This window comes from Ixodes scapularis, unplaced genomic scaffold (genome assembly GCF_016920785.2).
Source record: "Ixodes scapularis isolate PalLabHiFi unplaced genomic scaffold, ASM1692078v2 PGA_scaffold0__279_contigs__length_252992795, whole genome shotgun sequence".
NCBI lineage: Eukaryota > Metazoa > Arthropoda > Arachnida > Ixodida > Ixodidae > Ixodes > Ixodes scapularis.
Genome location: NW_024609835.1, coordinates 189185231 through 189256361, shown reverse-complemented (window position 1 = coordinate 189256361; position 71131 = coordinate 189185231). Strand labels below are relative to the sequence as shown.

The following is a 71131-nucleotide window of genomic DNA, read 5'->3' as shown; positions in this document are numbered from 1 at the left end:
AAAGAAATATAAACAAACAATAAGTTGCGGGGTCGTCTGAACAATGAATATTTTTGAGTTGTATTGAGCATATTATGACTTGAGACGAACTGCGTGCACCACTTCGGGTCGCAGCTGGCGGCGTCCTGATAAGTGGGATATTTCGGAAAGCATGTAGATGGTTGAGCGTGTTGGTTTCTAATTTACGATGAGGAAAGAGGAGCATTGAAGACAAACAGTTTGTCTTCAATGTCCCTTTTTCCATATCGAAAATTCGGAAAGCACTTCCTATTTTTAGTTTACAATGCGGCAAATAAACTTGTAGGGCCGGGAGAACCGTCGTATAGTTTCTCGCTGAGACCATGGTGACGTAAAGGTGCCCACACCTACACTCAGTGTCTTGTCAGGAAGTGTACGTCACGATGTCGAAGGTTGGACCAGCCATTCAGCAAAGTGAGTGGTGGCCTGTCACTACTGTCACCCTTACAAGTACGGGCGGAACTTGGTGAATGCCCAAACGACAGGAAGACACCCCTTCTTGGTCGTTCAGTAATTGCTTTCTGCCATTGATAGCGTCCGACTGGCGTAGACGATTACTCGTTTCGTACACTATTGTCGCTAAACCACCACCGCTTCCAGTCCCGTATTTCTGCATCCATGTGGATTTGTGTCTACAGACTGATCGAAGCGACCGATGAGCGGTTGCGGCTGAAGCTTTCGCTTGAGTTATTTAAATGCATGCTCCTGGTTTTCTTCCGATTCCAACGTTACGGCGTCTTTTGAGAAATGGGCGAGCGTAGTTGAACGTTTCGCAAAATCTTGTACCGAGCGTCGATTGTAGGTTCACAACCCAATAAATCTTCGAAGGGTTTTTAGTCCGATGGTTTTAGAAATTTGGCAACGGCGGCTCTCTTTGCAGTGTAAAGGCGGACAACTTCGTCGGTCACGGCGTCATCGAGAATCCTCTGTTTGTTATATGCGAACCGATATTTAGGCATATTTAGCGACAGTCCTGCCGTCTCGATCATTTTAAAATGGCATAAAGCCGTTTCACGTGTTTGCCGACCGTAGTCACTGAAAATACCATAACGCCGTCGAGCAAGACAGCTTTGCCATTTTAAACCTGATAGCACCGCGTCCATCGCATGCGGAAATGGGGCTGGTGCTGTGCAAACTCCACAAGGCATCACTTTAACTTGTGCACTTCATGGAGCTTGACGAATGCTGTCTCGTGGAAGTACCGTTTTTCGACATCGATCTGCACCATGCCACCCTCCTCGTGCATCAGCGAAAATAATCGGGTATCAAACATGTCTAGCGTCTTGTCTATTCGGGCAAGTTTGTAGACGCCTTTGTTTATTGCGGCGTTGAGCCACCGACAGTCCACACAAAATCTCAAGTACTTGAGGAAAAAAAAAAAGCAGGAACGAAGAAACCCAAGGATTATTTGAAGGCTGGATGATGCCGCCGTTTCGCATTTCCTGCAGTTGCTCTACATTTGCATCACTTTCTTTTAAGGAATTTCGGTACGGCGACTGTTGAACCTGCGGCGCGTCGGCGTCGCTAACAATGCGATACTTCAAGATCGTACCCTCGACAACATGCCGAAACAGTCGCTGAACTCGGCTAGAAAATCGCTCAGCTGTTGACGTTGAGGAGCTGGGAGCATCAGGTGGATGTCTGTCGAGCTTCCAGGGCGAAGTATTCTTATACCTCAAAGGTGGTATAGCCTTCAGAGACGGCGGTGACTGCGACTGTGTTGCAGACTTCCACTACGTGCCCACAGCAGTACCCTTCGTAACGTGCTGTGCATCGTGTCGGAAGTTTGTTACGAGCACCATGGCACGTCCGTCTTGAAGTTCATTTATTCCTCTCGCGACGAGAATTTCTATTCCTAGGATCAGTTCAACATTGGTCGTCAGGCAGAGCCTCGCCGCTGGTGGTTCCGCCTGTTCCGACAGGCAGAAGACCTCACGACCGTGAGGGCAAGTTCACACGGTCGGAAATGACCCGGAGAGCGGACTACGTCGTTTTGAGACCATCTGGCGTTAGAGAGGTTTCCGGGGTGTCAACCTGTTTGCTCCCGCATCAGTGATTGTCTTTTACTAAAATCATAAATCGTTCAGTATTACAAAAGTGCATGCGCCTCGTGAACAAAACTAAAACCGGAGTTTTCGGACTTGCAATATTTGGGAGGAGCTGGAAGCGAGGGGCAAGTAGCAGATTGGACACATTTGAGCTGCCTGGGAATGAGCGATATTTTGTTGCGCCTATAGACCAACACGCGGCCCTGACGTCACGCAGCTGCGGTGGTGCTGTTGACGGCACTGCGCATGCGCAGACGCCTCATTTCACTCGAATTCGGTTTCTGCGCGTGCGCAGTGCCCACACCTGGTGTGGGCAGACGCGGGCTTGTTTGTAAACAGCGTGTCGGTCTATACCAAAATGACACAATAGAAATTTTCTTTAAGACGTGGTCTTTACTTTTGGTGACTAATGATATATACTTTATTGCTAACCGTGGAGAGCTTTTCTTAAAAGCGAGTGTTAGTGAGACGTGATTATTAAGGCAAAATTGAGGTGATAATATTTGTGAGTAACACACGTATGATAAGCTAGGATCTGTGGTATCTACAATCGATCGGAATAATTTTGCTTTACACTTGCCCTCCAAAACCGATAACCTCATCGCCCCATATTTTTTTCTAGAAATGGTAACCCGTACTAAAATTACGAACGCGATATTAACGTGTTAAGAACGGTTTTATGAAATTACTTTTAATTTTGAGTAAGCCGCGTTCCGCCATAATGATATACGGCGTCCACCATCAACGACGTTTGTTTTGCATAATCACACCGCTTACTTATTTGGCGTCGTTCTTGGAATAGCTGAAACGCAAATGCGTGGCAAATAGGTTCGTCGACAACATTACACAATTACTTCACTAGGATATATTTGGGCCCACCATGTTTATTTTACTACCTCCAGCTATAATCAGAACATCACATTCGGAAAAAAAGAAACCACCTATATTTGTTTTAATGAACATTTAATCTAATTTATATCTCTGTTTTTGTTCCTTTTGCTTTCGGCCGCTGTTTGGAAACCACAATGCGGCATCCCAATTTTGTCGGAAATTCTTTCGTGCCTGCCGCCTTCTTGGGAGTTTATTCAGGCAAACCTACCCCTCCGCTGGGGGTTCGCTCTCTCAGGAGAGTCCCACTCCGTTATGCACTGAAGTTGTCTGTTTTTGCTCTCCGCCTCGTCAGATATTCAGGAAAGCGAGCCAATTTCCGCGTACAGAGAATCCTCAGTTGAGGTGATTTATGTTCGGATTGGGAAGCGCGCCCTTGCACGCAATCGTGTCTATGCCCTCCACTTTGCTCGTCGTCGTCTCTCCGATGTTGGCGGTTTTAGAACATCTTTGCTTTTTTAGACGTCACCTGTTTTTGTTTCGCTTTTTCTTTGCGGTGCACTTTTTTATGTGGCGCCTTTTTCTGCACAATCAACTTGCCTTGGTTCGTGTTTCTCCTGCAAGGAAGACGTGCGGCAGTTTTTGCGGAAGCCGTCATTTTTCTTCTCCGTAATTTTTGTCCGCGAAAAGGTTTCTACGTTGTTGTGGTGCTCGGCAAATCCGCATTTATGTAGGAGCCCACGGAACGAGATGGCGGCTGGATTAGGAATTATTTTATCCCAACTTTTCTCACACTAATGTGTGTACTCACAGGCCGAAACATGCTTCCTTCTAGAAGTAGCGTTGATGCGGCATTTCTTCATGCCCTGCGTAAAGCTTACGACTATCACAGCTCACCTTAACAGAATAGGATCACTATACGCGTTGCAAATATATGAGGATCGCGCTAGTTCGTTCTTCAGCTCAAAACATTTTTCTCTTTTCCAAAGCGGTGGTGAAAAAGGAAAAATGATTTCGACGTCATGCTTCTGTATGATCAATTTCTGTGCACAAAAGAATGTGCACATTCCTAGATGGAGCAATTAAAATTCGGAACCAGAAATTTGTGAATGGGAAAGCACGAATAAAAGAAGAAAATTCTTGGTTGATTAAATTGTTGGTTCTCACAGATAAACAATATATTAAAGCTCCAAGATTAATATGTTATAAAAGACACAGGCATTGCCATAAGTACCAGCGGCCGAAGCCGTACTGAGAAGTGACAGGCGTTATGTTCTTGCTCGCTTGGTGTGAGGAATATGTTGACTATTCATCTTGCTTTCTTCGCTTTTTCACTGCTGTCGTGGCGATGCATATGTAAGGATTTATCACCTTTAGCCTTGATCCAACTTTTGTTTAATCGTAAACGACGCTTTACATATGTAATACAGCACTCAAAATTTTCTAAATGAGCTGCGAATTTAGCAGCCTGGAATTACCGTTTTTTTAACATTAATATCTTCTCATATTTTGTAAAGCCACTCAACTATGATATACATGAGCACAGCAATAGATACAACTTAATGATATAGCACGAAATGATGCTTCATCAGCACTGAATTGGTGCTCCATCGGGAACAAACTCAGCACTAACGCTGCGCTAATGCTTCCTTATTTGTTTAGCGGGCACTGAAACACCGAGCAGTAACCAGACATAAAAGCCGTGAAGCGACGACCAGAGCACGCCACCGAAAAAAAAAAAAAAAGCACGGTTTGACAAACAGTCGTTTCAGAAGCAAGAAATGGCCGACCTTATACAGTTCATTCACTTTTTTTTTTCGTTACTTGGTACTACAGACGTATGAACTACAGATGCTTCTCCTTGAAAATAAAGATGTTTTTTTGTATTACAGCGACCGCTGCTAGTGGAAAACTGCCCTGGGAATTGCATGGTCGTATTTCACCAAAAACTCCCGGTGACGTCATAAGCTACGTGATCAATCACATCATCGTTCCCAGCCGCAGCCTCACCAGCGACGTTCAGGGCGGCCCATGCCGCCCGCTGAGTTCATAATAAAACAAAAATTTTGAACCATCAAGTCAGATTGAAACCAGAGATCTATGGATGACAGCAATCACTTGCTCTACACTCAACTAAAGTCACTGGATTCTGGAGAATGGCGCCAGCCATTCGTATGCTCTACTTTTGCCCATGGAATGATCAATAACTCCTTTACCTCAACATTTTTGGTAGGCCGATCCCAATTCCCGCGGACAGGCTGCAGTATAAATACATTTCTTGTGTACCTAGATTTTTGTTATCCACACACCGGGAAACAATCCCACTTCTTCCCACCACATCCACATGACGCGTCCTTGCGAGACGGCCTTGAAACATAAATAATTTTTTTTTAGAACACGCAAGCATAACAATATCAAGGTAAGATATCTTTGTACATTGGCATGGTTGATAAATTTGTTGCATACACAGTTTCAGAAAAACCTACATTTGCGAGTAGTGCTTTCAGTACACACTCCAATGCGACCTTGGCGCAACTTGCACGAAACGACCCCTTCGAAACCGAGACCGATAAGCCAATCACTCTGCGATATTTCGGTTGTGTGCCTGTTAGTATTCGTTTGCGTCCCGCTAGCAGGCAGGAATCGCAATCACGCCACTTTCACCGGTTCTGGTGTCTAGCTTAAACCGATTTTTTAACTCAGCTCTCAATGGAACAAACTTTAACGCACCAAATGCAGAATGAATTGCATTTGTTTTTGACAACGTGCAGGTGTCTCGTGAGACTCGAGCGTGTCCGCGATATTAGAGCACGGCAAGAGGCAAAGATCGTTTCGTAGACGCTGCCGTTCGAAAGCGACACTCAGCCGCTGTCCCTTTGACCGTGTTTGCGGTATGATTATTATTATGAGTGGGGCAATCGTACTGCTGAATGCTGGAGCACTCTATAATGTCATTAATGGACACTTTGGGGCATGGGCGCCTTCCAGTTAGATGTCTAGAGTGGTGACTGCGGTAGGCTGGCGACTGCTGCACCCCCCGAGCACTGAAGGTTGGTACCAGACGTCTTGTCAGAAATGAATGACTATGCTGCGTTGAAGAACAACATCAATGTCAGAGATACTGCGAAGGAATAGAATAACAGCCGAAATCATCTCTTTTTCCTGTCGTGACTGCTGAAATTGACTTTTATGGCCTACCGGCATCTGGATGTGCAAGGCCGCTTATTGTTCTTCCGCCTTTTCGACCATGCCGAAGTGCTTCTGTTTCCCCATTCATTGATAAGTTACGGCAGCCCAATTCTCGATGCGACATAGTGTTCTAGAGAACCGTATGACATGTTAGAGCACAACAGGACATACCTCTTCTTAAAAGCATAGGCAAGCTGTTTCAAGACAACATCGACACCCTGATCCTTCGTTGAGTACAGCGACGGCCATCAGTATTTTACTGTACTTGACGAAGACGCACAGTGCCGTGTTCATTTGGCTACTAGAACATGTTTGGCTTCGGCGGTGAATGCTGGCACCACTGTTACAATCATGGCCCTCCTTTTGTGTCATTATCGCATGTCGCTCTCCTGCGCCACACATCCATCATGCTTGTGACACAGTTCGCATTCACAAGCTTCCGACACGCAAAACGTTGTTATCTCGTGACTACATAAAAGCCATATGAAGGCTTTTTGCGACTATAAAAATTTTCAAAAACGTTTAGGTCTGATGACTGAAATGTTCTTTAATATGAACCAATGGGAGACAATTCGTTTACCATTACAGTGGATTACTAGATGTAAGCACGAACTTTCACTCTTTTCATTTCCCTCAACTGTCAAATGTATGTTGCAGCGTTTGCAGTAGGCTATATGAGGTTAGCAAGGATGGTTATATATATATATATATATATTGCCTCTTTAACCAACCGTTAACAGCACTTGGAGTCTATTAGATCCTCTAAGCATTCCGTGCCGTTTACTGAAAATTATATAGTGTATGCACCTTTGAGACGCATGTTGGTCAATGCATTCAAATAAACAGCTCTGTACCGGAACTTGGTTTGTCAAAATCTTGAGCCGTTCTCTTTTCACAGGTTTTATGTCGGTAGTAAGCCATGATGACAGGGCAAACAAGGAGGCTAACGCACAGGTTGCACTCCTTGAAGTTCATGTTGATTAACGTGATAGACGCACCAGAAGAGAAACACTTACAAACACAGACACACAAAAAAATAAACACTCACTTTGCGTTGACTCAAAACTCATGGTTGCACTGTCTTCTTCTTGTATAAACAAAGAGCAACCTCATTTTTCTAATGTTCCAAGAACGTGTTATCATCTTTGCAGTTCATTTATTTATTATGTGCAAAAGAGAAATATTAAGGCTCATCCATTTCCGAGGACGAGGTGAGTAAAAAACACTGAAGCAAAGTAAGAAATACCTCCTAGCGTGATTTTACTACTTTTATTTTATTTTATTTTACATCAGTTTGAAACACGAGAAAAAACATATTGTTCCTAGTGTGGCTTGGTATTAGAAATTTACAATAGTTCTATCAAAGAAGGAAAGACAGCAACGAGGAAAGGCATATCACGATATGGTACTTATATATCAAAGGAAAAAAATTATGATATTGTAAAAAAAAATGTTGAGAAAAATAATAATTCCGTCACGAATAAGAATATCACAGAAGTGCAAAAATGATGGGCATCGGAAGGCGCATATATGACATAGACCCCGCGCGTACGTTTTCTCGTCTTAGACTTAATCACTTTTTAGATCATATACAAATCAAAATAATAAATCACTTTATAAGCATCTTAAATGTAGACACGAACTTCAGTTATGCAAAGCATTCCACTTGGGGGTTATATAAATGATTTCCATTAATAAACTGTGGCGCACTACGTGCTCAAAATTTGAGAAAAAATGTCACAATGTACGTACTATCGGGGAAAAATGAAATGCGAACAGAGGAGCGCGTGGCTCACGGTACAGGCTGCGCCGCCTGGAAGTGAACCTAGGGGCGAGGGTGCGTGGCCTACTTCGATGTGTTCACGCCCCTCGATTGGCGCTCCCCCAGCTTCGGCAGTGCGCCTCTCAGTGCGCTGAAAGCTGTCACCGCTATCTTTGCCGGCGAGTGCGGCGAGCTTCTTTGCACCGCACGCGCTGAGCCAGCAAAGATAGCGGTGATAGCTTTCAGCGCACTAAGAGGCGCACTGCTGAAGCTTGGGGAGCGCCAATCGAGGGGCGTGAACACATCGAAGTAGGCCACGCACCCCACGCACCCTCGCTCCTAGTCTCACTTCCAGGCGGCGCAGCCTGTACCGTGAGCCACGCGCTCCTCTGTTCGCATTTCGTCTTTCCCCGATAGTACAACATATGTATTATACCCATTTCAGCGGATCCACGAAGGAAGCAAATTCACGAAGAGATCGAAAGATGGTGACACCTAAGTCGTTCACTAAAAATTTCATGCGAATTAACAATGACTGTGCGTCCTTCGGGGACTGGTAGAATACAGAGTGCTTTCTACAGACGCGAGCAGGCGAGTGAAAATGTACAGAGCTTAGCATGTCAACATTACGTTGACTACAGATCACTTTCTGTAAAGATATAATATTAAGGGAGAGTCTGCATGTCAATAAATTTTGTAAGCCTAAATTTGTAATAATATATTCGTAATCATAATAACACGTACTATTAAAATGACTGTGTTACACAGTGCGAACTAACCGTTTCTGTTCGAATTCAATTCGTGACGCATCAGAGGCTGTCAGCGAGTTCCATATCGCACTTCCGCCGAATTGAAGTTTTGTCCGTACTAGACAAGAACAGGATTGGGCAAAAATACTCAGAAATGCATTTGGAAACACAAATACTGCGATACATTACAATAGTCGCTAAAATGCTGACACTAAAATATATCTGTAAAAATGCATTGCAATACGTATAGGAAATACATTTTAAATATAGCCCAAAAGTCTTTGGAAATACAAATACAGGAATACAAAAGTTGAGGCTTGGGCGAGTTGGTACATACTTCGGAAATTAAAAACAGCGCGGAAAGACGAGGACCAGACAAAGAAGTGACACGGACGTAGCGCTACGTCCGTGTCACTTCTTTGTCTGGTCCTCGTCTTTCCGCGCTGTTTTTAATTTCCGAACAGGAATACATTTTAGGATGGGCAGAAAACTGATACAGAAATACTGATACTGCATACATTTTTCAAATTTGTTTGAGACGCCACCTGAGATGGAGCTTGAAGTTTGAAGTAGAAGTTTTTCATACCGAAATTACTTTCCGTAGGCTTGGCACCTTGCCTTGAAGGTAGAGGTTTCGAACGACGAGCGGTCTTCAATGAGCTCAAAAAGACGTTCCATCAAGGACTGACCGCGTGTGCTGGCAGACAAATTTGCAAAACTTCTCTGGTTTTCTGTTCAGAAAATTTTCGATGTTAGCTTTATAGGCAAGTTTGTCATGTTTGAACAATTTTTTTACAAGTTTCCGATCGATACCGAACTTAGTGTACCATAATTTTAAACATCTGTTTGAAACAATTTAAAGAAGTATCTTTTTTTTAAATTTAGTATTTCAATTCTTTAGAAAACCAAGATGGATACCTTGAGTACATAAAGTTTCGCTTCGGAATAAACATGTCCATTCCATTCCTAATAATATGAGTCAAAGTGCCTGCCGCCGCAGGCACGTAGCCAGGGGGGGTGGGGGGGGGGGGGGGGGGGGCATGGGGCCCGGGTCCTCCCGAAATATTCCATTTCGCTGGGATTTCCTCTCCCCCTCCCCCTTATACAGCATTTTGTCATGGGCACCCCACCCCCCCCCCCCCCCCCCCCCCCCCCCTGAAAGGAAATCCGGGCTACGTGCCTGCGCCGCAGTGTCTACATTTTCGTCATTTAGTACTGCCGACCTGTCAAAATCCTTAGAAACCAGCACAGCCCCATGTAATCGCCGGCACTCTAATTGTATCTGGGATAATTCTGGCGAATAGACTTGTCACGCAAATGGTAAAAAGAAAGAAGAAACGAGGTGGAAAATATCTGAGCGTGCTAGGGCGTCGTTGACGGACCCGATGCATTCTATATTACTCTTAGGTAGAAAAATATCAAGAACGTTCTCTACGTTGTTTGTAAGCTGATTGTTCTGACATAGTGTGTTAAACTGGATAAAATCATCTAAAAAGTGCCTTTCTTAGTCATTATCAAGATTTTAGTTGTAGCTTTAGATCACAAGTCTATACCAGAAGATTAAAACCACCGTAAATTTGAACGCGGCAGCTTAAAAAATTATGTTCTTTTGAAGGTTTTAAAAGTGGTAAATAAAAATGTTGTGATTAAAGAGAGGAGGAAAATACTAGTTTCCAATAAGAAAGTTAAAAACCCTCACTTGAAAACACTTCGATCCAGACACATTCTTTATATGTTTCTAGATCGGTCCTTCGGGAAGATACCACTGGCTCGTCAATAGCGATTAAAACACCGCCGCCAAATGACGACGTAACTCTTCTCAGCACCAGTGTTGGAAGGCTTGTGGAGCGCTCTTTAGAGAGCAGCTCTTAGGCTCTCTAAAAATCCGGTTCCGCTGACGGCAACAGTGGCGTCGGCGTCGCCGTCGGCGTAACCGCTATGTGCCGGAACGGGCGCCTAGGTGTCCCATAATGCAACACTGGACGCGTTTCTTCATGGCACGGCAGAGACCTATACACCAATTGAATTCCCCGCTAAATTTAGCAGATAAACAAAAATGTTTTGTAGGTCTGTGCAGTGCGTGCGTTTCTTTATGGGTGGCACAGGACTATGCGCCTTGCAAGTGGGCGCATTTCGGTCTTCTGCGCATGGAAAAGGAGGTGTGCAGGTGAGAGAGGACGTTATACTAAGCTCCGCCTCCCCCCGGTGGAAGGGGGGGGGGGGAGGGTCGCGGATGACAACATCTCGGCGTCGGCAATGGCGGACGTGCTGTAGCACCTGTGGCTGTAGCCGTGAGTCCTTCGCGTGGTTGCTGGTTAAAAAAAGCCGTTTACAAATCCCTGTAACGCCGAATTGGAGCGCAGCTCTTGAGGAGGAGTAGGGAAGGGTACTGAGGGTGGTCACGTCACCTGCGTGTAGTAAAGTGACTCCGGGGGGGGCGGGGGGGGGGGGGGGGCGGGGGGGGGGGGGCGGTCACGTGACCTCGGGGGGTCACGTGACCTTCCCCCTCGGTTACGCCGACGCCGACGCCGACGCCGCTCAGGCTGGAAACGGGCCCGTAAGAGCTGCGCTCTAAAACAAAGGAGAAAAGAACGTTCCGCTTCTGTCGTGTGTGATTTAGAGGTCGGCTCCGATCAGGCTCTGTGCAAGGGGCAGTGTTACCAGGGGAAATGAAAACGTGCTGCGTCTTCGGATGTGGCAGGCGCATTCACGACGGTGTGTCGCATTTCAAATTTCTGGGAGGATTGACCGATTAAGAGCTCTTTCTCGATTCGGTGGATGGTGGTGCATGTCTGTTCTTAGTTGGTGGAGCGACTTGTCTGGTTAATTCTGATAAACAAAGAGACTCTAGCCTATTAAATAGCTGCGTGGTTTTCTGCACCTTGCACCCTTCTTAGAGGGACAAGGGGCTCCTAGCCGCACGAAACAGAGCAGTAAGAGGTCTGTGAAACCCTTAGATGTCCGGGGCCGCACGCGCACTACACTGAGGAAGAAGTGTGTTTTCTATTCCTGTCTGTTAAGACAGCAAGCTTAGAAAGAAGTGGCTTAGGCAAGTGCAGAGGGCTAATTGAAGTCCATCGGATCACCCCCGAGCAAGTGTTTGTCTGTTTAAATAACAGGGCATAGAAAAGTAAGTTTCCATAAAAGTTCGCCAAAGATAAAAACAATAATTACTTCTTGGTGTCAACGAGCCTACGACATAACTTCCGCGATACGCTCGACCCTGCACACGAAAGGAGGGAACTTGCGGATCCTAACCACCCTCGTACTCGGTTGTTAGCAAACAAACCTCGGCGCGTCGACCACCTCGCCAGTGAGTCCTTTGGCGTCGCACCTTGATACGTGCCTCCTCGTTGTTAGACAAAAAAGTGAAAGCCGTTTACAACTCCCTGTAACGCCGAATTAGAGCGCAGCTCTTGAGGAGGAGGAGGGAAGGGTACTGGGGGGGGTCAACTGACCGGAAGGGGGGGGTCACGTGACCTTGGGGGTCACGTGATGATGACAATGCCGATGATGTCATCAGTAACGTGACTGATGACGTCATCAGTGACGATGACGATGCGGATACCGATGACATCATTAGTGACGTCACTGATGAAGTCAACAGTGATGATGACGATGACGATGCGGATGTCGGTGACGTCATCAGTGATGATGACGATGCGGGTGCCGGTGACGACATTAGTGACATCACTGATGATGTCATCAGTAATGATGACGATGACAATGTGGATGCCGGTGACGTCATCAGTGACGATGACGTCATCGGGGGTCACGTGACCTCGGCGGGGGGGGGTCACGTGACCTTGTGGGGTCACGTGACCTCAGGGGGAGTCACGTAACCGGTGGTCACGTGACCTCGGGGAGGGGGGTCGCGTGACCTCCGAGGGTAACGTGACCTTGAAGGGTCACGTGACCTTGGAGTGTCACGTGACCTTGGGAGGGGTCACATGACCTGGGGGTCACATGACCTGGGGGTCACGTGACCTTGGGGTGACCTTGGTTACGCCAACGACGACGGCGACGGCGACGCCGCTCAAACCGGAAACGGGCGCCTAAGATAGCTGTTTTATAGCAGACGACGTTGCGAAGGAGCAGATGACTCTCAGACAGTGGGTCTCGGTGACCCACTATCTTCCCACTCGAGCCAATCAGAGCTCGGCGTTCTCACGTCACCGTAACCCCTGCGCAAGAAGCAGACGAACTTGCCCTCCGCATACACCAGTTCTACTTCCCTGCAAAATTTATTGGAGAAACTTAATTGATGTACAGTTCTAGGACGTTTTATAATGCAACGCCCGTGTTGCGTTATGGGACGTCACGGGCGACGGTTTCACGAAATGTGGCTGTAGGCATCTTGTCGCTCCCAAACAGGGCCTCAAACTTAATCTCCTCCTCCTCCTTCGCCTACCCCACAAACAATAAAGCAATATATTTATATATATACATGTGTATGTGTGTGTGTGTGTGTGCCGGGTGTTTTTGCGAAGACTTTCAAAACTCTTAAAGATTAGGGCGTTTGAAAAAAGAAGAAATTGTCTTTAGGAACGAAGTACCAGCCAAAGTGGACGTCAGGAATTGCGAAAAATATACTATTTAGCCAGCTAATTAACTAAAATTTGTTAATTAACTTTTTAATTAGTGGGAATAGAGATATGGTTCCAATTAGAAAGTTGGTGAGCGTTATCGAAAACCATTAAATCAGTTACTTTCATATCGACTTTGAGCGCGTGAGAAGAGTAGTAGAGCACTAGAGTTGCCAATCGTGGAGCAGGTACAAGGCTAGGGCTCGATAAGAGGCAGAAAAATCGCGCGGGCGCCTTACCACAACGGCTAGCATTGTAGCTGCTCCTCGAGTGGTAACTCTAGTGCTCTACTGCTCGTCTCAGGCGCTCAAAGTCTTTCTGAAATGACTGATTTAGTTCTTTCCGATAACGCTCACTACCTGTCTAATTAGAATAATATGTCTATTTCCAATAATTAAAAAGATGATGAACAAACTGTAATTAATTGGGAAGCTAATTCGTATGTTTTTGGCAATTTCTCACGTCCGCCGTAGCTGGTTGTTTGTTCCCGAAGACAGTTTCTTTTTTTTTTTCTTCAAACGCCCTAATCTTTAGGATTTTTGAAAGTCTTCGCAAAAACACACGGCAAATATATGCAGGGTATCACAAAAGAAAATTTACACGGTCTTTTTTACCGCAAATATAAACTGAGCATCGCTGAACGCTCATTCTCCGCCCAAAGGTAGCGCTAGAGGTCACAACCAGATGCCAAAGTTACAGCCTGATCCGATAACTTAATCAAAAGTTATAAGTGATTTTCTAAAATTTCAATGGGAATATGGACCCCATTTTTGTCCTTTTTCGGTTTCTGGTGCCATAGAGCCCCATCTGTTCTAAATCTTCGTCGGCTGCCATTTTCCTAATGAAATTTTCAGAAAATCACTAATACCTTTTGATTAAGTTATCAGATCGGGCTGAAACTTTGGCATTTGGTTGTGACCTCTAACGCTACCTTTGGGCGCAGAATGAGCATTCGGCGATGACAAGTTTATTTTTGCAGTGAAAAAGATCGGGTAAATTTTCTTTTGTGACATCCTGTATGTAAATAATATATATATATATATATTGTGGAGAACGGAAAAGTGGAAGCCGTTTACAACCCCCTGTAACGCCGAATTAGAGCTCAGCTCTTGAGGAGGAGTAGGGAATTGTACTGAGGGGAGGAGGGTCATGTGACTTCGGGGAGGGGGCACGTGACCTGGGTGGGTCACGTGACCTCGGGGGGTCACGTGACCTCGGGGATCACGTGACGCACCAGAGAATTTTTCCGCAGGATTTAGCGGGAAAATTTTTTCGCTCAATCTAGCGGGAAACTTTGTCTGCTAGATTTTGCGGGGAAAATTTTCCGCTAGCTTTAGAGGGGAAATTTTTCTGCTAGACTTACCGGAAACTTTGCCGATACATTTAGCGGGAAAATTTTTCCACTAGATCTAGCTGGGAAATTTTTCCTCTAGATTCAGCGGGAAAAATTTTCAGTTGGAGATTTTTTCGCTAGATTTAGTGCGAAAAATTTTTCGCTAAACTTAGCGGGGTAATTTTTCCGCTAAATTTAGCGGGGAAATTTTTCCGCTTTATTTAGTGGGGAAATTTTCCGCTAAATTTAGCGGCGAAATTTACCCACTATGCACCGCGCGGTTATGCCGACGGCACGGCGGCGCCGACGATGACGCCGACACCGACGGCGATGGCGGCGCTGACGCCTCTCAAGCCGGAAACGGGCGCCTAAGAGTTGCGCTCTAAAAGGTAAGAATAAAGAGGACCGACAACCGAGTGACTAGCGGGCACGCGGGGCAGTCGGAACTTGAACACCGCGAAGATTCGTGTTCGTTTTCTTGTCTCCACATTTGGGGTCTTCAACGAGGGGCCCGACATCACCGCAGCTACACGTCGACCAAGGTAAATCTATTGCCGCTTTGGCTAACATCGACGCCCTTTTCACTCGGTCTTTAAATGCTACGTAATATGCGACCGACAACTCGCGCTCGAGACCAGGAACGAAATCCCACAGGGGAGGGCCCTCGGATCGAACAAGATTCCCCTACAGTTGGAGATGGACGCGATATAACGCCGTCGGGGTCAGCTTCTCCGCCAGATGTTTCCTACCCAGAGTCGCGCGAATTACTGGTGGAGAGGCGCCCCGCTTCGACACCTAGAGATGCCTCCCCTAAAGGTGTATCCACACGACGGACGGGGCCGCGGACCGATTGATCACGTGATGCACGTTCCGCGGGCCACCCGGCTGCAATGAGCATCCACACGGCGGACCAAAAGAGCAGACGACAGAGCGAACGGGCCGGTCTAACCCTCGACCTCACAACACCGCCAAATGCATGCAGCGAGCTGCTTTGGGGCTTTTTGTAAGGAGCCAAGATGGAGGTTGAACGAAAGAGACGTTTGGCCACAGTGGCCCTGGCCTTGAATATTCAGGACGACTTAAGTGAATCGAAAAAGGCATGGGGACATCTTTAGATGATTATTTGGGTAGTCGTCGCGACTATTGTCCCACGGAGCGGGGAATTGCTCCATGAGCGCGATGAAGGAAAAAGTTGCATCGTCGCACAACAAAAGGTTCGTCTTCTTCGTCTTCCACAGTTGGCGCCAAAAGAAAACGACTTTGGATTTTGATTTCAATCCAAGCAACAAAAGTCAGCTTGTTACCAGACTTAGCGCTTCAATTATACTAAAAACGCCGCGGTCCGCCGCCAGGGTTCGGGCGAGGAACGCCGCTTGGCATTTCTCACAAGCGCGGGCCCCGGACCGCCGGCGGACCTCAAAAACCGGTGACGTAAGATCACATGATGCGCGGCCCGCGGACCAAAAGATCAATTTGGTCCGTCGTGTGGATACACCTTAACACTCGTGCTCCGCCGGTAGACACCCTTCAGAACCAAATTCCCCTGCTTCTTGCCGGGATGATTAGACTGCTGCAAGAGCGCGAGGCCACATCTGGAGTTCTCGTACAGCCAGCGACAGATATGCCTCGATTGCGGCTAGAAATACCAAAATACGCTGAAAACGCCGACACAAAATCAGTCGACGACTTTTTTTTTTTAGGGCTTCGGGACTATAAGGCAGCATCTGCTTTATCCGAGGTTGCGCTCGCGTTTTTCCGGTCGCATTGACAGGCAGTGCAGCAGACTGGCGCAGGAGACAACAGTCGTTCTTGAACATCGACGACTTTGCAGAACGCTTCAGAGGCAAGTTTTTACCACCATATTACGCTGCACGTATCCGGGACGAACTTCGGGTACGGACCCAAAACAGAGATGAATCTTTAGTTGAGTTTGTGCGCGCCCTACAGACGCTCTACGGCAGAGCCGAACTAAGCGCTTCGCCAGCACAGAGGGTGGCACGGGCGATCCGACAAAGCCATCCGCAGTTTCACCCTTACTTCCGGGGTCGCAGCTTTTCAAACTTAGACGATATGGCCCAGGCGGCCAGCCAGATTCAGGCTGACATTATGGCTGAGCTTAATTATAGAGCACCTCCCCAACCTGAGGACCCTTTGGAACCCTCATCCGGCTGGTCCGGCAGGACACCCTACAGAGGTGCTCCGAATGGCCGATCTCAGTATGCCCGGCACCACCCTGGAAGGATGCCACGTGCGCTCTATCCGCACGCGTACGCTCTGACACAAGACGCCCTTTCTCTTCCCGGTGGTCGAGCCTTGGTACAGCGACTCGGTGCTCGGCAGCCAGAGGCGCAGTACGAGACACGGAGATCTATCACGGACCGGGACACAACTAAACATACGGCTGCCATGCCCCGGCGACTCCAGCCATCCTGAACTTCGGAGCAGATACTGTCACCTCGTTCTTTTCAATGCGGTGGCATAGGCCATTTCCGCAGAAACTGCCCGTCTTCTGCTACAGCCTTTAAGTCGGAAAATGAGGTAAGACGGCGATAATGAGGGCCTGCCAGTCGCCGAAAATTTTCTGTCCAGACCTCAAGTCTCCCGCACCTTTTGGTCCTCACTGTTCCGTGAGGCAGCCCTGGTCACACGAGCAGACCCAACCCTCGACCCGCATTTCCACGATGGCACGGCCATCAATGCAGACCGGGTGAATCAAAACGTGTCCGAGGACGAGGCTTCGCAAAGTCATCGGTTCCTCCGAGATATGGAGGTGCCGGACGAGGCGCCTCCCATGGCGCCTCCCGACGTGTCCGAGGATTCCACTGCGGCTAGCAGTGGACCCTACGGACCCATGGAGGTGCCGGACGAGACGTCCCCCGGGGCGCCTCCCAACATGTCCGAGGATCCCGCTGCGGCTAGCGGTGAACCCTTCAGAGGCATGGAGGTGCCGGACGGGGCGCCGCCCGTGGCGCCTCTCGACATGTCCGAGGATCCCACTGCGGCTAGCGGTGAACCCTTGGGAGAGATGGAGGTGCCGGACGAGGCGCTTCCCGTGGCGCCTCTCAACATGTCCGAGGATCTTACCGCACCAAGCAGTGGTTCTCCCCCAGACATTCCCGGAGTCACTCAGCATGACACTGCAAAGCTGAGTATCTCATCGGAATTGAATACCCGTTGTAGGACTATGACAGCTCGTACATCACGGGACAATGGCCCGCGATCGGTCAAGCCCATACCACGTTCCAGCAGTGAGTGGGTGGGACGGGCCGGTCAATGGGTTGCCCGTTTCATCACGATGATGACGGCACTACAAACGTGCCTCAGCGTCCGGCGGGTAAGCGGGCCATCGTCGGCAGTGACATGGAAGGAAATTCGCGCTAAACTGCTTTAGGCATTTTGTTTTTGTACACCAATCGATTTTGTTCCACCTCTTGATGCGACGCGACGAACCAAAAACGGAGAAACAGAACTTTACATGATAGTTGACATTGCAGGGCAGAAAATTGCAACCCTTTTAGATAAGTGTGGCAAAAAATCTATTTTTGGAGATTTTGTAAAACAATTGTATAAAGACCGTAGTATATCTATGTGATCAACACAAAAAAAAATAAAAGCCGTTTACAATTCCCTGTAACGGCGATTGGAGCGCAGCTCTTGAGGAGGAAGATGGAAGCGTACTGAGGGATAGGTGACTCCTTGAGGTATCGTGATCTCAAGGGGGTCACGTGACTTCAGGGGCTCACGTGACCTCAGGGGGTCACGTGACCTCATGGGGTCACGTGACCTCAGGGGCTCACGTGACCTTTGGGGCTCACGTGACCTTTGGGGGTCACGTGACCTTTGGGGGTCACGTGACCTCGGGGGTCACGTGACCTGAAGGGGTCACATGACCTTAAGTTGTCACGTGACCTCTAGGGGGTCACGTGACTTCGTGGGGTCACGTGACCAGGGGGTCACGTGACCTCGCGGTTACGCCGACGGCGACGCCGACGCCGCTCAAGCCGCAAACGGGCCCCTAAGAGCTGCGCTCTAAAAAGTTGAGCATGGCATCAAACGAAGTAATATACGCTAGCGAGGGAGCTCGCCTGCAACTTACCTGTGATAGACGGAATAGTCGGCATACCTTACTTACCTGCCAGGTCTCGCTTGTGGCATCATCCTTAGGAGGGATTTTATAACCAGAGAGAGCATCGTCCTAGACCTCACAATGGGAGAATACCGGTATGGCTGGAACTCAAACCCTTTATGTTTTGCAGTGACACCTCAGACAAAACCAGAGCGTGTTCTACAAGGCGAAGCGCGCCGTTCTGAACAAAATGCAAACGTTTCGCTGAACACCAGCGTAGGACAAAATATACGTGTATCCTTGAGTTCATTCTCTGGTACAGATATTCAGCGCGAAAGTCTTCCAGGTGTGTTGAAGCCGTTTTCCCACATGTTCACTCAGATTCCTAGGAAGACAAATATACAAGAACATCAAAGTGATAACGTTGTGCCCGACCAATACGATTCAACGCGCGCCCCTTGAGTGTTCATAAAAAAGAGCTCCTTGACCGTGCGTTAAAAGACATGATCGAGACCAAAAGTGTACGCCCTCAAACATTCCGTGGGCAATTCCGTTCGTCCAGGCGCGCAAGAAAGATGAAACAGCGCGTCTCTGCGAACACTATCGTCCTCTTAACGCCATAACGAGAAAGGATGGATATCCTTTCCCATCGATCTCGTCCGTAATGTATGCACTGGGATCGGCAAGCATTTTCACAATTCTTGACTGTAGCAGGTTTTTCTTTTTCAGATTCCTGTAGCCGAGGCTGACACTCCTAAGACGGCTTTAATTTGCCAGAGGCGCCTATTTTAATTCGATCGACTTCCTTTCGGCCTCTCTAATTCTCCCGCAAGGTTCCAGAAGCTCGTGGACACCGTCTTGACGGATACTAAATTTAACTGTGCAATTGCTTACATGGACGATGTAGTGGTGTTTTCAAAGACCTTGGACGAGCACATTAATCATTTGCTGGTTGTTTTGCAGCGAACGAGTGATGCAGGATTGACGATTAACCCACGGAAGATGCAGCTAGCTTCAAGTAGGGTAGCGCTCCTTGGATTCGTGGTGGAGCATGGATTCCTTCAACCACAGTAGAAGTTGAAAGCAATGATAGAATTTCCCACTCCTCAGGAGAAAAAGAGTCTACAGCGATATCTTTGCATGTTGGGATTTCACCAACAATTTATATCGAACTGTGCCGATTTGGCCCGACCTCTTCATGAGCTGTTGTGTCGGGATGCCCCTTGGAATGGGACTGCAGCTCACGAGGAAACCTTTAGAGCGCTGGCAGTCGCCATTGCCGATACAGCGTCCCACAGATTTCCCGATTTCAATGCCCCAATTGCGCAAAACCCCGACGCCAGAAACCCCTCGGTTTCATGCAGTCGGTCCAGAGGCATCGTACTTGGGAAATATTTGCGTTTGACATCATGGGCCCATTTCCACGCAGCCCGCAAAGCATGAGGTACCTCCTTGTGGTCACCGACCACTTCTCCAAGTTGGTCGACCTTCATTCCCTGCGTCAACTTACGTCTAAGAAGATATGGGAGAAACTTCGAGAAACGTTTTCCCGGTCTGGGTATCCTGCTGTCCTTTTAACAGACCAGGCCACTTACTACACCCGCACTGTATTCGAAAATTGCTGTGAACTTCTCGGTATCCAACACAATTGTACTTCCCCTTTTCACCCCTAGGCCAGTATCACTGAAAGAGTAAATCGGAACCCCCGGGCAATGCTAATTTTATACACTAACGAATACCACGACAGGGACTCTTATATCACAGAGATGGTCTTTGCTACCCCTTCCACAGAAAACCGAACAACGGGATTCACAGCGGCACGACTGAATTTTTGGTCGGGAGTTAAGGGTACTCATGGAAAACAATAAAGAGCTTGCCCCAGATGCTCACCTGCGCCAATCACACGATACGATGCGATAGGTTACGATACAAACTTTGTTTTCTATTTTTCACCACAAATACAAATGGTGAATGGGAGGCGGGAGAAAATGCTGCAGAAATGCAGCTTGACGAGGCTCCAGGCCCCCCGTTCAGCAGCTACGACGGTTTACATACAAGAATGTGGTCAAAAAAGAGAAAATCAAATGAACAAATTGAATATTTGGCTGTTGAAAATTGCACAATATCTACGTTTGGAACTAAATATTTGTTCAGAATAGACGGTAAAACAGAACTTATTTTTTTGTTTTCTATAGTTGTTCCTACATTTCGGAATTTTCCAGTTCAGGTGATTTCTGAAGGAATAATAATCGATTTTTTCGTTTAAAAATGACAGTTGAAGAATTATATTTGAGTCTCCTAATGCCGCACATTTATACGCCATCGTTAAACGATAGTTATAGATTTGGCGTATATTGATAATCTTGTATGATTTGAACAGTGAATGCGTTTGATGTATATAGTAAACGTCACCTATTATTCTTAGCACTTATTGGCAATAAGTGTAATATATGTAAGTTTGAGAAACACGTATTCCCCAGATGAGGGTGCAGTAAAATAAATAAGAATAAAATAAGGAATTGTACAAAACCTTTTTACGCTGGTTGGAAGGACGTGCCTATGCTTATTTATAATTAATGCGGCTTTGCCTGATTTAGAGCAAAGATATTTCAGTGATTGGTCCAGAGCATGTCTTCAGAAAAGATAACTCCAAGAGTTTTTACGCTATTTACAAATTCAATGTTTGAAGACCCGAAATTAAGAGGAGTATAAACTCGGTTACTTGAAACGCATGGGCGAAACATTATTGCTTTTGTTTTTCAAGTATTTATATTCAGGCAATTGGACTGACACCATACCTTTAACTTTGAAAGAAATGCGTTAGCTTTATTTATGAGGCCGTGTTTGGATATATCACAAAACAAATATACTCCTGTCATCCGCATACATTACATATTTACAGTTTGAATCAATGTTCACCATATCAATAACATATAAAAGAAAAAGAAGTAGTCCTAGAATACTTTCTTGGGGCACTCCAGCTGATGTGGTTAATGGAATTGATTTCTCATTATTAATTCGCACAACCTGGGTACGATATTCTAAAGAGATTTGATTAGTGCATGTGGAAGATCACGAATGCCATAAGCATTTATTTTATCTAACAAAATAGAATGATTTATACCGTCAAACGCTTTGCTGAATTCTAAAAATATCACAAGCAATAAGGTTTTTTCTTCGAAATTTTTAAGTATCTCTAATTTTGAACCAATAATGCTGTCTCGCTTGACCGATTTTTTCGAAATCCGAATGGACAAGCAGTAATTATGAAGTGCTTATCACAAAAATTAAAAACACGAGAGTGAATTCTTTTTTCTAGATTTTTGAGAAGACATGGAGTGTAAATATAGGACGGTAGTTACCTAGTTGATTTTTGTTACCTGCTTTAAACAATGCTAAAACTTCTGCAGTTTGCATTGATCTGAAGGTTTGCGCAATACTCTGCGACAATATGCGAAATACAGTGACATTGGCCCGGGGGAACATTGAACTAGCCCAATCACAACAACGAACCGAATATAACAAAGCCCGGAGAAATGTCGAGTTTTCCTTCGGAGATCTGGTTCTCCGACGCCACACCCACTCAGTAACGCCAGCCGAGGATTTTCAGCTTCACTCGCCAAACGATTGGACGGATCATTCGTGGTTGAGACGCGAATTACACGCCTCGCATATCGAGTACGATGCCCCCTAACCGGCGCGGTCGTCGGACCTGTTAACATGAATGACTTGAAACCTTTTACTGAGCGCGGCGACGAGTGCTCATATTTACAACCGCGGCGAACAGCATTGAGAGTTAAGTAATGAGGTCTCTGTCTTGTCTAATTCTGCCTCGTCTTGACCTCGACTACCTGCAGCGATGCCACCAGGCGGACCGTGGTCCCGGCCACGCCACTCACCCCCGCGTCGGTCCTCTTACCACCGGACGCGCTCCCCCGGCAGCCGCAGTCGCGGCCTTCGGCCGCCTTTGCTGCACCCCCGGCAACGCTTCCGAACCCATGAGGCTGCGACGTGGTGCATCATGGAGCATCACTGCCTCGTGGGGTTCGCTTTCCGCCTGCGCTGGGATTGACAGCCACAAGTCCCACAAGGACTGGCGCCAGCTGACATCCCAGCACCATTCCAAGGACGCAACCTGAATGAGCACAACTCAACGGTCCCGAACGCGGTATAGGGGTGGGGGCGTGCTCAGGCCATAAGATTCCGGGGGCGCCGGGAGTGCGGATCCAAGCGAGCCGGCAAGATCGATATAGAGCCTCAGAGGGAGGAGCGGCCGGCAGAGTCTCGAGCAGCCAAGTGCATCTGTGCCAACGCCGTAGCCATGAGTGGATCACTCATCCGAATGGACGTTAACACCCGGACCACAGTGAACGTCTGCCGTTCCAGCGGAGGCGTCGAGAATCAGCACTTTTCAGTCGAAGCTGTGCGCCGAAAGCCAAAGTCGGCTTCCATCGTCCTTCCCGCCAGTCGTCGCGCCACCCCAAGCTCTCTAATTTGCATCCGTTAAAGGTCCTTTGGACCGTACGTCGGATACCATTCGGAGTTCCACCACCATCGCACGGTCCTCCGTTCGTCCCGCCACGGCTCAGAACTTCCAAGCGAAGTCACACCGCCCGATCCGCCGAAGAGGAACGTCGGGCCGAAAGGCGACACTGTAGCACCGAACGTCGCGAGTCAGGCGATCACGAACCCGGGGACGAGTCACTACAGCAGCGAAGGTCGAAGCTACAACCCACCCGACTCGGCTCGTCACTACATGAGAGGCTTGAAAAGAAACTTTTTGCTTCTCAAGCGCGCGGTCGTGCCTTTCGGGTACGGCGCCTGATTATCGTCGAACTCCGGTGGTCATCACAACTCAGGCAGCAACATGGTCGACCAGGCAACGCTAGACAAGCTGGATGCGGGCTTCAAACAGCTCCAGGATGCTAAGCACCCTAAGTCGCTTTTAAGAAGTACCTCACCAAACATGTCTTCGAAAAGCTCAAGACTCTGAAGACTGCCATGGGAGCCACCTTGCTTGGCATCATACAGTCCGGCGTGGAGACCCTCTACAGCGGCGTCGGCCTGTGCACCCCGGATGCCGAATCGTACACGCTGTTCGCCGACCTGTTCAACTCGGTGATCGACGACTACCAGGGCGGCTTCAAAGCGATCGACAAGCACCCGCCCACGGACTTCGGACAAAGTGACCGACAAGCACCCGCCCACGGACTTCGGAGACCTCAGCACCCTGGTCAATGTATTCAACACTTCTACAATACCCTCGAAGGACCAGATATTGATGTTTTTAATCAAAATTTCGTAGGTTTCATGTATTTTGTAACTAACCTGTGAACATTTTGTTGTGCATCATTACCAAGGCGTCAAGCTGTTCATTAGCACATAAAATAAACAAATCAATAAATGAATGAATGAATGAATGAATGAATGAATGAATGAATAAACAATTACCGACAAGCCAGCAATGGAACAACAAAGGGTAAAAGGGGGCCGGGGGGGGGGGGGGGGGAGGGGGGAGGGAAGGCAACAACAACGCCAAAAAAGGTTACTGGGAAATTTTTGGTCCAAGTCCCGCGCATTAATATGTGTAGTTCGACGGGGGTTTGTGAACGGTTCGCCGTGTAATCGCGCTTTCTCTTTATTCTATATCTCGGACAACGTTATCTTCCGTACTTTTTTCGTTATCTTTTTAATATATATTTCACTTTTATTTGTACTTGTCACGCTTTATTTCGTCCCTTTTTTATTTCGCTACTTGACGGCTGAAAAAACAGTTTGAAGAAAGACGAGCTTGTTTTATAGTTCGTACGCCTTTTTTGAGCACCGCTCTTAGGCGCCCGTTTCTGCGTACAACGGCGTCGCCACGCGTGTTGCATTATCGGATTGAGAGAACTATACACCAATTCAATTCTCTGCTAAATTTAGCGAAGAAACTGAATTTGTGTGTAAGACTGTGACCTCCCATACTGCAACACTGTGCACTAAGTGTCCCCGATAAATTTAGCGGTAAAATTGACTTCACAAGACCTCAACACCAATCCAGTTACCTCACTTAATTTAACGGGCTATTGAGGTCACGTGATGTCAATTTTCATAATAAATCTAGCGGATAACCTGAATTTGTTCGAAAAGTGACGTGACACCAAGTGATGTGACGACATTTCATCCGTTCAATTTACCGAGGACACTGAGTTGGTGTGGAGGTCACGAAGCGTCAATTTTCTTGCTGAACTCAGCAGGAAAATACCGCTCCTCCTCCCCTCATCATCCTCCAGTTCCTTCCCTCCTCGTCATCCCCCCTGTCCCCTCCTCCTCCTCCTCCTGCGTACCCTCCCCTGCTCATTATCCATACCCTCCCCTACTCATTCTCTATACCCTCTCCTTCTCCTTCGTACTCTCCCCTCCTCTTCCTGCGTACCCTCTTGTCATGGTCAGACTTGTACGTAACGCGTTACAAGTAATTGATTACTTGTAATCAATTACAGTTAAGTGTAATTTTGTAACGCTTCAATTACATTTGTCAAGCTGTAACGCTCGGAGTAATTCAATTACTTTTTTTCTGTAATCAATTACAAAATCGATTACACAATTACCAATCACATTTTTCATCCCACAATTTTTTTTTCTCACAAAAATCAGCATATTCACTCAGCCATGGAGCAAAAATGATTGACATTTTTTTTAACATCTAAAAAAAATAAAACTAGGATTAGTCGGCAAATCCTTTTTTCTTTTACGCCACGCTCTTCTACACGCGCGCCACCAGCCTTGGCTGGGGAGTTCCGGATCTCGTTGCAGATTGCTGATAAAGTCGATGGGAAGCGGGAACTCGGTATTGACTTTTTAGTGGGCTTTGTTCCTTAGGTCGACGCGTCATCTACACGACAACGTCCGAATCTGAAAACAAAAAAAGGATGAGAATCGTACCGGCGTGCGGTCGTGTATCACTACTGCGTGACGCACGTTAAAGACCCCAGGCTAGCGGCTGTACCGCACTGGCTAAATTTCTCATCTACAGCTGGGAGACTCGTCGCCCCTGTGAGGCAGACCAAGTTCTAGGCTGTATAAACACACACACAACCCAATTATTATTTAACCAAAAAAGGAACAATAACCAAACAAAATTGTGTACGCAATATTTTACTGTGTATTTCTGTCATCGCAATAAAAAGTAACGTGAAAGTAACTTGAAAAGTAATCAATTACTTTGCAGTAATTGTTCAATTACTTCTGGGAGGAAGTAATCAGTAACGGTAATCGGTTACTTTTTTTACCGTAGTAATTGTAATTGTAATCAGTTACTTTTTTTCAGTAACGTGTACAAGTCTGGTCATGGTACATCGCAAAATCAAAATTGCCCAAGAGCTGCGCTCTAACTTCGTAATACAGGGATTTGTAAACGTCTCAATGTTTTTATGTTAAAAAAAAAATTCATCGTAATTTTTAACAGCCTTTGTTTCTCGACAAATAGGCATTTAAATTATGTTAGGTAATGTGTGAACATGAAGACAAGACGGGATTAAAATGCTTTATGTTCACTAAACACTATCGCTTTTGTCACGCATTAAATATTAAAAAACAAGAAGTCATGTGTTTTCGTGTTTTTTTTTCGCTAATTATGTTACTTTGACCATCAACGCTATTGTGGCGCCGAAGAAGTCCTAGAAACGAAATACATTCGCATGTCAGGTCATGAGCTGCAGTTCTAAATAAAGTCTTGGTTAATCTAGGGACGAAAGATTAAATAAAAAATCTACAAAAGCTAGCCAAAATAATAGGAAAAATAATAATCCCGGGAATTCGATAAGCTACCTGTCGTGCGATTGCCTTTTCGAGAGATTTCGCATGAAATCCACTTCCAGTTGACGAGGGCAAATTAACAAGATACAGGAAGACCACGGCAGAAGGAAAGAGAGAAAGCGCAACATAGCCCCCCAGGGGGGCTATGTTGCGCTTTTTGCACTTTCAGGAGACTAGGGAGAAGGAAGTGACGTCAACAACGCAGCAAATGCAGATTGGATGTTGATTCTGTTTTCTTCTGTCAACATCCAATCCGCGTTTGCTCTAGTCGTTGACGTCACTTCCTTCTTCCAAGTCTCCTGGGAGTGCAAAAAACGCAACATAGCACCCCAGGGGTGCGTAACCGCCAATGTATTGAGCCTAATCACCGGGACATCAGCCGGCCGGATCGTTGATTCGGAAGGATTTGGTGACCAGTGTGGGAGTCCATTAATATTGGGGACAAAGACAATTGCCAAAACACAATTTAGGGTCTCAGTGTAGGAGCCAGCTCCGAGAGATAAAAGCAATTTTTCCTCTTTTTTTTTTTTTTAGCTCGCTGCGCAAGCTTCTTGATGCGCGAGATTGAAAACGAACAGTTCGAGTCAGAAAAACATGGAGCTTGAACGCCCTTTCCACAAAGTAGTGACCCGGAATCCGATGGCCCTTGCCGCCTCGTACCACAACCGCAGCCCGCATGCAGAACCTGGCGCAAAACGGTGCCACTACCTGCGACAGCGCGCCTTTTCGTTCCCCCGACACTGCTCTCACGGTCATCCAGCTCCGGCTTCTGCCCGTTTGGTCAAAAAATCAGCGAGTCTGGATAACGCAAGTGGAGGTTTGGTTTCACCTCCACCGTATAACATCCCAGATATCTCGGTTCTGCTATGTCTTCGCCTCCCTCCCTCCGGCCGTCGCCGACGAGCTGGACGACATTCTGTGCCGGCCTCCCCCTGACGACGCCTACAACCACGTGAAGGGCGTCCTCCTCGAGCGGACGACAGCTTCGGAGCACACGAGGATCCAGCAGCTACTCACAGCACAGGAAATTGGAAACCGCTGCCCATCTCCACTTTATCACCACATGCGGCCGTTGCTCGGTCCCCAAGCCTGGGCTTCCAGGACCCTATTCTGCGCGAGCTATTTTTCCAGAAACTTCCACAAGGAATACGCATGGTTCTGGCAGCTGCTGACGACATGCCGCTAGACCAGATGGCGATGCTTGCGGACCGCACTGCTGAGTACGCTTCACCGTCCATCGCGACGATCGCACCGCACGAACTGCCTGCCTGAGAAACAGTTCTTAAAAGACTCGAGGTGCGCATGGAACAGCTATCCTGCACTGTTGCCGCTGTGGCGCCGTTGCGCGAGACACCTTCCAGACGAACGAGGCTAAAAATGTCTCAAACGCGTTCATCCTCGCGAGGCACGACAAGGTCACCCGACAGATTGCTGTGCTGGTACCACAGGCGGTATGCAGAAGGTGCCACGCGCTGCCACCAACCATGTTCCTGGTCGGAAAAACCCACGGACTGTCACTAACAGTGGTAAGTGACTACGGCCAACACCCGAGCCTCTTGTTCTACGTCATAAATAAGATATCTGGCCAACGCTTTTTGGTGGACACAGGGGCCCGTCCTGCCAGCGTCGCGAGTTCCGACAGGAGGCGCAGCACACCAGACCCATACGACCAGTCAACAGCTCTGTCATCGCCACCTGTTGCCAGAGATCCCTCACCACCGACTTTGGAATGCGACAACTTTTCCGCTGGGTCCTCATTGTTGCAGACCTTCGCGAGGCCCTACTGGGAGAGGACCTCTTGGCGAACTTTGGACTGGCGGTTAACATGCGTGGCAGAAGCCTCAAGGATGCTACGACATCGTTCACCATTCAGGGTATTTTTTCGTCGTTTGAAGCTTCTACGATGCGCCCTTTGGCAGCGTCTTCAAAATATGAAGCCATCCTCGCAGAATACTCTGCCATAACCCGACCGTGCAACACGGAAGTACCAGCCAAGCACTACGTGACCCATCACATCATTACAAACGGCCCTCCAGTCTCGGCGAGACCTCGTCGACTCTTCGGCGAGCCTCTAAATATCGCGCGAAGAGAATTCGGACAGATGGTGGAGCTTGGCATCATCCGCCCCTCCTCCATCAGTTGGGCGTCGCCTCTTCACATGGTCCATAAGAAAGATCCAAACGACTGGAGGCCATGCGGAGATTATCGAGCTTTAAATGCGTGCAGAGTACCTGACCGGTACTCCTTGCCACATATTCACAGTTTCTTTGCTGGCCTAGCTGGCACTAACATCTACAGCAATGTAGACCTTATTAAGGCCTACCACCAGATCCCAGTCGAGCCAGCGGATGTGCCAAAAACCGCCATCACAACTTCATTCGGACTCTTTAAGTACGTTCGGATGCCCTTCGGCCTCCAAAACCCCGCGCAGACTTTCCAACGCCTTATAACGAAGTCCCCAGAGGCCTTCACTTCACATTCCCTTATGTTGATAATATTTTCTTGGCCAGCCGCTATCCAGAAGAACACGAGCAGCATCCGCGACTGTTGTTCGACCGGCTACAGGAGTACGGCTTCGTCATCAACGCGAAGAAGTGCGTTTTGGGTGCCGACGCGCTGGACTTTCTAGGCCACCGCATAACATCGTCGGGCATCCTACCCCTCAAAGAAAAAGTCCGGGCAATCCGCGAGTTCCCTCAACCTACCTTGCTTCGAAAGCTCCACGAGTTTGTCGGGCTGTTTCATTTTAGTGTAGATTTATTCCCCACTGTGGCAAAATTCTACAGATTATGACGGACCTGCTGAGGACGCAGAAAGCGCCATCATCGTCACTTAGACCAATGAAGTTGTATCAACTTTTTCCGCCGTGAAGAAAGCCTTTGTCAACGCAACGCTGCTTGTACATCTACGAACTGAGGCTGCTATCCGTCTCATGACCGACGCGTTCAGTACAGCTGTAGGTGCTGTACAACAGCAGCTTATCGACGGCCAGCGAAGGACACTAGGTTTCTTCTCTAAGAAAGTAAAACCAGCGGAAACGCGAAATAGTACGTTCAGACGTGAACCCCTCGCCTTCTACCTTGCCGTAAGGCACCTCAGATACATCCTGGAAGGTACCGAGTTCCACGTCTTAACGGACCACAGGCCCTTGACTTATGCGTTTCGTGGCAATCACACAGCCTACTGCTCCCGAGAAATCCGGCAACTTGCCTTTATCTACTGACCGTCACTTCTGACCGGGGACAACAATCCGAATGCTTGCTGTTTGCTGTCTTGGCCCAGCGTCTCAGCACGCACCACCTGCGCACTATCTTATACCTCCTGTCAGCCAACGGCAGGGTAGAAAGTTTACACCTAGAGCTCAAGGCAGCAATCACTGGACGAGATGGACGACTCAACTGGGTCAATCATCTCCTATTCGTCCTTCTCGGCATTCAGTCCGCCTTCAAACAAGACCTGGAATGCATCTCGGCTGAATTGGTTTATGGATCGACACTCCGGCTCCCAGGAGAATTCTTTGACCTTACCAAGTGCACTCCAACAGTTCCACAACAAGCGTAGTTAGACGACTTAGGGCACTGCATTCAAGAACTGCAGCCCACACAACCTCGGATGCCCCGTTCTCAGAACCCCCTTAGAAGTTCCTGGCTACGCCACTACTATCAACAGCACTCCATAGATAGACTCCATAGACTCCATAGCATTATCAAGATAAACGAAATTTCTTTTATTTTATGCACCATATAGGCAGTGTTTTTGTCTTTATATGCTTGCAGCCAAAGCACACACTGTAGAAAACACTTGTGTGAAGCCTGCCCTTAGCGAAAAACCGGGGCTCTTAAAGTATACTTTATTTGTACTTCCAAAAGTATGCTTGTTGCTCTAAATTGGCCGGTTTTTAGTAAGCTTTTAACATACTTTCAAGTAACATTTCCCCACACTATTAAGACACTTGAAGTCTGCTTCAAGATTCGGTTGGCTTCTACTTTAATGGCACTTTTAGGATACTTCTAGCCAGCATTTTAGTATGCTTTCAAGCGGACTATTAGTATACTTTCAAGCGGGTTAATAGTAAACTTTCAAGCGGCCTTTAGGATGCTTTAATGCAGCCTATTAGTATGCTATTAAGCAGCATTTTAGGCTCCTTGAAGTAAGCCTCCCAGGTATATTCTGGGGTACCAGTAGGGCTTTTAAAGCATTTCAATAATTTATTCATGACTAATTATATATCAGGGTCTTCATAAAATATAATTTGAAATTCCAGTTCCCTGTAACTAAAAAAATTCATATTATGTTACAGAGAATGACATGGAATAAGGGCACAAATTAAATACAGATTAACTGCAGTAGGAACTTTTATTAAAATAAAAACAATCAAATAAAATCATTACAAATGCACATTTTCCAATAAAGCCCAATCAGCCAGTTGCCAAAAAAATAGGCAAAGTCACAGGTGACTGGTTTTAGACGTTCGCCAGTCGCCCAGAGCATGTGAGTTATGTTCCTTTGAGGTGGAGGTCCAGTTATATTTTCATACCTCTGCACCACCTTGGGGATTAACCTTCCCTCTAATGTCACACTGTCTTTTATAACTCAAAGATAAAACATGTTTTTCAAGAGATAAATATTGCACTTGTGTAAAAAAAAACACTTCAAATAGTTACAAATATCACACAAAGCATAAAAATATCACAAGGGTTTAAAAGATCAGACTTGTTTACACGTTTTTCAATAGATAAATATTGCACTTGTATAAAAAAAAAAACACTTCAAATAGTTACAAATATCACACAAATCATAAAAATATCAGACTTGTTTGAAAACAGCATTAAAGGGCAACTCCGCTCAATTCCAAGGATTTCGGGATAATGAGTGATTTCACATTAAAAAGCCCTTGTAAAAGGCACTACTTCATCTGCTCCGCGAAAAAAAGAGGTACATTTTTAAATCTAATATTAAACACGAGCAGAAATCGAAACTGAAACTTTGGCTCCCTCCAGCAACACTGTCTTCGAGCCGCCAAGAATATGGCTATCACGAGGTATGAGATGTCACGTGATCCTCTATGCAATAACGGGAGGGATTGGGTCAGCAGTGTGCCAGGCGCAAGTGTCGTCTGCACCGCACTCTTCACCATGTTTTGGTGTCTAAGACATTCGACGACGTCTGCATAACTGCGGCATAAGTCTGCGCACATGGTGTCCGGTGTGTGGACGAAACTCCGAGGGACAATAATCACAAACGGTGAGACGACAACGGCGGTTGTGATGAGGGAGACATCAGGAGGTAACGGTGGGGAGGCCTGGCAGCTCCCAAGAAGTATGCTGCGCAGGTGCACGGAGAAGAAACGTTACTGACATCACCTGTTGTGCTTGCCCGGAGAAGTAAAAACAAGCAAAATGGTGATGATGCTTAGCTCAATGTTTGCTATGCCCACGCAGTAGCCTTGACTGCACTGTTGGTTGCGCCTCAATTTGCCCGCTCGATTCAGCAGATTTCGGCAATATGGCAAGTTGCAATGTTTGCCGGACCGTTTAAGAAACATTTACATAGAACTTTATCGCAAGATTTGACGTGTGGTCCCCTTCCTAAATGATACTGAAGAGGACTGCATCATTTTTTTCAAAAACAAAAATGAAGAGGAGTTGCCCTTTATATTTTATATTTTTATGATACTTGGAAAATAACTACAGAGGTGTCGTTTTGCAGGCATTTTTCTAATATTGGTGGGTAAATTGCAACCAAACTTGATTGACCTATTAATTGAAATTTCAGAAACGGGCTCCATAGAGCAAAGCCTGTAGCCGTGACAATGCGAGCGGAAAAATGGTAACCCAAGCTTTAATATTAAAGGAGAAATCTTGGAAGCGGTAAGCAATTTCTAAATTTCCAATTTTCTGATCACATAAGCTAGTTATGTCAATAACGTGTTGCTGTAATTTACCCACCGATATTAGAAACATAGCTGCAAAACAACAGCTCTGTAGCTATTTCTTAAGTACCCCTAAAAAAATAAAACCTAAAAAGCCAACATTAAAGCTTGCGTCGTGGGGCCGCTGCCTTAAACATGGAAAATTCTAAAATAATTTAAAAGCTTCTAAAATCATTATAAACTAAAATCTCTGAACTTGTGAAAATAAATAAATGAAAGAAAGCTAATCTTGTTTGTTAATTTATATTCTTCTTTCGCAAGTATGAGGTGTTGCTGCACTTCCTCCTCAGGTACTCTTTGACAGTCTTTGATGATTCGCCCGGAAATTTGGCAATCACGTGATCTGAAAAGAAAAAGAAACACAAAATTCAGGAACTATAACTATACAACAGTGTCATCTTATATCCAGTTTTAGATTCACTGAGTAATGTATTTTCCAGACTATAAGCTTCACCTCCTATATTGAAACATCTTCACGAAAAAGTTGGCATAAAGTCGCGCTTGTATCCGAGATCGCAGCGGCACGTCGCAGCGACGCTCCTTCGCCGCGTGTGGGGCCACCACAGCATTGTTGCGAGCGGCGGCGCATAAAGTTGCCATGTGACGTACTGGAACGTGGCGAGTTACAGCAAAGCGCTTTCGGTGCATGTAGGAGCCACCACAGCGTCGTTCTAAGCAGCAGCGTGTAAAGTTGCCGTGTGGCACACTGGAAGGAGACGCATGTGGGAGCCACCACAGCACCGTTGTGAGCAGCAGCAAGTAAAGTTGCCGTGTGGCATATGTGGAAGCCAATACAGCGTCGTTGCGAGCGGCAGTGTGTCAGGTTGCCGTGTGGCACATGTGGGAGCCACCACAGCGTTGTTGCAAGTGGTGTCTCTAAAGTTGTCATGTGGCGCACTGGAACACGGCACGGCGCATTGCAGCGACGCTCCTTCGACGCGTGGGAGCCACCAGAGCGTTTGTAGTATGGCGCACTGAAACGCGGCGCGTCGCAGCGACCCTCTTTCGGCCAAGTGGCAGCCACCAACGCATTATTGCGAGCAATGACGCATAAAGTTGTCTTACGGTGCACTGAAATGCGGGAAGGCACCACAGCATCGCTGCGGCGGCACGCAAAGTCACTGGAACACACCACAACATTGCTGCAAGCTTTTTCGCGCTGTCGGTCACGGCAGGTTGGCACGGCACCGATACAATTAAAGAACATAAAGGCAAATGCAGCTGTTGCCGTATTTGGCTTTGTGTTTTCACGATAGATGAAGGCCCAACAGATAATGGAACAGACTGGTGCCAGGTGGCCTTCAAACTGTTCCATTATCTATCATGCCTTTCGCACTCCTTGGCGGGCGATGGAGGACTTGCTGCAGCCACGAGAAGTTTTCATGAAAACGTTTCTAAACAAGTCGCGCCATCGTACAAGACCGGAATTTGGAACAAAATGCGACTTATACACCGGAAAATATGGTATCCTTATTTTTTGTGTCCACATAATTTTACCATACGTGAGAACCAATGATCAGTTCGATGCAGAGAGTGATATTTAGCTGCTGCAGAATTCCGAACATAGCATTTCGGTCAATTTGTGAAGTATTAAGACTGCAAAAATTCAACCTGTTATGATATTTCATTAGAAAGTCAGATTTGATGTAGCCGAGACATTTTTTTTTAAACATTGTCATTAATTTTGTATGATAATTCAGGGTCTTCTTTACAGCAATTCACTGACCTATCAGGTCCTGAACCGGCTCTTTAGGCAGGGATGGTTTTGTCACAGAGCCGGAAAGGCAGCACTCTGCCAGAGCGTCGCTCCCGAACACCATCACAGCCAGGTCCTGTGTGTACAGGGATGCCGGCTTTCCGTCGAGCCGCTTCATCTGGACGTCGGTCACCACGATATCACCGAAGTGTACCTGAAATATAAGAATAGAAATAGAACCAAGTATAGTGGCCACATCCAAATGAATCCTTTTAGATTAAAGTCCATGCATGCATGCGCAGCCTTGACATGCTGGTGGTAAGTAAGTGCATCATGAACAGAGCCAGGCCGCGACGTAAAATATTCCAAACAGCCACGCAAGTGTGCCCTCAAGATTACACGCACACTGGCTGTGACACACCTCTAAAGCATGGTCAACTGCAGCTTCATCTTTCAGCTAACCCCTCAATGCACAAGAACTTGCACCCCTAGAGACACTCAAGGAAGTCCACTAGGGGTGCAAATCACAACCATATGCATCATGCAACTAGTTGCCTGGCAATGTTTTTTTTCATTGGCTATTTAGGTACTATAGGGAAAAATGAAATGCAAACAGAGGAGTGTGTGGCTCGCGGTACAGGCTGCACTGCCTGGAAGTGAGCCGAGGGGCGAGGCCTACTCCTATGTGTTTACTTCATTCGCTCAACGCTCCCCAAGCTTCGGCAGTGTGCACCTCTTGGTGTGCTGAAAGCTATCACCGCCATCTTTGATCGCTCGGTGCGTGCGGCACGAGGAAGTTCGCTGCTAGTAGCAGCTAAAGCACTCGCTCAGCCAACGCGCGCTTCAGCTGCTACTCTTCCCCTCTCGCTCCTTCAGCACTCTCCCAGTGATGTGATTGGCCTAAGCCATTTTGAAGAACCTTTTGGAGCAGCCAAAACAGTGTTTTGGAGCAGCAAAAGTGGCCTTTGGAGCAGCCAAAACAGTGTTTTGGAGCAGTAAAAGTAGCTTTTGGAGCAGCCAAAACAGTGTTTCGGTGCAAAAAAAAAGTGGCTTTTGGAGCAGATATTTTTAGAAATATAAATATTTGTTTTAAGCGCTGGACAAACGAAAGGCACTTTGTGTTGTGTTCTGATGTGACGAGCTGTGATGGAACACGATGCTTCTGTTTTTACTGCCGAGACATCCCACAAGTATACAGTGCTGTAGGCGCTGCCGAGCAATTCCAAAAAAAAACAACAACAACCTAGCCATCGTTTTACTGGCTCCTGACGTGCCAGATTTTTATAAAAATTAAGTAACTGTTAAACAATGGATTGCAAGCGTCCCAGCTGGTGCATCTGTCGTGCAATCATGTTCGCATGCACGTGAGGGCAACTTCGGCAGGCTTGCAATTCCACGTGCTTCGTCGCGCCAGTGGAGACAACGGATGTTCAATCAAAACCGAAACCATGCCACTCCGCTCCGTCGCCAACTGGTTCCCAAAATAGTATGCAAAATGCAATTGTCCAGCACACGACAATAAACAGTCCAGCGGCACGTGCTTGCCAGGCCGGCATGCGAGGTACAGGCCAAACACACAGAAAAAAAGAACCTGAGCGCACCGATATATCACATCGCGAGCCAGGGTCAAAAAGTTCTTGAAACGCCGTGTGCAACGACTGAACTCGTGACAAACAAGCGCGCTGTGCGGGTTCAGCGTGCAGACATTGCCTTCTTTGCTTTAGCTCACTTCTCTTCATCAACCTTCTTTCGCGGCAGATTTTTCACGTACTGGGGTCCCTCTCGAAAGAAAGCCCATCGAGAGAAACCTAGGTAGTCAATACTTCGCAGCAGCTTAGAGTTAAATAGGAATTTTTGTAGCAGTGTATGATTTAAACAAGAACAGGAATCTCGATGCGCTTCAGTTTAGCAAGCCCCATATCTGCAGCGATGTGGAGACGGCAACACGCGACGTCGCGTGACCACGGCGACTGTGGTCGTGCGAGCGCTTCAACTCACAAAGTAACCCTCGCCGCGCAAAAACGTGGTTTTGATGGTTTTCTTTCAAAGCATGGCGACAGGTCCGGCTCCCAGCACACTGACGTCGGACTGTCCGCAAATGCCTGCGTCTATCGTTGAATATTTTTTTTTAAAAGACACGAGAGACTAAATCCTTGAGACGACGAAAGCGCAAAATGCAAGACGGCGGAAAAAACCATGCAAGACCGGATAGACGATTGATGCAAGGTACGGTAAGTCGGGAGGCCGCTTGCGCCATCTAGCTCACGCATGCTCGATTACGGTTCTCAGTTTAGTTTTGGTTTTGAAAGGCAACCTAAATTGGTCCTTTGGCGCAAGCTTGGCACAATTACCCATATCTTGGCAAAATGTAGCAGGATGTAGCAGGGTTAGCCCTTTGGCGCAGTCTGGCGCAATTGGCGCAGCAATCACCATCACTCCTCTCCTCCCTTTCCTTCACTTTTCTCCTCTCCAGCACCTTCGTTACCGCACCCACTGGCCAGACTCTTCCAATATACGGCTCCGTTCAAACATATAGTAAACAGAGAATGTCTACATACCGTGTTCTCCATCACATTCCCGGGCACTCCTGGAAGCATGGGGCCCGCTGCTTCACGATGCTGAAGGCTTGCAAGAATCTGTGGCACATCTGCGAAAAAGAAGTGTCCACCATAAAATTAAAACTGTCGTCCTCTAATCTCGCACAGAAATCATAATTCTGTTATAGTACTTCAATGTTTTCGATGCCGATGCCAACTGTCAACTCAACAGCTAGGCTAGAGGGTGAGAGAACCTCAACCATCCCATAATAATGGAGCGCTTACCGGCAACGACCCAGCAGACAACGCTGCGTTGTCTGACATCAAAGAGGCGGCTTGCAATTGACTGACAAGCGCCTTTCATCAGCCCACCGTCGCCTCGGCCAGGTTATGCACTGCCCTTCTTCAGCGCAAAGTTTTACTCAGGAAGAGGCGTCTCCCTATCTTAAATCACATTTTTGGAAGGGAAATAAGCGCCACATCACCGTAAGTTTTGGATTTTTAGGATGCTTAGAGCCTGTAGAAGGATTTAGCACCGAGAACAGACAATTTCGGAAACATCCTTAGTGCATCTTTAAGAACCGTCGAAACCAGCAGGCTTACAATACACGTTTGCAAATCTGATCTCAGGTCACCACCATCTTGTTCATTGGGGTGCGCTTGGGTGCAGCCGTAATCTGATTACGACGCCTTAGAAAGGCTTCCGTAATCTGATTACGACGACTTAGAAAGGCTTCGTAAACGGATTATGACGCACTTGCGCAGGCCGTAACCGAGCAAGGCGGCGGCACCCTGAAACCGGGCTTGCAAACGTGTGTAGATTTCGAAGTTCTTGAAAACATGCTGGAAGAAAATCTTGAACCTGATGTGGAGTTGGAAATATATAATCACAGGACAAACACTCTGAATGAAAGCAAACAATGTTAAAGTATGTTTCAAAGCTGATTAAGATCAAACCTTCTAGAAACTATTTCGAGTCTCTCTCCCATTGCAGTATAAACAGGTTATGCTCCTAGTCCACGTGGTAATCAAAACAAGAGTGAATATTTTACTCTAGCTTAGGCATAAAAAATGGGATATGATCAAGAAGTTTCCAGAAATTTGGGAATTCAGTCATACCTCTCAAAGCAGGAAGGAGATCGTCCAGCACAAAAGTCATTTGTGCTCTACCTTGGAGCACTTTTGTCTCGGCCTCCTCTGCCCTGGCCTCGGCCTCCTCTGCCCTGGCCTCGGCCTGCTCCAGCCTGGCCTCGGCCTGCTCCAGCCTGGCCTCGGCCTGCTCCAGTCTCGCCTCAATCTCCTCCGTCCTGGCCTCAGCTAGCTCCAGTTTGGTTGCGATTTCCTTTTCCCTGGCCTCAGACTGCTCTGCCTTAGCCTCGGCGAGTACAGCCCTCGCCTCGGCCTGAGCCCTGGCCTCGGTCACTGCAGCCATGGCATCTGCATAGGAGACCCTTGCCCCACTCTCTTCGGCCCTGGCCAGGGCAGGTACCGCGAGAGGCTCTTGAACTTGTGGCGGCAAGTCGGTCGGCTCCTCCAGGCCACCAGGAGATGCGTGCAAGAGCTATAGACAACAAATGATATGCGCATGTGATGGCATATTATCAGATTTGAACAACTAAGTATGATAAAAGAAGCCCTAAGCAACGGAGGCTGGATTCATGAAACAATGTTACGACGAATCTGGAGAAAAATTCATATTCGTGAGACAAAATTATTGTAAGTTTTACATAGCTCGCAACGGAGTCCTGCGACAGCCCCCGAGGTGTCCTACAAACTTCTTAGGATCAACACGACCACACGTCACTTACGTACAGGGATTAAGTACAGGTTGTCACGAAAGAAAATTTACACGGTCTTTTTTAAAGCAAAAAAAAAAACTAGGCATCGCCGAACGCTCATTTTCCGCCCAAAGGTAGTGGCTTGAGGTCACAACCAAATGCCAAAGTTTCAGCCCAATCCGATAAATTAATCAAAAGTTATGTGATTTTCCGAAACTTTCAATGGAGAAATGGCGGCCGACGGAGCTTTCGAATACATGGGGCTCTATGGCACCAGAAACCGAAAACAGGCAAACATGGGCTCCATTTTCCCATTAAAATTTTCAGAAAATCACCTATAACTTTTGATTAAGTTATTGAATCGGGCTGAAACTTTGGCATCTGGTTGTGACCTCTAGCGTTACCTTTGGGCGGGCGGAGAATGAGCGTTCGGCGATGCCTAGTTTGTTTTGCGGTGTAAAAAGCCCTGTAAATCTTTTTTGTGACACTCTGTAGTTTAGGGAGCGAGCAGGGGGCATTTTTCTGCACACAGTTTGTGTGAATCTCAACTTCAAGCTGCAAAAGAGAAAGAATGCAAAACTATTGGTGCAGCACGCAGCCGACGATTCCATTGAGCTTACCTAAAGCTTAGTGAGGCACGTCATGATGATTCAATGGAAGGGAACACGGAAACAACTCTTTGGTGAACCCTTCAGGTATGAATAGTGTGACCTCAATTTGGTGATTAGCAGTGTACCCTCGTCTCAGAATAGACCATTTTTTAAATCCCGTCAAGCGCCCCCGCCCGCACTCAAGCAATCATACGACCAGGGTGCTTGGGGATTTAGAAAATCGCCTATTTTCATTATCATAGTGGAGGATGACTGGCAGGCCAGGAAATGCGTTTTTGAAAATAGACGCAGTTTCTCGTTGCAAAGTGGTCTTGTGGATGGGATATGCTGTAGGTGCTTTTTATTCAGATGTAATAGAGGTAGAAATATCAACACGGAGCGAGCATATTTCTTGGGAGCCATGGCTGGTACGCGATATTGGATCACCAATTTATGTGACTCCCTTTTTATGTTGTCCATCCCCTCTCAGATCCTTAAGACCAAGAAAAAAAATGTGACAATTTGTTCACTTATGCACCGCTTTGCAAGCGAGGCATGCAGGCTGCCCCTTGAGCATATATAAAAGTTTTGTAGGCTTCATAACCAAGAGTTACCTCGTCCTCGGTGAAGCTCAGCATTCAAGAGCATTTGCCCTGCGGCGGTATTAGCACTTTACTAAGCACGGTCAGGTCAACACACAAGTGTTGCAAGAGAAGCAAGCCATAACCTCCTGCCCTTGTTTCTTGCTGTAGTTGAAATGCACGTGCTCCAACACGGTGAGCTTTCCAAACGGCTATTGGAATTGCCAAGAACGCCGTCACCACAGTAACAGTCGCCTCTTGCAACGACTTGCAAGACAATGGAAGCTGTAGTTTTTCCGCAAGAGATTGTCGTTTTCCTCCTCTTATTTAAGAAAGCATTTGTGAATACAGATTTCTCTTTTCTTACTACGTCATAACCTATGAACTTCTTAGCCAAGTTGTCGTAGCAGCATAAGAAGCTATTAGCAAATCTGGCCTGTGCTTTTCAGAAGTGACCTCTGGTAAGCACACAAAGCTCTGCTGCTGCTGCACTCAGACTACTTCTTGTGCTGAGGAAAAGAACAGCATATGGCATTTACTTTACAGGTTACTAAACTAGTAAACCTACACTTTCCAGCCACCCGTCCAGTCTGAACAGCTCGAAGTTGGCTTAAATTAAATAATAATTAGTACACTTTAGACAGCACACAAGACTAACAATTACATATTAAGAGGAGAGCTCTGAAATACAAAAATATCTGTAACCAAACACCAAATGGCAACATCATGTGACTACTGATATGCAACTCTCAATAAATCTAACATCTTCACAACAAAAGTTTGCATACATACCTTCTGTTCCCTCAGGTCATCCCTAAGCTGTTTGACAAGCCTGTCTTCCATGTTATCTTTTTTTTTGTGGACTTGCCTTTTCTGTGATGAAAAATTGTAAAATTAGGAAAATAAGGTCTTTCAAAATTTTAAAGTTCTTTGTGTGAGGAATGAGGAAGGCAAATTAGCCCTTTCCAAATTTCAAAGTTCTTTCAAAATTTTAAAACCAAATTATAGTTCCAACTTCCTCCTACATTGTGCTATCGGCGTAAAAGTTTACAAACCGTGGAAAGAAACAAAAAGAAATTATTTACTACACTGCCTTAAAGTCTGGGCTTGCCTCTTCAGTGAAGACGATTCCTTGAGGGATGATGAATCACCCACACCTGTGAAGTACGTCCAAACTAGAGGACAACGCCACAAATAAATTTCTTAGTTTCTTCCCGCGGTTCGTAAACTTTTGCAGCCGATAGTACATTACATAATCTTCAATTAATGCAGATTTCCACTTAATAGGTTACTTTGTTACTACCAGCACAGGCACCTAACGCATCTCCAAATTATGCGTATACTGCATCCTCATTTCTGGTCTTCCGATTTCCGCCATGCGATATCACGTTGGTGGCAATCCTAGCGGTGGCACAACAGTGGGGGTGGAGACAACAGATGCTTGTTATGCTCTATCTCACTCTGCAGACAGCCAATGAACAGCAGCTTATGCAGCCACGGGCTGTGATGCAGCGATTATAGCCACCCTATATGGCAGCTAGCTACCAGAGTAATGGCACTCTTTTTTGTATGCCACCTCCCGCCACAATTGGTCAGTATGTCATTATGGAGACGACCCAAGCTGACTCAGTTTCCATAGCAACGGGCTGCACTGAGGATCGCCAAACGCGCTTGGACAGGATTCAGACACCGTCTGCTACTCCTGCCCCCGACGATACTCAAGTGGGAGGCCTTTCCGACACATGAGATTTGGGGTTGACTTTATCCTAGAGCTTCTTCTGTGTAAGTTAAATAATCTGTGCCTACATCAACATCACTCGTCCGTATTCCAAACTTAAATCAGGATGCTCAAACGAAGAGTGATCAAACGGTCGCTAGAGGCGCTGGCAACCTCCCACGGCCAAAATGGAGATCTCCGCTGCCGCTTTAGGTGTTGTGTCTAGCACTTTTGGCCTAATGTTGCTTCTCTGGCAGCTAAAGCTTTTAGCTGCCATATAAAGTGGCTCTAGCCGCAATGACAGCGACGCTTGCGTTTGCCCACTTTTTCCAACAGCAGTTGGAACTACAACCAACCACCAGGGTCACCACAGATGACAACATGACATGGCAGCCCCTATGAGGTAATTTGTTGCCACTGTGGTACCGCACTCAATGCATGGGCGGTATAGGATGCTAAACACACCAGTCGGAGATGCATTCCAGGCACCGCAGTGTAGGGAAGTTGCACTGATGCACTGCCAAAGTGATGCTGCAAAGTTTCCAACTGCTTGTTCCACAAAAGCTGCTTACCTCGTCCTTCTTGGGCACAGCATTCCGCTCGTCCAGCATCTTGTTTAAGAGCTTCTCCAGCTCGGGACGGGAGACTGAAGAGCAACAAAGCATTACATACGAAAATTGAGGTCCTATGTTTCACCTACGTACAAGCACTTTGAGGTGAAACATAAATAACCCTAACACGCATTCAATTTCTGCACCTAAGTGGAAAAGTGTTTGCGTGGAAATAGCGCTTGTGCTAGAAAGGAACGTTTCAACGGAAGTTACGTCCTGTGTAACCTACACGACCTTATTGAATATTACGGTTTACTGCCGGTACATGACATAAACACAAGCATATTGTGAATTATTCCTACGTTACGTCCGATGCAGCATTCCTTAATTGGTTAAAAAAGCGACTCCATCTGTACTTCCAGGTACAGATGCCCATTACATTTTTTTTTTCTTTCTCGTGTTTTTTGTGACGGTTTCTGAGAATAACGGACGTTCGAAGCAATTCCTAAGAATGTGACATGAACGTGCTGTTTACAGCAGCAGGGTTTCCTCAGACTTGTTGGCAGCTGGCACAATCTTCACGTACCACTCAAGTTGCCACGCGCACTAAATTTTGCAGTGAATTCTTCCAGAGTGTCTTAAATAACAAGCTGTTTCGAGGGGGCTGCTTGGGTGTGAGAAGGACAATAGACTTGTTAAAATGGAGGTTTGGGCGAGTTGGTTGTTCATAACTGACAAGAAAACAGCGCACCCCCAAAACAAGCACTCTTAAGCTTTCATGCACACAAAAGAAAGAGCCACTTACACAGCGCTGTGTAAGTGGCTCCAGCCAGCAAACCAAGCCCCGCTGAACCCCATGCACTTCCGGAAACAAAGTCCCATAGCACTTCGTTCAGCGAAATTTCGGTGACATTAGTTTTTTCCTGTGTTAAAGAAGTTATGACACGTCAAAGATAAAATATGAGATAACTATACTGCTAGGACTCATATTATGTTCCTATAATCCTGCTAAATTTGTTTTGAAAATGGCGCGATAGTTTTGTGGATAAATCGATTTATATGCAAGCCCCTCGAAGGAGCAGATCCGGGCGGAGCTGGAGGTTGGCTACGTAGCCAGCCTCCAGCGCGGTGTCTCCTTGCACGCACTCACAGACTTGGCTCGCTTGGCTTATCGAGCCTCAGCTTCCTCGTTTACCTTCCATGTTTCGAGCATGGGGTCCGTAATGATTACGTTTACGGCATCGCTCGCCTTGTCGAAGTGTTCGACATTGATCGCAGCAGCGACGAGAGTGATTGCTATCAAGAGATGTTGGAAGCTGTTCATTTTGACTGCGACCCACTGGCGACCAGCTCCAGCGACGACGAGTAAAGGCCCGTTCACACTCTTGCGACCGACTTCGACCGAGAGAGACCAGACCGGTTTTTAAAGCTTTTGCGACTTCTTAGGACCGGATGCGATGCAGTGGAGCTGGTCCTAAGTCGCAAGAGGCTTAAAAACCGGTCTGGTCTCTCTCGGTCTAACTCGGCCGCAAGAGTGTGAACGGGCCTTAACGGATGAACTCGGCGTGGTCACCGTCGTCCGGGAATATCTCACAGGCGCATGCAGGGTGGAAGGTCAACGGGCCGGGGGTGAGAGCAAGAATAGCTTTCGGGTTACCGAGTTGTGTGAGCGGTTTTGATTGTACCGCCAGTACCGCGACGAGGAGAGCTTGAGCAATTATGGGGGCGTCTAGAATGAGAGAGTGTTCATGGTCACCTGGTTTATGGACACCATGGTGTGACTAACTTGGGCAGTGCTGCCTGGTCGCCAGATGAAAATGATAAAAATTCGTAAATTGAATATTGCTATTACCAGAGCTCTAAAAATCGCGTCACTTGGTGTATATACTAAGTAGCCTATGAGCATTCCATTTCAAGAATAATCTATCCGTTTAATTTTCACGCCATAACCCCTTTAATCGTAAAAAAAAAAATGTAAATATCGGCAAATGCGTCGGCAAAATAAAATGTTCAAGAAAAAAAAAAAAAAAAGTAAGCACGCACCGGGGATCGAACCCGGGATCGCTTGCTTATGAGACATATCTTACCACTAAGCTACACTCCCTTTTTTTTTTTTTTTTTTTCTTTATTGACTAAGCTACACTTTTCGAAAAACTCGTTTTGAGAACTCGTTTTATACGAGATTTTCGGACGGCATTTCAATGCGTGAGTAGAGTACCGTCGGACGGCACTTGAACGCTCTGCAAGAGTGCCGTCGGACGGTACTCTACACAATACGTATTCGGAGCTCCGTCGGACGTAACGCTAGGCACTGCGAATCTCATTTCACAGCTTATCCGATTAAGGTTGAACCCACTAGAGCGAATACGAAGCGAACAACCGCCCTGCGGCATCCGCACCGCGCAGAGCAAACGCTGTCGGGCAAACATCGTCCTTCGTATATTTGCTCCACGAAGTCCAGGCTTTAGCGAAATCATGCTCATTTATCGCGAAGCTCGATCAAATATAAGACGTAAGAAACGTACCTCCGAAACGGACGACCTGAGCGGCGTGGACGCTTGTACCCCCTGTTGAGTTACCAGACTTGTCCTGGTTGGGCCAATTCACTTTAACCCAGTTTTTTTTTTGAGTGGCGTCCTTGTATCGCGGCCACACTTTGGCGTTGTGGCATACAGGATTATAATCCCGTATGAATTTGACAGTTGCAACGCTAAGAGAGCCGTCATCGAAACTATAAAGTGCAAGCGTATCCATCAAGACGTATAAGCACAGCACAGTACAGTACAGACAAGGCCAACAAGGCGCCAACCACCGAACCAAAAGAACCAAACAAAGGGATTAGAAGTGACTTCGGATTTGGATGTGGATTCTGGACGTTACTTTTAAACCGAAACAAGAGCAAAGGTAAAAATAATGTGTGGAGCAACTGTTTTTTATGCCTGCTGGTAGATGTCTGTTTTGTTTGAACGACTTATATTTGACTTAGGCAAGCACTAACAAATTGGGTGGAAAAACAGCATGGTGTTGATTATAATGCAATTCAATGCAAATTTGCAAGCGAGTGCGCAACCGAAAAAATCCGCCTGGTCCGGGTTAGATACCCGGATCAGGCGGATTTTTTCGGTCACGCACCAGTCCAGTCACCTAGCCACCTAGCTATGTTTAGAGATTTGTGTTTATCCTTTGTCCCTCTTGTTCTCCTTCTCGAGATTTGTGTTTACCCTTTGTCCCCCTTGTTCTCCTTCTCGAGATTTGTGTTTACCCTTTGTGTTTACCCTTTGTTCGAGCACACTGGGATTCCATTTCCCATGTATTTTGTCAATAAAGGCAACGTGGGCGTTATTTTGTTTACATGCCGCTACTATAGAAGCTCATTACATGGCACGTAGACATCGATTGGTAAGGATCATAGCCCGGGCCCAAGGGGGGAGGTGGGGGAGGGCTCTGCCCCCCCCCCCCCCCCTTTCCCGCCGAAGTCTACGCCTATGATGGTGTTGATAGTGCCCAACCGGCAGAACCCTCCGAGGTGCGCACCAAATACACGCCTTATGCATACACACAGCTTTCTCACTTCCGGACAGGGGTTTATCAGGAATTTTAAACCTGGGGTGGCCCAAATTTTTAGGGGGGGGGGGGGGGGCACACTTTGGGGGTGTCTTGGGAGAAGGGGGGCAGGGGGCTTGTGTAAATCTATGTGTTTGTCACGTCCACAACCGCCACGCATCGGACCTTCGGGTTTCCAGCCAGGCCCCTTCTCCGTGCCGCCATCTTCATCTTGAGACTGTATCTCCTCCGCCTGCGCCTGCGATCCTTTGTACTCTACCTCAGGAAGACCATCCCTCATCCCGCCGTCCACCACGTATTAGGATTCAACTCTGCCAGCTGGACTGCCAACTACAGAGTCATGCAGATAGCACGCATTGAGCTCTCGCAGGAAATTCTTGTCATGCAGAAATTACTTCCCGGTCTCATGACGGGCATCTTCGGTGCCCGCTTTACAGTTCACCCTTCGTACATATTTCTAACCAAGTCCGGGCAAGACCTTCTTGATTCATCTTGGAAGGTCGTAATTGCAACTGCTTCCACAGAAAAACGAGCGAACCAGTGGCCCAAGCTTCAGCCACCGCTAAATCTCTCGGGCTCGAACCTTTTACCGCAAGCCGAGGCACTGCTCTCAAAGGGACCCAAATTTGCTCCTTCTGTCACACCGTCAAGAGTGGATCAGCTCGCAGCGGTACACCAGATCGCGTCAAGAATTCTGGAGCCTGCCCGACAAGAGTTCCTCGGTGTTGGTTCCCGTTTGGTGTGCATGCATGGAGCAAACCACCCAACCAAACCAGATTTTCCACAAGTGGTGAATGAGTTCAGGGGGTCTGACCTGAAGCTTTTGGAGGCAGGCAATACAGGAGTGTTTGTGGTCATGAACGAGTCTAACTTCGGTGAGAGGGTTGAACTCGTCATCAAGAAAAACTTCGTCCTCGTTAAGAAAAGGCCGTCCGGCACACTCCGATCGGAAGTCAAAGACATCTGCAGGTCGAACAACCTTTCGTCGCTTCTCACGAGAGTGTCGGCCCCTGCAAACCAGTACCTAAAAGTGTTTTTCACCGCCAAGACACACAAGCCGGAGCAGGGGTTTCCCCAGTGGCTCGGGGGGGGGGGGGGGGGGGGGGGGGGGGGGAGGCGATGCGAGGCGAGGCTAGATAAAATATAAAACTGTTTCTTTTTTAGTCCACTAGCTAAATTACAGACGTCTATTAACCAAATGCTCATACCCGTAAATCTGAAAAAAAAAAAATTTTTATTTTATTTTTTTATTTTTAGATTCAAGGGGGGGTGTCCAGAAAAAACTAGGGGGGTGGGGTCGTCTTACGAGGGGGGGGTCTAGGGAAATCCCTGAGCCGGAGATCCCGCTGAGGAGCATCATATCAGAAAATCGATGCTGGCAGAAGCCTCTGGCTCTCTACCTGCAGAAGCACCTCGCAGCCGTCCCTCTGGACCAGCCTTTCCGCGTAGGCAGCTCTGAGGAACTCCTCCCAGCTCTCCAGCTTCTTCACACATCAGGCCCAGGTACCACATTCTTCTCCCTAGACATCACCGACATGTACTACAGCCTCGACTTCAACATTCTCCTGGTTGCGGTAGAAAAAGCCCTCACTCCACAGGGCATCGCCAAATTCCAAAATCCTTCCGGCATCACCCTCAGCGCGTTCTTGCAATTATTCAGAGTATACCTTCGATCGACCATGGTGGAGCATGACGGAAAGATATACCTACAAAAATCGGGCGTCTGCATCGGGTCCTGCCTGGCACCTGCGCTTAGCGAGGTCTACCTGTCCTTCGTGGATCAGGCCGTCAAGGAGCAACTGGACAGCGTCGCCCCAGAAACCCAGGTGTACAGATATGTGGACGATTATCTGGTGCTCCACGACTCTGGCGTGCCCACCGCCACCATCCAGAAGGCCTTCACAGACAACGCAAACGGCCTGAGCTTCGCCGGGGAGGACCCCTCGTCGGAGGGTCTCCAGTTCCTGGATGTACGCCTCGTAGCCACCCAGGGAGGCACTTGCTGGCGCTTCCAGCAGCGGTCACAGAAGCCGGTGCTGCCGTTTTCAAGTCACTATACTCAAAGACACTAAAAGCAGGCATCGCAAAAAGTCTCATCTCCTCCACCCGCACAAAGTCCTGCCAACCAGATATGTACAAATTACTCAAAAAAAGGTAATTAAGTTAAGTTACTGAGTATCGACGCCAAAAGTAATTGGAGTAGAGTAAAAATTACGCATTTGTAATAGTAATTGAGTAAACTACAAACTACTGTAAAAAGTAGCGAGTTACTTTGAAGTTACTTTCGAAGTTACTTTTTTATATTTTTGTGGTAGCAAATTAAAAAGCAGTTTTGATCCGTGAAAAACCCTGCGAGCCTAAAATAAATGCAGTCATTTTATGGCTTGCGTGTTCACCAAAATAGTTTATTCGCTCGCAGAAGCAATTGACTCTCAAAGTTCTTGATAGGAGAGTTTTCCCCTTTTCCTCCTAAAGACGTCCCAAGCCAAGCTAAAAAGACGTTCCACCGACGCGCTGGATGGAACGGCAGCGTTGAATTTCAGAAACAGTCTGTGCAGGGTCGAATAAGCGAGTGTCAGCATCTAAGGTGTTCATGACGAAACATGTGTGGTTTGCTTCGGCCTAGACGGTCGTTTATAACAAACTCTCCTCTTTTTTTTTTTTTTTTTTCTTTGGCAAGTTGAGCTTGTTATGACTGGCCCCTCTTTATTCCCGCGACGTTCGGAGAGTACGCTGAGTGAGTGCACCGGACACTGAAAGTCAAGGGTTCAAGCCTCAGCCACGACGATGAGATCATCCGGACGACTGCGTGTCACGTTGCAGTGCTAGTGCTACGCTACTGAAAAGAAAAAAAAAAAAATATATATATATATATATATATATATATATATATATATATATATATATATATATATATATATATATATATATTGGCTTAATGGAAGATGAAACGAAGTATAATTCGCCGCTGACGCCTGGTCCAACAAAAGGATCTACCAAGGGTAACTCGCAATCCTCGCCGGCGCCTGACACGCCTGACAAGCAAATCGTTTTCAACAAACAGGAGGTCTCTGTGGCGTGGAAGGTCAGAAGGACGCGACAGGTTACGTGAACAAGTATCGTCGCTCGTACAATTGCAGCTGGAAGCGGATTATCCGCGCCTGGGTTTGTGCCCGGGGTAGTCCGGCTTTGCAAAGGCTATGCGCTGACGACGAGGCGACAATGGGAACAGGCGCCCAGCTACGAGGTCATTCCGGTAGAGCTTCCCGTGGAACAATCAGCTAGCTTGAGGCAGAACTCACTAAAGGCAGACGACATGAAAACAACAACCCTTGGAGTGTCTCCGTCTTTCACGGTTGCACCTGGAGGCGCGGCGCCCGCGTGCATTACCGGATTAGGTCAATACCCGACCAAGCCTGCTTTCGTGCGCGGCGGTGTTATGTTCTGGCTGTTTGTCGCCAACTTGGCCCAAGGACGCCCCTGATGCAGTTTCTACGGCTGCCGAGTATAAGCGCGTGGGAACGGGAGCGGTTTCCTTTCCCCCAGTTTTTCCCCCGGAGCCTTGTCCTGCCCCCCCCCCCCCCCCTTCGCCTTCTCCCTCCTTTTAAATTTCTCTCTCCTATAGTGGAGTTCCGAAGGCGAAGCGTCCGGCAATAAATCATTTGTTTGATGAAAGTTGACAGATGTGTTGTCCCGTCACCCGTCTTAGTAGCAAGCTCCACAGAGCATCGGTGCTTCTTCGTCTTTGAAAACGCGTCGTTAGATCGTGCCCTGTGACTAAACGCAAAACGGACTGCCAATCATAACGCGTTGCTCTTTTCCGTGCATCAAATGCGCACTTGTCCTCTGCGATCACAATTCGCAATGCAAGTGAATCACGCGTTCAACGAACAACGAACGCATTTCGCAACGGACGCGCGCTTTTAGCGGCAGACGCCGATGCCTTCCAAATACAAGCGCTACCTCGAAGAAGATGTGCCGCTACCACCGAGAACGGCCAGAAGGAGAAGATCTGAAGCTTCTCGCACAAGAAATAACCACCCCAACTGCGCTGCTCAGGTAATTACAAGTTCACAACTCTCCTATAAAAAAAAAAAAAATATATATATATATATATACTATATATATATCGTATTTTCTTCTTATTATTATTATTAGACGCGGCGCCGCCAACGAGCTTGATGGGCGCCGCAGCTTTTATGATACAACTAGAGCACTATATAGCTCCTTCGGAGCAGAGTAGCGCAATCTAGAACGCCGTCTCTCGGCGACTAGCGGCGAACGCCCGGAGGTTCCAACTGCGGTCAGAAATGCATGGAGAACGTGATACAATCGCTGTTTTTTTTAGTATTGTGGGGATGTACGAAGTGGCAATTGTTTTTGACATAATAATGGAACATTTTAGAATAATTTGCGCTACGTTTTGTGCCCCGCAAAGACCTGACCTTTTTAAAAAATTGCTTGAGCGGCATCTTGCAGCAGACGACACGGCGACGTCACACCATTCACGTGACCCGCTCCGGCCAACCCGAAAAGCCCATCTCCGCTGCCAGCAAAAATCGTCTGCTTCAAACGCCATTGCCTTGGAAATTGCCTTCTCAAAATTTGCACACGCATCCGATATTATTAAAACTTTGATAAAGTGTTTAGTGCTTTACTAACTTCACGGCAGACTAGTTTTGAAAAGTGTGAACTCGCCGTTCATTTTTTAATCAGCCGTGTTGTATCGATCTCCATGTATTCTCCCGTAGGGCGGGCCGCCTCCTGGAACCCTGAGTACCACGTGACTCGCGCCGAGCCGCTCTGTCGGCCATGTTGTCGGCAAAACACGGGGTTCAAAGGGTTCAAAGGATTGCGCTACACTGCTCCGTAGGAGCTATATAGTGCTCTAGATACAACTAGAGCACTATATAGCTCCTACGGAGCAGAGTAGCGCAACCCTCTGATCCGCGTGTTTCGCCGACAACAAGGCCGACAGAGCAGCGCGGCGCGAGTCACGTGGTACTCAGGGTTCCAAGAGGCGCCCGCCCTATGGGAGAATACATGGAGATCGACTCAACACGGCTGATTAAAAAATAAACGCTGAGTTCACACTTTTCAAAACTAGTCTGTCGTGATGTTGGTAAAACAATAAACACTTTATTAAAAGTTTTAATAATATTGGATGCGTGTGAAAATTTTGCGAAGGCAATTTTCAAAGCAATGGCGTGTGAAGCAGACGATTGTTTTACGCAGCGGAGATGGACTTTATGGATTGGCCGGAGCGGGTCACGTGAATGGTGGGACGTCGCCGCGTCGTCTGCTGCATGATGCTGCTCAGGCAATTAAAAAAAAAAAAGAAAAAAGTTAATTCGTGGCGCACAACTTAGCTCAAATTATTGTAAAATATTCCCTTATTATGTCAAAAACTATTGTCGTTCCATAGATCGCCAAAATTATCAGGAAGCAGCGATTTACTCCCGTTCCCCATGCATTTGTGGCCAGAGTTGGAACCCCCGGGCGTTCGCCGCTAGTCGCCGAGAGACGGCGTTCTAGATTGCGCTACTCCAGAGCTCTGCGGTACTCTGCTACAGTGTAACTCTGCTCCGTCTGCTCCGAAGGAGCTATATAGTGCTCTAGATACAACGTCCCTGGATATTTTTTTCGTTCGAGGGACTTTATTATCATAGAGTTATTACAATAAACGCTAGAGGCTCAGGTGGCGCTAGTGTGCTGTTGCATTTTGAAGCAGACAGCAAGCAGCCAGAACTTGACTTCTGGTAATGCGTTTTTATGAAAAAAAAGCGAGAGCTTTTTCTCTCTGCACTCGATTATAAGAGCAAATATCACGAACAATTTCTACGTACTAGACTCATTGGAACATTTCTCAGTCACGCAGATGAAATAATTGGTCAGTTACAGCATTTTTATTTGAAATTCGTGGCGTGAAAAACGGTGTTAAAACCGCTTCGTACATGTATTTATGTGCACTGTCGGAGACTGTTAACGCAAATAACGCAAAATGCAATAAATAAGTGCTGCTTTGTCTTTCTGCTCGTGAATATGTGCGAAGATGCTCGTTCTGGGCTCAAATATCATCACCCGCCTGCTCCAATTCTTTGCAAATAGGGGGAGCCAGAGAGCAAGTGCCCGATAAAAACTGCCCGACCTAGGAAATAATAAAGACACACCTTTTGTAGCTCACATGCTTTTTTTTTTGCGTTCAAATGTTTTTTTAAACGATCGTAAAGATGCATGACGGAGTCATTTTCATCCAATGACAGGACGGGCATATTAGCAATATATAAGTACCATTGAAATGCTAGCAAACCTTGAACGCACTCTACATTCCTTTCGACCATTAGTTTGCTTAGAATCGTCCCTCGTTTTCACATACCTTCCTTGAAACAGAGGTTTGGGCCTGAAATAGAGCAAAGTTTAACATCGTTCAGTAGTAAAGAAAAATGCTGTCACTAAGCAGTTACACTTTCAGAATGCCAATAAAGGTACATACTAGTGAACAAAAGATAAGGGCGCAAACGAGCTGGCGGTGGTTAAACATTTCGACAAAAACCCCGAGACTGGGACAAAAAGGGACGGACAAACACAGTCTCAAATTGAGACTTTGTGCGTGTCCGTCCCTTTTTGTCCCAGTCTCGGGGTTTTTGTCGAAATGTACATACTATCCGGCAGGCACGTAGCCAGGATGTTGTTTCGGGGGGGGGGGGGGGGGGCGGGGGGGGCGGGCGGGCACTATGCCCCCCCCCCCCCCCCCGGCTACGTGCCTGCTATCCGGTACAACCAAAATGACAAAAGTTATTTATGTTATTTTCCGGCGAAGAGACAATATTAACGTGCGTTTTCCCATAGGAATACACAGGGAGGCTGTAAATTTAGACTGCATACTGTCTGCTTCAATTTGCAACCGGAAGTCCTGTAGACACTAGCGCCAGCTGAGCCTTTAGCGTTTATTGTAATAACTCTATGTTTATTATGATATGGGCCACCTGCCTTTCTGCGGCACCTCGGCTCTCCTGAGCCAAAATAAATTATATATTATGTATTCTGTAATCGTGCAACAAACTTCGAAAACATGTGTGCGGGTGTGTGTGCATTAAGAATAAAATATAGTATAATTTTCTTTCATATCACATATAACGACGAATGTGCTGTTTGCTTTCTGGCATGTATATGAATTGATTTAGTTGTGTATTGGTCAGAATAACTGGTGTGCATGCAAATATTGTCATTATGGCATAATCAGCTTGTGTAAACCAGTAATGCATCAGCAGATGACTAACCTGTTGCCGAATGTCTGCAAAAAGCCAAGTGCAATACCTGCGTCGGACGGCAATGAGGGAATGTCCATTGGACACACTCCAGATTCACAGGGGAGCCTCGCATCCATTACCAAACTGCAGGTTGACTGATTGTCAAGTCAGCATGACTATGGCCGGACTTAATGTGCGCTCTCTCTCTCTCTTACGGCCTCTCCAGTGAGGCGTGAAAACACCTATGAGGCTAGCTGGAAGTGCCACAGGGCGCCCGGTAGCCTCGGCCATAGGCGGTGTCACAAATCAACCTACTGTCAACATTACTTGATCAACTTCGTTGCAGAACTCCTGCGGAGAGGGTTATCCCCCACACCCTGTTTGGCTAGACTTGCTGTTCGAAGCACAAACCTTTTTCCGTGGTGCGAAAGCGTCTCGCGATAGCAGTTCAGAATGCTGCCACAGCGTCCACAAATAGTGGTGCTTCAAAAAACATGTCTGATGCAAGAAGTGAGGGGGGTGCATGCATTACCCCAAACTGCAGGTTGACATTGCTGAGTGACCACGACAGACAACGTGAGAAATTGCACTGTGTCTGCGAATGTGTTCATATGAATAAGAATTCTCTAAGGAACCCCAAACATTAACAGGGGTGCTTTTACAGTTTCGTCGCTCTTGTATGCGAAGGGCAAGTTCGTCTGCTTCTTGCGCAGGGGTAGCGGTGACGTCAGAACGCCGAGCCCTGACTGGCTGATCGTGACCCCCCTATCTGAGCATTGTCTGCTCCTTTGCAACGTCGTCTGCTCGCAACGTCGTCTGCGCCAGTCTCACCTTTCCTGCGACTTTCGGAAGTGCAGAGGCCAGGTTCACGAAACGATCTTACGCCAAAAATGTGCGTAAGACAAAACTTAAGAACAAATTCATATTTACGAAACAAAATTTTCGTAAGTTTTGCGCAGGTTACGACGAAGTCCTACGACAGCTCCGAAGCTGTCTTAAGCGCTTCTTATGATCAAATTAGCATGGCCGACAGCACCGTGGTCGCGACGACCCACGGACGTTTATTTTTCTACGTGCGCTTCTCATGCGTCCAGACTTCAAGCAGCAAGAAAAAAAGTAAAAAGTACTTCACACAGACAACGACGAACAAGAACGCTGGATCCACAAACACTTGTGAAAAGCTCCAACGGCCACGATTCCACCGAACGCGACCAAGCGAGCTGGGCAGTTAGGCCTAGGAGGCACTCCGCGATTGTCTGCCCACGACCGGCTGGCGTGCTGAATGGAATATGCCCGCGTGACCCTTGTGAACCCTTCCCGTATTATACTTTGATCGCTGACCTCAATGTTACATTAAAAGGTCTATTTCTTCCTCTTGTTATCTCCTTGTTTCCGGAGGCAACGGTGACTCTCGCCGGTGAAAAAGCGATGAATCTCCGACAGACGCAGGAAAGGTAAAGAAGCCATCGCTTTCACTAGCAGACGTAAAGCAGACGACGTTAACTGCGCCAACCCGCCGACGCCGTTAAAGAATAAAGGGTCTCGCCGCACACGAAAGAAGGGAAAAAGTATTTGGGAGGGAACTTGCGGACACGCTCACGGACACGCACCGAGCAAAGAACACTCGGTTCTTCGCAAACAAACCTCGGCCCCTCGGAACACCTCGCCAGTGAGTCCTTTGACTTCCCTCCTTGATGTGCGTCTGCTAGTTGTTAGACAAAAACCGCTCGAGTTATTTCGTCTGTCCTCTCTGAAAGGCGAAGTCGAGCTCGCTCATAAAGACCTACACTTCAGAAAGTCGCAGGAAAGGTAAGACAGTCGCAGACGATGTTGAGAGCAGACGACACTGAGATAGGGGGTCGCGATCAGCCAATCATGGCTCGGCGTTCTGACGTCACCGCTACTTGCTTTCTCATGCGCAAAAGACGAAAATGAGCCCACTTGCGAGGCGTATTGTTTAGGGATTCTAACAAACTTCCCAATTCCTTGCTGGGCTTGCAGCAGCCAAGCACACTGCATGTGCCACCGAGCGACGGCGGCACCTCCAGCGGAGACGCACAGGTGAGCGTTACATCCATTTGGAAACCCAGTTGCGAGCGACCATAGCAGACAACGTGAAAACCTGCACTGTGTGTGAATGTGTTCAAACGAATGAACATGCTCTAAGGAGCCTCAAAGATTAACAGGGGTGGTTTCACAGTTTCGTCGTTCTTGTATTGTTTGGAGATTCTAACAAACTTTCCAATTTCTTCCAGGACTTGCAGCAGCCAAGTGCACTGCATGTGTCACCAAGCGATGGCGGCACCTCCAGCGGAGATGCACAGGTGAGCCTTACATCCATTTGGAAACCCAGTTGCGAGCGACCATAGCAGACAACGTAAAAACTGCACTGTGTCCGCAAATGTTTTCATACGAATAAATATTCTCTAAAGAACCCCAAATATTATTAGGGGTGGTTTTACAGTCTTGTCACTCTTGTATTGTTTGGTTATTCTACAAAACTTCCCAATTCCTTGCAGGGCTTGCAGCAGCCAAGTGCACTGCGTGTGTCACCAAGCGACGGCGGCACCTCCAGCGGAGACGCACAGGTGAGCGTTACATCCATTTGGAAATCCAGTTGCAAGCGACCATAGCAGACAACGTGAGAAACTGCTCTGTGTCTGCAAATGTTTTCATACGAATAAATATTCTCTAAAGAACCCCAAATATTACTAGGGGTGGTTTTACAGTCTTGTCACTCTTGTATTGTTTGGTTATTCTACAAAACTTCCAAATTCCTTGCAGGGCTTGCAGCAGCCAAGCACACTGCATGTGCAACCGAGCGACGGCGGCACCTCCAGCAGAGACGCACAGGTGAGCGTTACATCCATTTGGAAATCCAGTTGCGAGCGACCACAGCAGACAACGTGAAAAACTGCACTGTGTGTGAATGTGTTCAAACGAATGAACATGCTCTAAGGAGCCTCAAAGATTAACAGGGGTGGTTTCACAGTTTCGTCGTTGTTGTATTGTTTGGGGATTCTAACAAACTTTCTAATTTCTTCCAGGGCTTGCAGCAGCCAAGTGCACTGCGTGTGTCACCAAGCGACGGCGGCACCTCCAGCGGAGATGCACAGGTGAGCCTTACATCCATTTGGAAACCCAGTTGCGAGTGACCATAGCAGACAACATGAGAAACTGCACTGTGTCTGCAAATGTTTTCATACGAATAAATATTCTCTAAAGAACCCCAAATATTATTAGGGGTGGTTTTACAGTCTTGTCACTCTTGTATTGTTTGGTTATTCTACAAAACTTCCCAATTCCTTGCAGGGCTTGCAGCAGCCAAGTGCACTGCGTGTGTCACCAAGCGACGGCGGCACCTCCAGCGGAGACGCACAGGTGAGCGTTACATCCATCTGGAAATCCAGTTGCAAGCGACCATAGCAGACAACGTGAGAAACTGCACTGTGTCTGCAAATGTTTTCATACGAATAAATATTCTCTAAAGAACCCCAAATATTACTAGGGGTGGTTTTACAGTCTTGTCACTCTTGTATTGTTTGGTTATTCTACAAAACTTCCAAATTCCTTGCAGGGCTTGCAGCAGCCAAGCACACTGCATGTGCCACCGAGCGACGGCGGCACCTCCAGCAGAGACGCACAGGTGAGCGTTACATCCATTTGGAAATCCAGTTGCGAGCAACCATAGCAGACAACGTGAAAAACTGCACTGTGTGTGAATGTGTTCAAACGAATGAACATGCTCTAAGGAGCCTCAAAGATTAACAGGGGTGGTTTCACAGTTTCGTCGTTCTTGTATTGTTTGGGGATTCTAACAAACTTTCCAATTTCTTCCAGGGCTTGCAGCAGCCAAGTGCACTGCGTGTGTCACCAAGCGACGGCGGCACCTCCAGCGGAGATGCACAGGTGAGCCTTACATCCATTTGGAAACCCAGTTGCGAGTGACCATAGCAGACAACGTGAGAAACTGCATTGTGTCTGCAAATGGTTTCATACGAATAAATATTCTCTAAAGAACCCCAAATATTATTAGGGGTGGTTTTACAGTCTTGTCACGCTTGTATTGTTTGGTTATTCTACAAAACTTCCGAATTCCTTGCAGGGCTTGCAGCAGCCAAGTGCACAGCGTGTGTCACCAAGCGACGGCGGCACCTCCAGCGGAGACGCACAGGTGAGCCTTACATCCATTTGCAAACCCAGTTGCGAGTGACCGTAGCAGACATTGTGAGAAGTGTCTGTGAATGTGAATTCATACGAATAAATATTCTCTAAGGAACCCCAAACATTAATAGGGGTGGTATTACAGCCTTGTCACTCTTGTATTGTTTGGTTATTCTACAAAACCTCCGAATTCCTTGCAGGGCTTGCAGCAGCCAAGTGCACTGTGTGTGTCACCCAGCGACGGCGGCACCTCCTGTGGAGACGCACAGGTGAGCCTTACATCCATTTGCAAACCCAGTTGCGAGTGACCGTAGCAGACAATGTGAGAAGTGTCTGTGAATGGGAGTTCATACAAATAAATATTCTCTAAGGAACCCCAAACATTAATAGGGGTGGTTTTACAGTCTTGTCACTCTTGTATTGTTTGGTTATTCTACAAAACTTCCGAATTCCTTGCAGGGCTTGCAGCAGCCAAGCGCACTGCGCGTGTCACCCAGCGACGGTGGCACCTCCAGCGGGGACGCACAGGTGAGCCTTACATCCACATGCAAACCCAGTTGCGAGCGACCGTAGCAGACAATGTGAGAAACTGCACTGTGTCTGCGAATGTGTTCATACGAATCAATTTTCTCTAAGGAACCCCAAACATTAATAGGGGTGGTATTACAGTCTTGTCACTCTTGTATTGTTTGGTTATTCTACAAAACTTCCGAATTCCTTGCAGGGCTTGCAGCAGCCAAGCGCACTGCGCGTGTCACCGAGCGACGGCGGCACCTCCAGCGGAGACGCACAGGTGAGCCTTACATCCATTTGCAAAACCCAGTTTCGAGTGACCGTAGCAGACAACGTGAGAAGTGTCTGTGAATGTGAATTCATACGAATAAATATTCTCTAAGGAACCCCAAACATTAATAGGGGTGGTATTACAGTCTTGTCACTCTTGTATTGTTTGGTTATTCTACAAAACTTCCGAATTCCTTGCAGGGCTTGCAGCAGCCAAGCGCACTGCGTGTGTCACCCAGCGACGGCGGCACCTCCTGTGGAGACGCACAGGTGAGCCTTACATCCATTTGCAAACCCAGTTGCGAGCGACCGTAGCAGACAATGTGAGAAACTGCACTGTGTCTGCGAATGTGTTCATACGAATCAATATTCTCTAAAGAACCCCAAATATTATTAGGGGTGGTTTTACAGTCTTGTCACTCTTGTATTGTTTGGTTATTCTACAAAACTTCCGAATTCCTTACAGGGCTTGCAGCAGCCAAGCGCACTGCGCGTGTCACCCAGCGACGGCGGCACCTCCAGCGGGGACGCACAGGTGAGCCTTACATCCATTTGCAAACCCAGTTGCGAGCGACCGTAGCAGACAATGTGAGAGACTGCATTGTGTCTGCGAATGTGTTCATACGAATAAATATTTTCTAAGGAACCCCAAACATTAATAGGGGTGGTATTACAGTCTTGTCACTCTTGTATTGTTTGGTTATTCTACAAAACTTCTGAATTCCTTGCAGGGCTTGCAGCAGCCAAGCGCACTGCGCGTGTCACCGAGCGACGGCGGCACCTCCAGCGGGGACGCACAGGTGAGCCTTACATCCATTTGCAAACCCAGTTGCGAGCGACCATAGCAGACAACGTGAAAAAGTGCACTGTGTCTGCGAATGTGTTCATACGTATCAATATTCTTTAAGGAACCCCAAACATTAATAGGGGTGGTTTTAGTCTTGTCACCCTTGTATTGTTTGGTTATTCTACAAAACTTCCGAATTCCTTGCAGGGCTTGCAGCAGCCAAGCGCACTGCGCGTGTCACCGAGCGACGGCGGCACCTCCAGCGGAGACGCACAGGTGAGCCTTACATCCATTTGCAAACCCAGTTGCGAGCGTCCACAGCAGACGTGAGAAACTGCACTGTGTCTGCGATTGTGTCCATGCAAATAAACATGCTTTAAGGAACCGCATTATTGGTGGTGGTCGCACACTTCAGTTGCTCCTGGTGGTTCTAGCAATAAAGAATATCATTATCATATTCACTTGTGTAAAATAAACACTGCTTATGAAAGAAGCTCGTGCATCTTTCTTGCAGGGCCCCATTCAGCCAATCATCACGCTTTGCAGAACAAACAGCGAATAACAAAGTCGAGAAAGCAATTTTTCGCAAAAATGTGATTTGCATCTGAATGTTGGATTTGTAAAAAATCATGCATGCTGTCTCAGCACAAATATCATCAGATGGAGACAATCTCTCCCGTGACATTCGCTAGGCTCCTTCTGTTTTTCACAGTGATTGGTTATCCTAGCTTGTCTCTAGGGTAAAGATGTGAAGGCTTTGTTTGTAAAAAGTGTGGCTATTACTCAAGTAAATACGCTCAGTGCACTGTGATGACAATGCTGTGCTGCGCGATTAAAGGATTTGTTTTCTTGTTTACAGGGATCTGCAGCTAGCCAAGACGAGTCTGATGACACATCTGAATTAGCTGCCCTTGTGATGTCATATACTCTACGTCACAAAGATGGCGATAAATCAACAGCGGACCTTCTGAGGATGTTGAACATCATTGCGCCTGGAAGGGTACCACAATCAAAGTACCTCTTGATGAAGGCTTTGGGTGCCCATACAGCTGAAGCGGACAAACATTATTACTGTTTAGTCTGTAAAGATTATTTAGGAGCTTCACTTGATATCTCCCACTGTGAGAATTGTGGGGCAGAAATTGATGTAGATTCTTGTCCGTTCTTTTTGGTAATACCACTGAAAGAACAGCTCCAGCGAATTCTCAGTCAGCCAAATCTCAAGTGGGTCCCAGCAACAAGCGTTGGGCCTTTGCTGTCAGACATAGCTCATGGTCTAGAGCATGTGAGGCTGTGTGAGGACTTCTCAGAGAACGACTTATCGCTTCTCTGGAACACAGACGGCATAAGGGTGTTCGAGAAGTCCACATATGACATCTGGCCGATACAATGCCAAATTATCCAACTTGATCCAAGCATGCGGAAAGCAAACATGCTGATGCCAGCCATTTGGTTTGGACACACCAAACCAAATATGAGTGCTCTGCTAGAGCCATTTACAAGAGAGCTTCAGGAGCTAGCATTAGGGTTTCCCTGCATTAGAGACGGAAAAACAGTCAACACACGTGTATTCGCTGTCGTCTGCTCTGTAGACGCCGTTGCAAGATCGGCAGTGAAGAACTGCAAGCAGTTCAATGGGTACTTCGGATGTGGGTGGTGCTACCACCCAGGAGGCTCTCATTATCCGTACCTGGACCCTGCACCTGAGCAGCGTTCGGAAGAAGCCCACACACTTGAGGCAGAGGAGGGAACTCCTGGAGCACCAGTCAACGGTGTCAAGGGTCCCTCACTAATCATGAAACTTCCTCGGTTCAACCCTATTGATGGGTTCATCCCTGACTATCAGCACTGTGTTTGTCTGGGTGTGATGCGGCAGCTCCTAAAGCTGTGGCTGGACACAGAGAATCACGACCAGCCTTGGTATGTAGGGACCAAGCTAGGGGTCATGAACGGTATTCTCCTGGGCATCCTACCACCCACAGAAATCACGCGCACACCCAGGAGGTTTGAGGAACGTGCCTTCTGGAAGGCTTCAGAATTTAGGGCACTCCTTTTGTTTTATGGTTATGTGGTTCTGAAGCCGGTGCTGCCGCCGCAGTACTTCCAGCACTTCGCACTGTTGGCCTATGGCACATACTTGCTGCTAAAACAGCAAGTGTCATTCACGGACATCTGTGAAGCTCGAGCACTGCTTTCAAAGTTTGTGCTGCAGATGGAGAGATTGTACGGCATTCAGCATATGTCGTACAATGTGCATCAACTTCTCCATCTGTCAGATGCTGTGATAGCATGGGGACCCCTGTGGGCTACTTCTTGCTTTCCATTTGAAGGAAGGAATGCAGTGCTTTTGAGCTACTTTGCAGGCACACAGTGCGTGGGCCAGCAAATCGCAAGGACGTTCATCCGATGGCAGGAGCTGGCCCCGTGGGTAAGCAGCATGAACCTCCCGCAGGCAGCAGAGTTTTTTGAAGAAATGATGGGACGGAAGACCATCGGGCGCACAGGCACCCAGATTCAGGGCGATGTAGTTGTTTACACTAGGCAGAGCTCAGGTGCTCAAGACATCCGGTTCGAGGTGGCACTCGAGAGGGCCCTGAATGCGCTACCATTAAGCATTGTCTATTATCACAGGTTTCAGTGCAATGGCATCCTGTGGCACTCCGAGACCTACCCAATGCCAAAAAGAGCCAACTGCGTTGCTCAACTGAGTGATGGTTCATTTGGCATTGTACAGGCACTCGCTGTATTTAAGCCATCAAGCACTAGGTCTCATGTTGAACACCTTGTTCTCATGGAGAAAATGAAACTGACACCAGTAGTTGGTTTCAAGGACGGACAGCTGGGGGTACAGTTTCTGTCTGTACGAGAAGGCATGCGATCGGGCGCCCTAATTGCTTGCAGCTCGAAGCAGCTCGCTGCTAAATGCGTAATTACGGAACGTACCGAGAACACGTTCCTTGTTATACCACTTCCGAACAAGGTTGAACGTGATTAAGCCCAGGCTTAACATGCATGGGAAGTGTTGCTCTAACTCACATGCTAGAGCTGCTGGCCAGTTTATCTTCTTGACCAGACCCAGCTGTATTGGCAACTCCAGCGAAATCGACGCCACATAGCGGCAACGCCGAGAAGCTCAATGCCGTATTGTAGAGAAAACAGACAGGCATGTACTGTAGCTAGTCACTGTGCGTGACGCCCATCTTTATTCTATTCTCTTCTTCCTTTTCCTTTCCCCGTCAGCTCCCGTTCCCACTTCTTCGGCCAACATGACATACTCCCCCACTAGTAAAAAGACTGTTATGGAGAGTAACAATCAGGAGGCCGTGCATTCCTCTTGGGTCTGGACCTGATGAAGGATTCGGTAGTTGGTACCTCTACTGCTATGCCGAGATCTGTTGGAGCAACCGTTCTAGTTAACTTTGAGGAGTTCCAACAGTGTCCGTCTTCTATTAGAAACATTCCGGGTCTGAGTGCTTTTTCTATTCTGACTGGGGCACTAAACGATGGAGTGCCCTTTGTTGTATGTCCTGGCAGTCGGACGCGCATGCAGTCTCCTCCCCTGAAATTCAGTCTTGACCGCCCTGTGCTTGTCAGCATATTTTTTGAAGTTGCTTTGGTATCTTTCCACCCTGCAACGAAGGTCCTTTATCGCCTCCCTAGCATTTTGTGTAATGCCTGGATGGGGTAGTCCCATGATGTCGAGTCTCGTGCGCATTGGTCGTCCGTGTAACAGCACTGACGGGGACAGATTAGTTGTTGCTTGAGGTGTGGAGTGGTAGATCCCCAGGAAGTGCACCAGGTCAACCTATATGTCGCCCTTCTCCAACAAAATGCTTTGGATGTAATCCTTGAGCACTCTGTTAAAACGCTCCACCTGTCCATTTGCCTGTGGATAGATGGACGATGTTGTGTTGCGTGAGTGATGCCTCTGTCTGGAAGGAATGTCTTAAATTCTAAAGACATGAATTGTAAACCCTGGTCCAATACCAGAACTTCCGGGTAACCTTCCCTGCTGAAGATTCCTTACAGGAAGCTTATTACTGCATCAGTTTTTGGGTGTGAGCAGAACCCAACCTCTGGCCACTTGCTGTAGTAATCTATGGCGGTGATGGCGTATCTGCAGTTCCCAGAAAAACTCGTGAACGGTTTGACGAAATCGATTCCGATCTGCTTCCACGCACCCTCGGGGTAGTGAACTGATCGCATGGGAACCGGTGCTGTTTTTGCTGTTTTGTCATGTTGCTGTCAGACACTGCAGCCGGTGATGTAATCATTGACCTCTACATCCATTTGAAGCCACCAGTAGTGCTCTTGCAGACTATGTTTTGTTCTGACAATCCCAGGATGGGATTCATGTGCTATGTCCATGATCCAAGGTCGCAAAGTCTGTGGTACAATCTTCTGGTTACGAAGAAGTACCTATGTATGACACAAAGTTCTTCTTGAATCTTGTGGTAAGGGATCAACGTAGCTTCCGCATGCAAAACGTGGGTCTTTGCTGAATTTATGCTCTCTACTACCTTGGTCAGTGTTGGATCTTCCCTAGTCTCTTTCTGGAGCTCATCCAGGGAAATGCTTCTGAGGTGTGCTCGAACTGCACAAATAATTTCAGCGTCTTCGTGATCACTTGACTCCTCATGATGGTTGTGACTGGAAGCCTTGAACAAGCGTCTGCAACCCCATTCTGGTCGCCTTGATGTTCATTAGCCCTATGGCCTTGATGGAATTAAGACGCGGTCTTCGCTGTAGTTGATTTCCTGCATACTGATGCAAAATGACTGCGTGTACTACATTTCTTGCATGTCTTAGTTCTCGCTGGACATGAAGTATTGTCAGCTAGGTGAGCCGAATATCTGCATCTGTAGCACTTCTGACCTTGTTTTGGAGAATTTGCAGTAGTTCTTGTAAGAGCTGCAACCTCAGAAGTGCTTGCGACTTTCTTGTCTTCGTTGAGTAGCTTAGACTCGCGCAGAGCTTGTTCCACTTGTCTAGCAATGACGAGTGCTGTGTCCAGTGTTAATTCTGGCTCGAGCAAAAGCCTCTCTCGAACTTCCTTGCTGCTGCTTTTCTTTACTAGCTGGTCACATATTAAATCTTCCGCAAGCCCACCAAACTTGCATGTCTTGGCCAGGCTCCGTAATGTCGCGACATACTCTTCGACCGTTTCTCCCGGTACTTGTGCCCTTTGACGGTAACGATAGCGTTCGACGGTCTTGTTGACGGCTGGCGTGAAGGATTTGCTCAGCGCACATACTGTGTCGTCGAATACCTGGGTAGTGGAAGCACTGTCCGCAGAAGTCGATGGTTGAGGGTCTTGTGTGGTAGCAGGTAGAGAACGGTATACTCGCTGACCCTCCACTCCAAGGCAGTTGAGTAATATTGCCTTTTTTCTGTCGTCTGGATAAGTAGTCGCTCTGCTTGCCACCATGAAGGTCTCGAAGAGTGGGTACCATTCCACCCATGGAATTGTCGGTTTACCTGGAACCGGTAGAAAAGGCAGTGGCATTTCCAGCTTCATTGTCGACTGCGCCAATTTGTCGTATTGTAGAGAAAACAGACAGGCATGTACTGTAGCTAGTCACTCTGCGTGACATCCATCTTTATTTTATTCTCTTCTTCTTCCTCTTCTTTTCCCCGTCAGCTCTCATTCCCACTTCTTCGGCAAACATGACACTCAAGAGGTCGTTTTGACTCTGTCGCCTGCTATGGCTGCTTGGTTCTCGTAGGCAGCATACAAACAAAAATTGTTTCCAGTAATTATTTTTGTGCTTCCGCCATGTCATTCCTACGCATTGACAAGAAGAAGGTTTCTACCGTCGGAAAATCGCTTTGCATTCATATGTAACACCGATTTTACGCTGCAGTGTATGAAACTTATGGGGGTCAGCGTGCTGAACGACGAAAACAACCTCCTTTCGTCCGTCATTTGCCTGACCAGCGCGCCCCCTACAGTTCGCTGGAGTCGTGGATACACCTTTCCAAAGAACACTCGACCCCAGGGGCAACAAACTGTTTTCGAGTCGTGACTGGGTGTGAGGCTAGACTGCAATAAGGTGAGCTGGCGGGCTAGTTGGTCGTTCATCATTAGTAAAATAGCGCAAAACAACAAGGAAGAAAGGGCGAGATAGACAGGAAGAGCGCTAACTGACAACTGACATTTAATACAGTCTATAAAGGAGGAGAAGAAAGAAGCAAGAAGTTACTGATGCTGTTGCATAAAAGAAAGAAACATACACCCTCCAAATTGTTATACGTAAAAATTTAAAATAAAATGTATGAAAAAGGTGAGTTGCTGATGACATCTGTGAGTGAAAAAAAAACGCAAGAAATAAGTTTTTTTTTCACTCACAGATGTCATCAGCAACTCACCTTTTTCATACATTTTATTTTAAATTTTTACGTATAACAATTTTGAGGGTGTATGTTTCTTCCTTTTATGCAACAGCATCAGTAACTTCTTGCTTCTTTCTTCTCCTCCTTTATAGACTGTATTAAATGTCAGTTGTCAGTTAGCGCTCTTCCTGTCTATCTCGCCCTTTCTTCCTTGTTGTTTTGCGCTATTTTACTAATGGTGAGGCTAGACACTCACCAGCGTCCCTGCTAACCATAACCGAATGGACTGTGATTTTGATTGGCGCAGCCTGCGTAGGTGCAGTTTCAAACACTGCTGGCCGCTAAATTCTTGTCTTTTCCCGTTGTACTTTGTTTCATGGTGTATGCATTTTCCCGAGGACATTGAGAAAGCATTGTACCACATTTGAAAAAACAAAAAAGCAAAAAAAACTGTAAACTATTTTTGTTTGGCATGTGCTAACAGAACGAATGCGATTGGAATGTTAGTCGTTGTCTTTTTTTTAACGATAAGTTTACGGCGCTGCCCGGTTAGCTGCATGTCAAACGACAAAGTGCTTAGGTTTCAAAAATAATTTACAACAGAAGATAGCCAAAGGCATGCATTTTTCACGCTCACAAATGACGTTTACCAATGGACAGGACACGGACATAAAATTTAGCAAGTGCTAACATTCAAACAATATATGGTACATACCACACAATGCAGAGTTATCTGCAAAGAATTTATTTGAGAAATATCTCAAATAACAATCACAGTCGACGACAGTCGCATCTTAAAGACCGGACGAAAACCAAGGTGACTTCATTTTGGGGCACGTTTTGGGGAGAGCTTTCTTTTTTTTACACCAGCACCAAGGCAAAGGAATGGGTGCGACTGACTCTATCCCGAACAATTATTTTTGGCTATGACTACGAAGCACTCTACGGGGATTATGTTTGGGAGGGGGGAGAACAGTTGTTATCGTTCGCAAAATTGCGTCGAGGGCCGTTCAACATACCTCCCCTCCCTCGTTTCCCATAAATGTCGAGCAGAAACGCTTGAATGGCAGGCACTTACCAGCCCTATTTTACACAGTGGAAGATAACACAGAAAGGGTATGCAGCATGCATCAAAAAAATTAAGTGGAAACTTTAAAGGAGGGCCAGAAAACGTTGAATGCAAAACCGCAAAACATAGGTAGAGAATCGTGCTGGGCGGGTTTTCACAGTCCAAGAGAGTGGCAAAAGATTTCTAGCTGATAAGGGACACGAGTCGCACCAGCCGCATCAGCAACATGGCGGCGGCCTAGGAGCGTTTCTTGGAAAGGTGTATAGGTGCTGGTTAAGCAGTGGAAAAGCGAAACTTATTGGTTGTGTGCTGACCTTGTCCGTTTTTTGTGTGACACATTTTCTGGTTAAATGCGCTTTTATTGAGAGTGAAACTATGCAATCCGACACTGGACCCCTTCCGTGAGTTTCATGAGGGCTCTCTTAGTTTCACCCACCATTTGTTCTGCTTGCCTTTTAGTTGCTGGATGTCATGGTGTGTTGGATGCGGTTCTTTGTTACAAATTCATCCATTTCGCTTGAAACAAAGTTCGAAGTGTTGTCAGAGAATAGAATTTTCGGCAAGCGAATAGTTGTGAATACTGAGCGTAGCGCGTCGATTATATGTAGGCGCTGTGGAGTGCGTCGGTTTCAACTTCAGCCAGTGTACTCATCGACGACAATCAAGTATGATACTCCTTCGACTTCCAATATTGTTTGTTTTCATTGTCTGTAGATGGTGCAACATGTTGTGAGAGTTTTTTTGTCTTCCTCTATGTATTGTATATAAAACTATAACGTGTCTTCTCGTAATCGGTTGACGAGGCGACGTCAGACTGACATCTCGTCACAATATGAATAAAATCTGCTGCTGCGTCGGCAGAAGTGGAGAACTGCTACCGACCGAGTTGAGCCTACGTGTCTTTCCTTAGGCAGGGAGCTCCTTTGGATTGGGGCCGTCAGAGTCCTGGTTCTGCCTACTTGCAAGTGTCGGCCTTCCCGTTTACTGCCGCGGCACCCGTCTTTAGGTCCCTGGGTTGATTAGCTTCTGCCGGATATGCGAGTCCCCTGCCGGCAATGCCTTCATAACTGTGAAGCTCACCGGGAGCTCTGTCCTTCGAGCCAATGTCTGTCGGCTTTTACTTCTGGGACACCGTCACCTGGGTCAGCGTTTCAGATCATAACAATGCCTTCCTTTGTCCTTCATGGCTGAGCCATGGTTTCTCGCCGAGGGGAACAGTTCGGATGAACTAGTACCTTGATCATGCGAGTTGGTCCTGGTTGCTGTGTGGCTTCGTCGTGTTGGTAGTTATGCAATCGATTGTCATTGAATCGGTCATCATTTCATCAGCTGTCGTCGGGCTGGTGATCATAATGTTAACTGTCATGGTGCTGATTGCTGTAGTGTAAGTCATTGTAGATTCGATAGTCGACATCTGTCATCTTCATGTCATCAATTGTCATACTGGTCTTTGTTCTTTTTGGGCCTGAATAGTCGTCTTAATAAATATTGTCAACAATGATCACCGTGCATTTGTGCTAAAGAAATAAAATGTCATGCCGACTGACTTGTAGGGAAACACAGTAAAATAATTTGCAAGAGAACAAGCAGTACAAGTCTACTTTAATATTTGGTGTGTAAGTACATACACAGCTATAGTCGCGAGTCTCGACAATCAAAATCTCGAAACAAATGTTGCCGATCATCTAAAGAAGTTTAAAAAAATTAAAAGGGTTTGGGAAATGAATCTTCAAGCGATCAAAAGCAGACAGTGCTTTTGATCGCTTGCAGGCTGCTCACCACGTCCGGGTCATCAGAGCGAACTGGAAACGACAACAACCGCGCTGACTCTGCAGTGGTTACCTTTCACGCTTTCGAAGATACCAACTGAACGTACCTTTCAGAGTTGTTCTTGCGCCCTTGTGAAGGGTAACCACAACGTCAACATAACTATTGTAGTCGTTTCCAGGCGGCTCGTTTCTGGATCGCCACGCAGAGCCGCGCGCCGCCAACTTTCACAGATCGAATTCCGCAGGTGCGCAGCGTAACGGTCACTACACTCATTCTGGGACCTGGTGCACCAATGCGCGAACTGCACTGCCAATTCGTAGATAAATTGTGAACTGAAGACCGTTGCAACCATCGTAGACGCGAAGAAAACGCTCGGCCAGAGTCTGTTCGTCGACGTTCGTTGGCCCAACAACAGTTTGCACGAAGGGTGGCACGGTACAATCGCAGACGTAGTCCGTGACGCTTGCCACCGATAAAAAAAAAAATGCTGAGAACTTGATTAGAGGACTGACGTACGGCACCAAAACACCACAGCGCTCGAAACAACGCGAGCTGCTGACCACTGCCGACGCCATTGACAAGCCCAATGTTGTCATCATTTCATAGTGAGCGCGGCTAAGCATGCTCGGTACAGACTCCAATTATCCTTTCAGCGTACTTACCTAGTAAACTTTTTGTTCACTAAAAGAAACCTCAGGAAGGAAACTAATAAGTCGCTTCATGCACACTTACAAGATCCTTCCAACTTACTTCCGTAACGTTATTCTAGTGCACTAAAAGGTACATAGGGGAGGATACTAGCAAGACGCTTCGCATGGACTTAGAAGCTACTTAGGTCTTAGCTAGTTTACTAAAAGTATACTATTAGTGTACCTACTTCGAGCATACTAAGGAAGGGCACTAATAGTACAAGCATACTTCTGGCTATCATCCTTTAAGGACGATTTTAGTATCCCTCTTGCGAATTAGTACCTTAAAAGAGTGTAAAGTATACTTAAAGTAACCTAGTTTTCGCTAAGGGTGCGTTCATAATGCGGTCCCCGTCAAACTTTCAAGGTGTTAACGAATTCCACAAAGTAAATTTTCAACGAAACAAATTCGTTTTCCAAAACGCTGGCAAACTTACGTTGCGTTTTACATCATTCACCTTTGTCCGTTGAATCAGTAGTCAGCACTACACAAACCTCAATGAGCTTGTTTTCTTGCCGTTGGGGCGATCGCTGGCGGTCGTGGCGGCGGCACAATTCTTTCTCAAGCCTAGTTCACATGCAGCGGTTTTGGCCCTAGAGCGGCGCGATTTCTGCCGTCGCGGCGCTCTGGCCAGCACCAGCAATTCTGCGGCACGAGCGCCGCGACGGCGGAAATCGCGCCGCTTTAGGGCCAAAATCGCTGCATGTGAAACAGGCTTCAGACCGTTGGCTGCTGCCTCCGTGCTCGCGGAAACGTGGTTCCCTTTGTGTCAAGGTGAGGTTTTGAATCTTAATGCACGGCAACGCTGAATCAAGGTCTATTACCGTCTTCATAATCTCAGCAACGCTACCGTACGAGCCACAACAACACCACCACTTTCAAGCTTCATAACACCGGCACAGATAGAAGTCAAGTCTTTCATCTCGCCAAGCGTTACATCGGAGACGTTAAACGCCAGCTCACTGTGCTCTTCGACCCGTTCCTGCCGCCGAATGGGCTCATCCAACAGCACGAAAGTATTCGTGTGCGCGTTGATCAAGTGACCGATCGCATGTCAAACCCCAGCCGCGGTCGATCCGTCGAGCATCGCGGCCATGTTCTTTCGAGTTTAACTCGCCAAGGGTACGGTTGTCGAGTTAAAACAATGCAAATAGTCCCGTGCATTCTTGTTCTTACGTCATTTTGTCGTCACAACCTGAACTCGAAAAATGACTGTTAGCGGCAAACAGAGGCTTTCTAGTTTCACGAACGTTTCCATGGCAAAAGGCGTTGAATCGTCACGCGCAATGAAGCCAATGGGAAAGCGAGGTACCCATGTAGGGACGTGTAAAAACGTAAAAGCCGTTTTTTTTTGTTTTTTTTTTGCACAAGCTATTCTGCAAATAAAAATAAATAAGAAAGACTGCCCGAGATTATGCCGTAGCGTGCATTTCTTCAGCGCCGAAAGAGAAGAGCATGGCTTATGGAGACTATACCGGCATAATCACTGCAGTGAGCAGAGGAGCAAAGCATTATTAAAACTGCCCGAAGAAACTTTCCCGCATCATCCACAGAATGCTCACAACCGTTGCACTCTGCGTCGATCTCATGACTCGTCATATGCTACCACAGAGTCGTCGTCAGGTCTGTATTCATTTGAAGTCTCCTTCACAGGCAAACAGGAAATTTCATTTGCAGTTTATGTTCACGGCGGCTTCACAAAGGATGATCGGTGTCGCAGCGCACCTTCACGTAATATTTTTTTTTTCTAGTAATGCCATCCGTATCGTGCAGAAGCAGGGAAAGCAACGACACAAACGAGACACAAGCACCACAAGGTCGTTACCGCGGTTTTCGCCATGTCTGTTTTCAAAGACCGTAGCGAAAGACTTCGAGAAAAGAAGCTGAGATATCTTAGCTAAATAGCTAAATTTACTTTACGTCATAATTATTGAAATAATACTCCGTATTTTATAAAAAGATAATATTATTTTTCTCCGTTTCCTTCCATTTTCCGGAAGGTAGCCTTTTCTCCGTTATTCGCTCGTTTTAACTCCCGGAGGAAAGAAAGAAGAGAACAAAAAGAACAGGGGGAAATGCGGGGATTTCTGCGCCCCAACTGCGTGGACACGTCATAGCGACGTAGGAGGATCGTCAGATTCTAGCTGACCGCGTGCGTGAACCCGAACGTTGGGGCTGAGCCTCAAACAAGAATCATTCTAGTTTGAGGCTCCGCCCCTTCTTTCTCGATACGTCACAACTCGAAAGGTTCCGTTTGCGACCAGAATAGCACCCCAGGATAGAGGGGCTTTATGGAGCCCTGTATGAGCCAGCTCTGGAGATGAAAGCAATGTTTATTTTCTTTTTTCTAAGCTCGCTGCGCGAGCTTTCTGATGCGCGAGAAATAAAAACGAACAGTCGAATCAGAACACCCTGGAGCTCAAACGTCTTTTCCACACTGAGTATGTGCGTTTCCGCGAAGATTATTTCGGCGGTCTACATTAGTGTGTGAGAAATCAGAAAATCCCGGTACACAGCACCAGTCTGTAGAGAACATATTGAAAGAAAAAGGAAAGAAAAGCGTACTGGGACGGTAGATAGAGGAAAACATGCTTAAACTTTTTTTTTTTTTTTTTTTTTAACGTGAGAGAAGCAAGTTTGGAGACGCGAGACTTAAGGCTGCGCAGAAGTGTAAAATGTTATTCTGATATGACGGGTGTTTCACCAGCGCAATCAAGCATGAAAACAAGGCATCTCAACCAAAATATACTGCCCTATGATAACGTTTCTCAAAAAAGAACCAGGTTCACGATATCTGACAACATGGCACCGCCTTTTTTCTGAATTCATTTGCTGCCACCTCGGGAACAATTGTTATGCATACGAACGATAGGACTCTAAACAGACCAACCGAAGGCGCGTTCTAGGTACCCTACTTACAGACCTTTGCTAAAATCGCCCTCTGCGCGCTGCTATCTTTG

The 71131-nt window shown here is 47.0% G+C and overlaps 3 protein-coding genes and 1 pseudogene across 3 annotated transcripts; 3 read left to right on the top strand and 1 right to left on the bottom strand.

Moving 5' to 3' along the window:
- The first annotated feature begins 23037 nt into the window (after positions 1 to 23037).
- LOC120841757 lies at positions 23038 to 23838 on the top strand (annotated as a pseudogene).
- A 6869-nt stretch (positions 23839 to 30707) lies between these two features.
- LOC115332278 lies at positions 30708 to 44607 on the bottom strand. The gene is made up of 7 exons (XM_029994695.4): positions 44287 to 44607; positions 41783 to 41856; positions 40286 to 40366; positions 37664 to 38105; positions 36566 to 36654; positions 34038 to 34221; positions 30708 to 32654 (listed from the first exon to the last, which is right to left on the bottom strand). The coding sequence occupies exons 1-7, from the start codon at positions 44513 to 44515 to the stop codon at positions 32548 to 32550; spliced, it is 1206 nt and encodes a 401-aa protein (XP_029850555.2). The 5' UTR covers positions 44516 to 44607; the 3' UTR covers positions 30708 to 32547.
- Positions 44608 to 45249: 642 nt separating this feature from the next.
- LOC121837884 lies at positions 45250 to 49252 on the top strand. The gene is made up of 3 exons (XM_042293745.1): positions 45250 to 45287; positions 45590 to 46209; positions 49197 to 49252. The coding sequence occupies exons 1-3, from the start codon at positions 45250 to 45252 to the stop codon at positions 49250 to 49252; spliced, it is 714 nt and encodes a 237-aa protein (XP_042149679.1).
- Positions 49253 to 49265: 13 nt separating this feature from the next.
- LOC121837879 lies at positions 49266 to 61584 on the top strand. Its single transcript, XM_042293737.1, has 18 exons — positions 49266 to 49384; positions 54577 to 54636; positions 54831 to 54899; positions 55095 to 55163; positions 55360 to 55428; positions 55623 to 55691; positions 55888 to 55956; positions 56153 to 56221; positions 56416 to 56484; positions 56681 to 56749; positions 56885 to 57008; positions 57199 to 57267; positions 57464 to 57532; positions 57724 to 57792; positions 57989 to 58057; positions 58254 to 58322; positions 58517 to 58585; positions 59169 to 61584. The coding sequence occupies exons 1-18, from the start codon at positions 49299 to 49301 to the stop codon at positions 61302 to 61304; spliced, it is 3372 nt and encodes a 1123-aa protein (XP_042149671.1). The 5' UTR covers positions 49266 to 49298; the 3' UTR covers positions 61305 to 61584.
- Positions 61585 to 71131: the final 9547 nt, after the last annotated feature.

Coding starts and splice junctions, on each gene's coding strand:
- LOC115332278 (XM_029994695.4), bottom strand. CDS start 44,515: ATGGATACGCTTGCACTTTATAGTTTCGATGACGGCTCTCTTAGCGTT. Junction 38,106..40,285: donor ATGACCTGAGGGAACAGAAG/GTATGTATGCAA, acceptor TGTTGTCTATAG/CTCTTGCACGCATCTCCTGG. Junction 36,655..37,663: donor TCTCCTTCCTGCTTTGAGAG/GTATGACTGAAT, acceptor TCTTTTTCGCAG/ATGTGCCACAGATTCTTGCA.
- LOC121837884 (XM_042293745.1), top strand. CDS start 45,250: ATGGTGTTGATAGTGCCCAACCGGCAGAACCCTCCGAG. Junction 45,288..45,589: donor AACCGGCAGAACCCTCCGAG/GTGCGCACCAAA, acceptor ACTCTACCTCAG/GAAGACCATCCCTCATCCCG. Junction 46,210..49,196: donor GTCTAACTTCGGTGAGAGGG/TTGAACTCGTCA, acceptor TCGCAATGCAAG/TGAATCACGCGTTCAACGAA.
- LOC121837879 (XM_042293737.1), top strand. CDS start 49,299: ATGTGCCGCTACCACCGAGAACGGCCAGAAGGAGAAGATCTGAAGCTT. Junction 57,268..57,463: donor CCTCCAGCGGGGACGCACAG/GTGAGCCTTACA, acceptor AATTCCTTGCAG/GGCTTGCAGCAGCCAAGCGC. Junction 58,058..58,253: donor CCTCCAGCGGGGACGCACAG/GTGAGCCTTACA, acceptor AATTCCTTGCAG/GGCTTGCAGCAGCCAAGCGC.